At 60.6% G+C, this 67945-nt stretch overlaps 3 protein-coding genes across 4 annotated transcripts; 2 read left to right on the top strand and 1 right to left on the bottom strand.

Moving 5' to 3' along the window:
- The first annotated feature begins 23249 nt into the window (after positions 1-23249).
- Positions 23250-49502, top strand: CACNA1H (calcium voltage-gated channel subunit alpha1 H). The gene is given in 34 exon segments (XM_070413350.1): positions 23250-23356; positions 23475-23608; positions 23994-24091; positions 25475-25634; positions 25997-26315; positions 26528-26620; positions 27844-28633; positions 29788-30230; positions 31718-31869; positions 32813-32998; positions 33591-33708; positions 34030-34185; positions 34387-34477; positions 34631-34839; positions 36089-36310; positions 36312-36500; positions 37013-37113; positions 37259-37382; positions 37458-37526; positions 37672-37856; positions 38024-38150; positions 38336-38461; positions 38720-38809; positions 39027-39219; positions 39764-39781; positions 41014-41165; positions 42085-42194; positions 42534-42667; positions 42823-42893; positions 44035-44113; positions 46249-46370; positions 46444-46870; positions 46994-47154; positions 47740-49502. Coding segments are annotated over 34 exon segments (6714 nt in total). The 5' UTR covers positions 23250-23263; the 3' UTR covers positions 48712-49502.
- A 3209-nt stretch (positions 49503-52711) lies between these two features.
- Positions 52712-54480, bottom strand: LOC139009211 (tryptase beta-2-like). Of its 2 annotated transcripts, none has more exons than XM_070413347.1 (6): positions 54416-54480; positions 54135-54195; positions 53806-53977; positions 53423-53688; positions 53105-53268; positions 52712-53035 (listed from the first exon to the last, which is right to left on the bottom strand). In XM_070413347.1, exons 2-6 carry the CDS (start codon positions 54193-54195, stop codon positions 52871-52873), a joined length of 828 nt encoding a protein of 275 aa, XP_070269448.1. In that variant the 5' UTR covers positions 54416-54480; the 3' UTR covers positions 52712-52870. The 2 variants fall into 2 exon arrangements, with proteins under 2 accessions (XP_070269448.1, XP_070269449.1); XM_070413348.1 differs by lacking the exon at positions 54416-54480 and adding an exon at positions 54327-54405.
- An 8512-nt stretch (positions 54481-62992) lies between these two features.
- LOC139009213 (tryptase beta-2-like) lies at positions 62993-65450 on the top strand. Its single transcript, XM_070413349.1, has 6 exons — positions 62993-63013; positions 63231-63291; positions 63449-63620; positions 63733-63998; positions 64899-65062; positions 65134-65450. Exons 2-6 carry the CDS (start codon positions 63231-63233, stop codon positions 65296-65298), a joined length of 828 nt encoding a protein of 275 aa, XP_070269450.1. The 5' UTR covers positions 62993-63013; the 3' UTR covers positions 65299-65450.
- The last annotated feature ends 2495 nt before the right edge of the window (positions 65451-67945 follow it).

The following is a 67945-nucleotide window of genomic DNA, read 5'->3' as shown; positions in this document are numbered from 1 at the left end:
AGCTCTTGACACGCTGCCTTCTCCCAGCTTGACCTTGACCCCAAGTCTTCTACCCAGACCCCCTCCCCCCACCCCCCGATGAGGTGGGATCCTCTGGACCAGCCTGGCACTGGGCCGGGTGTCTGGAATTCAAAGGGAGCCCGAGTTCTGTTGATGTTTGATGCCTGAAATTCCAGCGCAGAGCTCCCTCTGTCCCAGATGCACCCTGTTCCAGGCAGCACCTCCTCCCCCCCCCCCCCCCCCCCCCCCCCGCTCCCTGGTCCCATTGGGAGTGGGTGGGTAGGAAGCCTGGTTGGGTGAACCCTGGAGGTCAGGGTGGGGGGGTCCCTGTGGCCCTGCCCTCCGAGAACCACACGTAGTGCCTGAGGGTGGACATTCTCGCCCAGAACCATGGAGGCCTCTCCCTGGGTGGGAGGCCAGGGCAGTCAGGAGGGTGTGTACTCCCCCTGGTCACAGCCGTGGGGCTCTGTGCCCCTCTACCCTCGCCCTTCTTGGGGGCTGGTGGGTGGCTGGGCAGGGCAGCACGGAGTCCCAGATTCCAGCCCTGGGCCCACTGGCTCGGGGAGGCCAGCCCCAGGGTAGGTGGGCTGTGCCCAGCAAGACTCCCCTCGGTGCAGCCAGACCCCTTAGAACAGTGGTTCTCAACCTTCTGGCCCTTTAACTACAGTTCCTCATGTTGTGACCCAACCATAAAATTATTTTCGTTGCTGCTTCATAACTGTAATGTTGCTACTGTTATGAATCTTAATGTAAATATCTGATATGCAGGATGGTCTTAGGCGACCCCTGTGAAAGGGTCGTTCGACCGCCAAAGGGGTCGCGACCCACAGGTTGAGAACCGCTGCCTTAGCATCATGTGAGGAGGTTCTGGGGCTACGGTGGCTGGGGTGTTTCCTGCACGTTTGAAATACAGCCTGCTGGCTGGTGGGAGCAAGGGATGTTTTAATTCCTAATTTAGACTGTTTATCTGCAGAGCTCTGGAGGCCGGGCAGAAAGAGACAGTGTTCCCCCCCACATACACCCTCCCACCCTTCCCAGGGTGCCTCCTGCCTCTGACACTTGAGCGGCTGGTGGGCACAGAGGTGGGGTCTTGCCTCTGGACCCCAGTGCAGTCAGCCCCGGGGGACATCTGTGCAGTCAGCTGGGCAACACCCAACCTCCAAGAAGGGCAGCCCCCTCCCCAGCATTCTGGTCCTTTCTCTGGACCGGCAAGTCCACCAGCAGGGTGGGGCAGGGCTGCGGGCCTTGGGAATTCTGAGGAATCTGGGGCAAGGCCGGCAGACTCAGCTGTGGCCTCTGGTCAGAGTTTTGCCGTAAAGGAGAACAAGAGAAACAGGGGAACATGGGAGGGGCAACTAGGCCAGTGAAAAGAGAGTCTGACCTGCTCCCCGGGCCTGGGCAGAGGCGCCCCCCCGCACCCCCCCCCCCCCCACATTCCTGACATCCCTCATGACTGCTGAGGATCGATGTTGTCTCTCTGATTTTAATTAGAAAAGTATCTTTCTCCAGCACAATGATCTGGTTGAGGTCCGGGCTGGCTTCCTGGTTGCCATGCCAACCAGGTTTGTGCCCCTTCTGATTGTCCCTCCTGGCACATCCTCTGCAGAGGGGGTTTGGCAGGTATGTGTCAGGGAGAGGCGGGGACCCCTCCTCTGGTGGGGGCCTGGGGGGGACACTGGCTCTCGTCCCCCGTGTGCTGTGTGCATTTTATCTTCATTCTGTACATCCCCTTGTCTCTGGGACACCTGTGTCGTGTTTGCCTTTCGAGGTAACGCACCATCAGGAGGGCGCTCACTGTTACGCCAGGGTGGGAACCTGCATTTCAGAGGGTGGAGGGACTCGCTGAGGGTCCGCAGCTCTTGGGACTGGACTGTCCAGTACCTCATCGAGCAGCTGCCCAGCACTGGCCATGGGGAGTCGCCGGGGACCTTGGTGCTACCAGTGCAGGTGCTCCAGGGGGCTGTGCTGGCTGGGCCCCCACACCCAGCTCTGCCCTTCACACCTTGCCCAAGCCTCCCTTGGCTCTGGTACCCCCCCCCCCACCCCCCCGCCTCCCCAGTGCTGTTCACCCTCTTCCTTTACACACCCTTGACTCGGGCCGACCACGCCCCATTTGGGTCCCACACAGGCCTCTGTCCATGCTGAACAGTGGGTGCCCCATCCTCCTGGGGTGCAGTTTGGAGGAACCCTGGTTACCTAGCAGCCTCCTTATGGATGCATCCCAGGCATCCCTACTGTTTTGGGCTGGAGCCCCTGAGAGTTTGGAGGCCAGCAGGGGACCTGGGCTGCTTGGGCAGCTGCTGTGCAGTAAGTCATCGTGGGGGTATGAGGGTGAGGCCAGAACGGCGGGTGGTGACGGGCTCTCCTTGGAGAAGCTTCCTGGGCTGTGGCAGCTGGTCTCCGGCCTGCTGGGCGCTTTCCAGGCCCCGCCGCTGCCCCTGCGGGATGGTGAGCACCCCTTTGTCCACCTGATGACCCCAGACCTGAGGTCCAGCCTCCCTGTTGCTCCCATCCCATCCGGAGCCAGAAACCAAATTGCAAACCCTCATACCCCTGAACCTTGGCCTCACAGAAGCTTCCGGAAATGTGTGTGGGGCAGAGAGGGGGACACACGCTTTAAAACGTGCCTTCCCTGCTCTTATGTGAAGGACACGCCCTCAGGCAGGCACAGGCGCGCTCCGCCGGCTTCCTCAGAGCTCTGTGCCCCAGGCTACCCCCCCCTTCCGCCCCCGGCAGCACGCCGCACAGGCCTGCCGCAGGAACCCCAAGACGTGGGAACAGTAGGTAACCCACGTGCCTGTCCTTGGAGCGGGATTCCCTAATTAAAGGATTTATTATTAAAGCGCCCAGCTTCCCCAGAGCTGCTTGCCTACAACCGTGGAGACAGCCCTCAGTCCAGCAAGCAGCCTCCGTGGTGATGTACTCAGGCAGATGCAGAGAGAGGGTCTGGGGGGGAGCATGGGAGGGGGCACTGACCTGCAGTTGGGTGGGGGGCATGGGGCGCTGTTCATGCAGGAATGGCATCTGTGTGGCCGAAGGGCCTGGAAGCACTTTCAAGCCCCGTGAGTGTTAAGGAGTGTGTTGAGGTGTGGTTGTTACTGGGGTCCGTCGGAACCCAGGGGCTGTCTTTGGGTGGGCTGGGCGCCTTTGGGGTCCCTGAGATGCGCAGATTCAGGACCTGGGCGTCCGCGGGACCGTGGAGGCCCAGAAGGGCGTCCGTGGAGCGTGGGGGCTGTGGGCCCTGCTGGTGTGGGAAGGGCTTTGGGGGCCAGCAGGCTTCGGGGTGGGTCTGAGCCTCTGGGGGGTGGGAGACCTCCTTTGGAGTGTGGGAGCAAGGAGCGTTTGCTGTCGACAACTGGCCGCCCTCTTCTCCAGCCCGATACAACAGAGGTTCCCAAGCTCTAGGCCAGTGACGGCGAACCTTTTGGGCTCGGCGTGTCAGCATTTTGAAAAACCCTAACTTAACTCTGGTGCCGTGTCACATATAGAAATTTTTTGATATTTGCAACCATAGTAAAACAAAGACTTATATTTTTGATATTTATTTTATATATTGAAATGCCATTTAACAAAGAAAAATCAACCAAAAAAATGAGTTCGTGTCACCTCTGACACACGTGTCATAGATTCGCCATTACTGCTCTAGGCTCTAGGGACCCCCTCACAGGGGCTCTCACAGAACTGCCTCAGTATTCACCTTCTTGGAATTTAAAATGGAGAAATTTAGAAATTGCTGTTTAGTAATTCGCTTAGAGCAATGGTGAACCTCTTACGTATGAACATTTTTCTCTTATGAAGGAGTACATTTTCCAAGACAGAAATGTAGCAAGAAGAGGGGCATTTCGCAGGTTTGCGAGTCTGGCTGCCTGGCCTGATGGAAGCCCAGAGGCGGTGGCACACTCCTCCTGCCGCATCCGGTCCGGACAGGAGGCCTCGGAGAACCGAGTCCCTAGCGGGTGCAGGTGGGGAAGGCAGTCCCCTCAGGAACCCAGGAGGGGTTGAGCCCTCAGCCCACACTGAGAAGTCTACAGGCTCCTTCCGAAACGGCTTCTCCTGGGGTGACTGTGAGGTCCAGGGCCCCCGTTTTCCAGATGCGGTGATGTCTTCAGCACTTGGGAGAAGTGCAGAACTCCTGGGGTCTGACCACCTGCCCTGACCCAGGCAGTTGTAGCCTCAGTTTGCTCACCACTGCAATGGACAGTTGGCACAACAGTCTAGCGGGCTCACCCTGAGCCCCGATGGCTCACCCATCAGGCCCCTCTCCCTCCTTTGGCCTCGGTGCCCTCCCAGAGCCCACCCTTGGTTGGGACTGGACCCTCCAAAGGCATGGGTCCCTCCTGGAGGACGCACACCAGCACGCAGATTCCCCCTGTGGTGGGGAGCCCGAGCCCCCAACCAGACTGGGCTTGGGGGGAAAGGCTGTTATGTAGCCAGGTTGCAGGTAGGAGGGATGTTGCTCCATGGCCCTTGGAGGGAAGATAGTGCGCTGCCAGGCTGTGGGGTTCAGCGTGCTGCGGCCTCCCCACCCCCAACCCCAGCAGGTGCACCTGGTGCCTTCCTGGGTGCAGTGAGCGTGGACAGCCGCTGTGCTGGGGAGGGGAGGGGCTCCCCATTGTTAGTTTAAAAAAATGACTCAGACATTCACAGAAGCCATTCTTTTCCTGCTGGTTTCCAAGAATTTCACTCAAACATTAATGGATTGAGTTATTAGGGGATCGATTCAGGTGCAGGTGGCTGGGAGGGAGCCAGGACGGGCCAATCCGTGCTGCATGGCTGCGAGACTCCCTGGGGATAGGCAGGCAGCCAGTGGGAGGTACCCACCCTCATCAGCCAGGCTGGGCCACCAGCTATGTGGTGGGAGGTGGGGACCAAGAGCCTACTGTGCGTATAGCCTGTGTGTGTGTATCTGCTTCAGATGAGGCTCGGCATGGTTCCTGACTCAGAGGTGAGGCCCCACTGTGCAGAGTCCTTCATCCACAGCCCCCATCTGATGTGAGGTCCTACTGTGTGCACAGGACTGAACCCAAGCCCTACATAATTTGAGGTCCGGCTGAGTGATTTCATTAAGGCCCTACTGTGTGCAGCAACCCAAGTGCACAGCCCTACATAATGTGCAACCCTGCTGTCTTCGTGATCCATTTGGGAGTGAGGTCCTACTGTGTACCGACCAAGCAAAGCTGGCTGTGCAGAGTTCCCCGGAGGGTCCATCCTTCTGTGTAGGGGTGAATAGGGAGTGCTCTGAGGAGCCCCAGGAGGGCACCTCATCCTCCATTAGGTCTGTGTCTGCCCCTCGGGAGCCATTCTGTGTTGCACCGTGAAGCCCCGGCTATGCTGGGAGGGGGTGTCCACAGGACCCTTACTCTTCATTGTCCAACGCTGTGAGGGGCTGAGGAGCCGGGACTGGGAGTTGCCTCAATAACTGGGAAGACTGCCATTCACGGGACCCCCGTCCCTGCTGCTCTGTCATTCCCCACCTGCTTTCATGGCAGGGCCTGGGCACAGGCTGGGTGCCCAGCAGCCAGGAGGCTGGCCCCTTCCCTTTCAGGCCTGGGATAACTCTCACTGCACTGATGTCCTGGCGAGCACGTGTAACTGCTGGGCCCGTCACCTTTTGTTTGCTGGCTTGTCTTTGCTAAGCCTCACCTGAGTGTATTTTCCCAAAGATTTTTAGAGAGAGGGAGGGAGAGAGAGAGAGGAACATCAATGTGAGAGACACACACATCAATTGGTTGCCCCACACATGTGCCCGGACTGGGGCTAGGGATTGAATCTGCAACCCAGGTACATGCCCTTGACCGGGAATCAAACCTACACCCTTTGGTGCGAAGGCCAACACTCTAGCCAACACGCTAACCCAGGGGTGGGCAAACTTTTTGACTCGAGGGCCACAATGGGTTCTTAAACTGGACCGGAGGGCCGGAACAAAAGCATGGATGGAGTGTTTGTGTGAACTAATATAAATTCAAAGTAAACATCATTACATAAAAGGGTACGGTCTTTTTTTTTTTTTTTTTTTAGTTTTATTCATTTCAAACGGGCCGGGTCCGGCCTGTGGGCCGTAGTTTTCCCACGGCTGCGCTAACCACTGCTCAGGCCAGAGCCCCATCACCTGTTCTTTACTGTCCTCTGCCCGGCTCTGTGAAGGCTGACTCATGTGTGTCCAAGGGACCTGGAGTGGTCCCTGATGCATAGTAGTTGCTCAGTAAGTGACTGAGTGAGCAGAGGAACTCCTGGGCTAGTTCAGGAAACTTCTTGGAGGAAGAGTCCTTGGAACGGGTTTTGAGGGATGAATAGGAGTGTCCCCGGCAGGAAGGTAAATGGTGTTGCAGGCTCATCGGGACTGGACTTGGGAGGTCACATCAGCCCCGTATGCTCCAGTGATTTTATCAAGCAGAGTCAGGTTTCCAGCGATGATCACCCCTGGGCTCTGCTCCCAGATCCTCTGTCTACACCTGGCCTGGGGCTGCAATATTGAGGGACCTCCTGGTGGCCACCCAGGGGTTGGCGTTCCTGTGGCCACGGCCCCATTTCCAGTCACGTGGGTGTGCTTCGTTCAGTGGCCTCCGCACGCAGTGCTTTCGACTTCTCTGCAAATTGGCTGGCATAATGGCTCAGCTGGGTTCTCGGCTTAAAAAATCTCAGCCCATTAAACGTAAATACTATGTCTTTTGAAATGTTTGTGCCAGGGCCGCCCTGACTGTTGGTGTTGAGCATGCTGCTGCACGGAGCTCTAATTAGCGCCGAGGGGGGCCGGTGTCACCCGTCTGAAGGACTCCCCTCTTTTGTCCCGGGGCATGGGGTTCTCAGACTGAACATGACGGCTGATGAAACACCAGGAACCTGGCCTGTGGGAGAGCATGGCACCGGCCCCCGCCCGCCTGCACGGCTACCTGGGTCAGGGGCTGGGGCCCAGGGCCTTTACCTGCAGGATTGATGGCCAGCCTCAGGGAGCACAGGGAGCCAGCCTGCCTCTGCGTGTGGCCCACGCTGCTGGGTCTCTCTCTGGGAAGTGGCAAAGATAGCCTTGGCCCCAGGGCGGGCGGAGGGACTTTGCAACACGGTAGAGAGCGGGCCCCAGCTGCTGCTGGGGAGGCCCAGAGCGTCCTTTGTGGCAGGGCAGGGCTCTGTGGGTGCCGGCGGGGGCTGAGTCTGCCTGTCTGGGGAGGATTCCCAGAGGGTTCAGGGGGCAAGGGTACCAAGTTGAACGTCCGCTGGGGTCCTGGGCTGGCCAGGCTCCGGTTCTCTGTGACCTGGCAGGTGACAAGTCCTTAGCCTCAGCTTATCCGCCAGGAAAACGGAAGTGCTGGAAGGAGACCAGGGAGAAACCACCCTGACTGGAGAGTTGCCATTGTCCAGTTGTTTGCCTTTCTGGGCAGCCAGACACCCCTGGCCACACCCCAACTTCTGGAAGTCTGTGGGGATGGGACATCATGGCCATCCACTCCCCCTGCCCCTCCCCCACCCTTCCCCAGGGAGCTCCCATCAGGGGCTGAGCCAGAGCCGACCAGCAGCCAGGAAGGTCTCTCGGGGAGGCGTGACCCTTGGGGAACGTGTTTGCCGGCTCAGGGCTACAGGAACACAGCGCCACAGGCCAGGAAGTTCAACACACGATTCTTTCTCCCAGGCCTGGAGGCTGGGAGGCTGGTATCAGCTTGGGCAAGGCTGGCTCCTCCTGAGGCCTCTCCCTTTAGTGTAAATGCCATCCCCCCCCCCCCCCCCCCCCCCCCGTGTCCTCATGTGGTTGGTAGTTGTATCTGCCCCAATCTCCTCCTCTTATAAGGACGGCAGTCATGTTGACCTGGGGCCTATCCATGCGGCCCCACTTTACCTTAATCATCTCTTCAAAGGCCCTTTCCCCACATACAGTCCCATTCTGAGGTTGGGAGTTAGGACTCTAAGGTATGAATTTGGAAGGGACACCACTAGCCCATAACAAGAGGAATGGGAGACAGGGTAGGAGGGACCTAGAGAGAGGGAGGGAATGGCTCGTCAAGGGTGGCCAAGCAGGGCAGGTGACCGTGGCCCGGGCAGAAGGGTGCAGGGAACCAGTGTTCCCTGGGCCTGGCTCCAGGGCCCTTCGCATCTTGGCTTAGGATTCCTCAAGTCGGGCGTGTGCTGCCCGCTGTGGCCCAGGCGGGAATGTGGCCCTGAGCTGTGGGAATCTTCGCCCGCTGTGCAGAGGGCCGTCCGCCCTTACCTTTGGGTAGGATCTCTGAGGACACCAGCAGTGGCATTGTGGGCTGGGGTGGTGGGGACCAGGCCCTGGAGGGTGGTGGCTGGAGGTGTGGGGGCAGCAGTGCTGGGTGGGACACTGAACCCAAATCTGGCTCCTTTCACTTTGAAGTTGACATTCTGAGGGTCTGGCCGCCTTTTTTAAATGTCACTGCTATTAATAACACGGCTGGCGGAGGGAGGGCCGAGGGCAGACGCCTGGTGTCCCAGCCTCCAAGGCCAGGGGGTGGTGATGGGTCTGGGGGAGCAGCTCCCGGTGCAGAATGAGCAGGCTGCCCAGGCCTCCCCAGAGGCAGCAGCATGGGTGTGGGGTGTGCTCAGGTGCAGTGGGGTCCTCGGGAGCTAGGAAGAGGTGCCCCAGTGCAATAGGAGACTCCACTGAGCCTTGAACTTACTGCACGTGATCAGGAGCTTTCTTCTCCCTGGGCTTCTGTACATCCATCTACAAAACCCCCACCCACAGCCTAGCCCAGGGGTGGGCAAACTTTTTGACTCGAGGGCCACAGTGGGTTCTTAAACTGGACCGGAGGGCCGGAACAAAAGCATGGATGGAGTGTTTGTGTGAACTAATATAAATTCAAAGTAAACATCATTACATAAAAGAGTACGGTTTTTTTTTTTAATTTAGTTTTATTCATTTCAAACGGGCCGGATCCGGCCCGCGGGCCGTAGTTTGCCCACGGCTGGCCTAGCCTTTCCTGGCTCCTGCTGTCAACCCCCACCCCTCCTCTGCCCCGGGCCACAGAGCATACGGCTGGGTACCCCCAAGTCCCAGCTGAAAGCCCCGTACTTCCTCCCATGGCCTCTCCCACCACAAGCCTCCCCCAACCCCCACGTTCTGTGGGGGGTGATTTTGCGCTGAAGTTACCTGCTGGCTGCGACTTCTTGGTGCCCTGCCTGGTTCCCCACCAGCCCCCATGCGCCACCCCCGTCATGTCACCCCAGGACGCTGTGGTCTCTGGTCAGCAGTGCCGGGCTCCATGGCTCCACTCAGGCCAAGTCCCACGGGGAAGTTTTTTATAAAGGGGGGTGGGGGGGGGCACTGCCCTGGTGGGGATCTAGTCTGGCAGCACCTGTGCTCATTGTCCAGGCATTTGTCCTTCAGCAGCCACTGGGGCTGGTCTGTAGGACAGGGACCACCTTCACTCCCAGTGATAGGACTTGTCTGGAAGGTTTCGGGTGCTGCCCACAGGGGTGGGACTCTGCCCAGCCGGCCCTGCTGGAGCATCCGCAGAGGGTGCCCTCCCTGTCCAGTGAGGCCACTGCTATGTGTGGGGCCTGGTGTGACAATGATGCCTGATTAGTGGTGGCAAGCGGATGACCAAGTGGGCCCAGCTCTGGAGGACCCTTGACCCCCCACCCCCACCCCCAAGGCTGGAGAGAGGTCCAACCCTCCTCTGACACACTGCTCCCCAAACCTGCCTGGGATATAAAACACCATGCCCTGTGCCCCCGGCCGCTGTCCCCGCCACAGGGCGAGGGGGCTGTATTTTTATCCAATACCCTAGGGACTCCTGAGCACCAGAATGTCAGGGAAGGCGCCTGGGGGCCAGTGGGGAGGGTGTCTGGTCCCATCTATGGGTGGGGGCTGAATTCTGGATACTCTGACCTTGGCCTTGAGGCTCTGGGGCCATTCCCCTGTCCTCCCACCACAGAAGGAAGCCCTGGCTGACCCAGCCCGCGGGGTGGGAGCTGAAGGCGGTGCCCTTGTGCCGAGGGAGAGCAGGCCGGCCCAGAGGGGGCTTGTCCTTCCTCTTTATTTTTTTTTTTAAAATATACTTTATTGATTTTTTACAGAGAGGAAGGGAGAGAGATACAGAGAGTTAGAAACATCGATGAGAGAGAAACATTGATCAGCTGCCTCCTGCACACCCCCTACTGGGGATGTGCCCGCAACCAAGGTACATGCCCTTGACTGGAATCGAACCTGGGACCCCTCAGTCCGAGGGCCGATGCTCTATCCACTGAGCCAAACCGGCTAGGGCTGTCCTTCCTTTTTAATAAACACCTGGTTGACAGGCAGGGCTTGTGGGGAAGCCAGGATCTGCAGGGAGCGGCCGGTGTGGGCTGAGGGCCGTGTGTGCCTGCATGCCGGGGTAAGCTGTGCTCCCGTGTGTGCAGAGGTGTATGTACGTCCACATGGGGTGCGTGTCTCCACCGCAGTCGCTGTGCATCCCGGCTGTGCGCTGGGTCTTAACACAAAGGACGAGACCACGAGGGTCACCAGCAGCGGCAGGAGGGAGGGACTCGGCTGCCTTGGTTTCCCTCTTGGGGAGCAGAGCCAGGGAGGCCAGGCCTGGCCAGGCAGGCTCCTGGCCCCAGAACAAGGAGGACATGTCCCAGGTGCTGTATCCAAGGCCTGCAGATGCCCTGCCTCCACTCCCCCGCTCCCAGCCAGGTGGCTCACCCTGTTCTCGTGCAGGTAGGAGCCTCCTTCAGCCAGCTCCTTGCAGGCCCTGGGCCCCCTTTGCTGGGGTCGGGCCAACGGTGGGGCGCTACAAGGCTCGTTCCCATGGAAGGAGCGTCCAGTCCCCTGGGGTCGCTAATTCAGGCCCTGGGCAGCTGTGCAGTGGCTCTGAGGCAGTTATTTCTGGCCTGAAGAATTCCTGCCTGGAGCAGGCCCTGCAGGCCTGTCCCCATGGGCAGGCGGTCATCTTCCCCAGGGGCCCCTCCTGGCTCTGTGCCCTCTGCCCACGCCTTTCCCTTCTAGGGTCTGGTGGGGGTGTGCAGAGCCCCCCGAAGGGGTCCAAGATGGGCAGGGGTGTGGCTGGGAAGGAGGCCTCACCTGGTAAGACCAGTTCCTTCTGAGCTCTCCTCTCCCAGACCCTGCCCTCCAAGCCCTCAGCCCTCTGCTCCCAGCAGGAACCGAGCCAGAGCCATGACATGGAGCTGCATAAGGGGAGCCTGGGATATGGGAGGGATACAGCGCTGGGGGCTGGCCCCCCTTTCAGGCCAGAACACTCCTGGGAGGAGGGCCTCCCAGAGCACTTGTGCGTGCCACCACCAAGTGGCCGGCGAGGGCTCCACGAGGCTCTGGGCTGCAGAGCCAGACTGTGTAGGCATGGTGACTGGAGACAGAGACAGGGCACTTTCCCACTCAGTTGTGCCTTGAAAAAAACCTCCAATCAAGATCTTTATTAAGAGCCAGGCAGAGGCATTAGCACTCTTCCTAATTAGCGTGGTCTTTAAAACCGCGCAGTTACGGGAGCTGTGGGCATATGCTCGGCTCCATGGTGTCTGTGTGAGTATTTCGTTTAGTCCTGGGGGTGGGGATCTTCCTGAGTAAAGCTGACCTCCAGCCCTTCTTGAGGTCAACGCTTTGAAGGTGTGCACCTTAGTGTCTGTGTGAGCACGTGTATGCGCATGTGTGATAGCGCGCCGTGCGATCGTGTTTGTTGTATACGGGTGAGTGTGTGCACACGCACAGACAGTCCTGCTCAGTTGCATGTGTGTGGGGTGTGCAAGGCATTGCCGGGACAGGCGGAGCGCACACACCCAGACGCCAGTCTCTAGTGCCCAGTGCACATGTTTGCCGTGGACACAGGCTTGCTCTGGATTCCGTGTGCTACACGCCGGCCACCACTGGGCCCTACCTGGCTTGAGTCAAGGGGGCTGCCAGCCTCGTCCCCTCCCTCCTGGGGCAGATGGGCTGAGAACAGTGCACTTCCCAGTTAGCTCAGTCATTGCATGGGCTGAGGGGGACATCAAGCTGCTCAGAGAGTAGTGGTAGTTTCAGGTGTCGGGCTCTGCCGGGCCAGAGGCAGGCCTCAGCCCCCGGGCCTAGCCCCAAGCTGTGGGAAGCCAGAGACCCAGGTCCTGCCCACGCAGAGGTTCGCAGTGCCCCTCTGTTCTGAGCGCCTGGACTCCCAAGTGGGGTCCGGGGAGGGGGTTCAGTGTAGGCTGGGCTCAGGCACAGGGAGAAGCTCTCAGAACACACACTGGGGTCCAGGAGAAAGGCTGTTCTGGCAATGGAGTCATCCACTGGTGGGGCGATGAGCTGGGTGTCTCCCGTGGTATGTGGACTCTCGGCCCCTCAGCTTCCCAGGGGAGGTGCTCTCCCAGGGGCAGCCTAGCTCCCCCCTCCCCCCAACTCCTCCCACGTGACCCTGAGCCACCAGGGAGAACAAACAGCTCCATGTTTGGCCGGCTGGCTCCCCACCCTGGCCAGCTGAGCGAGTATGAGAGGGAATGTGAGTCACGCAGGCCCAGGCCATGGTGGGTCGGGCTGAATGGGGAGACGGGCTCCCCACTGCAGGAGTTCAGCCAGAGGGAAAGCTGGGAGGGAGTTGGGGCTCACAGCAGAGGAAACAGTCTGGTAAAGGCCAGTGGGGTGTACACTGCTCAGGGGGCTGAGAGCCTGCAGGTGGGGACCCCACTCGGCCGCCCCCATCCTCATGACCATGGGTAGGCAGCGGCCCTGCTGTACCCCACAGTGTCAGGGCATCCTAGAACAGGGGGCAGGCCTGTGGATCAGAGGGGCATGAGCAGCCTGCTGGGGCCTGGCAGTCATCTGTCCCCACACGTACGGATAAAGAGGCAGCATGGAGCTGCCCTCAGAGACCAGGGATTTCCCTGTGCAGAGTCTGTATGTGTGTGTGTGTGTGTGTGTGTGTGTGTGTGTGGGTGTGTGTGGTGGGGCTCCTAGTGACCCTCAACAGGGCCATTTAATTTCTAACTTCAAAGTAAACTGCTTGCAGCCCGGCCAGCCGACACCTGCCCTTCTCTAGTCTCTGCACCCCCCTCTCTCTGGCCCCCTCTTTCTAAAACACTAAGGAAATCCTCTGGACCCCGCCCTCTCCCTCAATTAAAGCCCTGTGGTGATGGCTTCCCCAAGGGCAGGTTGGCAGGGGGCTGAGCCTCGGGGATTCTCCGCCTATGAGCTCTCAGTGCGGAGTGAGGAGGGTGGGCTAGGGGATCCCCCTCCCAGAACCCCTCTTCTGTGCTCCGAGGCTGCGGGCTGGGCCAGGTCCTCCTCAGTAGTCAGCATCTTGTCGTCATGGCAACAGCTTCAGGGGAGAAGAGAAACTTCCTTCAATAGTGGCCTCCTGCCCCTGCCCTCAGAGGCTTGCTTGGGAGACCTGGCTGAGTGCCATCTGGGCATCGGGATTGAGGATGCGCCCAGGGCCCGCTCCGGGAGCTCTGAGGGCACTGTCCACTCCCACAAGCTGTTGGATGAGGTTTCTGTCACTCAGGAGGTGGGGCTCCCTGGGGCCATGGCAGATCTTGAGTGGCACAGTGGGCTGAGGGTCCCGGTGGCTGGCTTTGTCCTGAGGCCTCGGGAGACAGATGTCTGCTTTCCCCCAGGGCCCTGGATCGGGGCCCCCTGTGTTAGAGGGGGGTTGAGGTGGCCATCTGGAGGCAGGGGCTCTCTCCCATGTTCCTGCAGGCAGTGGCCTGTCTCCATACCCGAAATGAGACAGCCGGGCTGCAGCCGAGGGGTATAGCTACAGAAATGACTGTGCCCCCTTGTGTGGCCCCTTCCAGCTCCAGGGGGTCCCCGTGGGCCTGGCACAGTTACATTGGGGTTTCCTCCGCCACACAGGACCCCCTTGTTTCAATCTCCTGGTCCTGGCTACACAGGCATCATCGCCAGCCGTCTGTGGGCTGAGGCTGTGGGTCATTTCCACCTAACGGGAACCCTGGAGCCTAGAAGGTGGGTGAGGATGTTTTATGCCTCTGCCTAGCGGCCCCAAGATCTGCATCTGAACATCCTGCCCTGGGCTGGGCCCCATCAATGCAGTTGGAGTGTAATTAATTAATTACCTCACTGATTAATTAACCAAGAGCTCTATGGAATAATTGTCCCCAGCCACTGGGGAAGGCCCATCGAACCTGGGGGCTGTGCTAGTGCTTCAGGGGCGGGGACCAGCTCCCCCAGACGGGGGCAGAAGTGATAAGGCCTCAGGGGGCTCTTCCTGGACCCACTGGTGACAAGATGGAGGCGGGCAGTGGGGAATGGGTGATAACCCACCCCACGGGGTGTACACAGGGTCCACACCCTCTGCCCAAAGGGGGTTTTCAGTGTCTCAAGGATGGGAACTCCCCCCCCCCCCCACCCAGGTTGCCACACAGGCTGGGTCCCTGAGACCAGGAGCAGAACCCTGCCTGAGGCTCCGGCCAGGGCTGAGTCCCGAAGTCTTTGGGCATCACTTGCAGGAGCGGTGAGGCCTGCGAGGCCCTGGAGTGCAGGGCTGGAGCCTGGGACCTGCTGGGACTGGGGGACCACACCTGACTCTGGGGTCAGAGAGTGGATGCCAAGCGGCATGACCTCGCACCCTGCCTGCAGCTACGGCTTCACCTTTGAAGGCACAGAGGCCCTGGCTCCCCGTTGGTTAGACTCAGCCCTGCCTGCTGAGAATTAGCTGCAGCCCAGCTGCTTGTCACACTCCCGAGCCCCTCACCCTGGCTGGTGGCCATGGAGGTCTGGGGGCCGTCACTGGACTCTGCTGCGGGACCCCACCCTTCCGGGGCATCTGGCCCCGCCGTAGGAGGCAGATCTCCAACAGCATCACCATCACCCAAGGCTGGTTGGCGAGAGGCCACCAGGAGGGTTCTGGGGTGCTGGGGGCCCCCAGGGCGTGCCGGGGAGCACATCACCTAGAAGGTGGCATGCATCCAGGTTAGGGGGCTGCTGCACCCTGTGCGGAGGCCGCATGGCAGAAGAGCCAGGGCGAGCCCCCACTGTGCTGCCCAGGTGCTGGGTCTCTGCGTCTCCATCCTAACGGTGGTTTGAGTGAGGTGACTGCAGGCCTGGGGTACAGGCAAGACAGAGTTGTTGAAAAGAGAATTCCAAATACAACCAGTCTGACGATTATTCAGGTGAAATTCATATACCACACAGTTAGCCATTTTAAAATGAACAGTCCAGTGGCTTTTAGCACAGTCACAATGTCCTGTGATCACCACCTCTGACTGGTTCCAGAACATTGCCGCCACCCAAAGGGAATCCCATCCCCAACCTCAGGAGGCCACGAATCTGCTCCCTCTGAGGATGCCCCTGTCTGGACATTTCATATCTATGGGATCATATAACGTGTGTCCTGTTGTTTGGCTTATCTCACTGAGCGTAATATTTTCAAGGTTCATCCATGTCTAGCGTGTGTCAGTGCTTCGTTCCATTTCGTGGCCGAGTACCAGTCCATTGAGTGGATCGACCACATTTTGTTTAGCCGCTTGTGCATTAATGGGCATTTGGCTTGTTTTTACCTTTTGGCCGCAGTGAATCGTGCTGCTGTGAGCATGTGTATACGGGCACCTGTCGGAGCACCCGTTTTCAGTTCCTTCGGGTGTGTACCCACACGTGGCATTGCTGGGTCACACGTGAGCCCTAGGTTTTATGATTAGCTTCCAGGCTGTGTTGATGCGGCATCTCGGACAAGCCTTTGCGTGGGAGCTGCACTCAAACGGTGTTGCTGAGTCCTTCCAGGAGCCATCTGAGGTCCGTGGAGAAATGACCATTCACAGAGGGCCCTGCTGCCCCACTCAGATGTCACCATCCTGCCTGCCTTTTTGAGGCTCCCTGGAGGTGCTCAGAAAAGCCCGCATGTGGCGCACGGGAGCAGAAGGTGGGAACAGTCGCAGGGCCACAGTTCCGGGTCTGGGGCGTGCACCGCCAGGCCTCCTTCAGGATCCCTGCAGGTGTGAGGCTGGTCCGGGAGAACCCCCTCGTCAGTGTGTATGTCTCAGCTCCCTGTTCAGATGCCCCGCCGACCGAGGGAAGAGGCTGATAGGAGTCTGTTGCCATGGCAACTTGGAAACTCTGGGTCACCAGCTGAGGCGCTGTGCCTGCTGCTCCACAGCAAGGAGCTAAGTGTGCCTGCTCTGGGTGGGTAGGGAGCCCCCGCGTGCTAGGGGAGCCCATTAGGCAGGGGACCCTCCCCCCACCCCACTTATGCCACCAGCTGGGCTTTCTGACCCCTCACTTCTGTAACTGCACAAGCAACACACAGCCACACTGTGGGGAGGCCCAGACAGCAGAGGTGGGGGGAGCAAAAGTGGCCTCTGGACTCCTCCCGAATCCACTCCCTGCCTGTGCCCCTATCTCACCCCCTCCCCACAACGAGCCATGGTTCTTCCTGTTGGAGGGGGCTCTTCCAGAACTCCGTATGCCTTGTGCTAACATGTATGCTATCATGTTCTACAGAGGCATTGTTCCAAACTGAGGCTTTTGCATTGATGGGGTCACCTGTTCTCCCACCACTGGCCCTTCCACTTCCTCCTCCCAGGACGTGTTTCTGTGCTGATACAGGCAGCGCTGCTGCCTCCTTTTTAGCTGCCTGCGTTCTGTGGCCTCACGCACCTGGCAGTAGACACATTCTAACAGGTTTTTAAAAAAAATATTTTTATTGATTTTTTACAGAGAGGAAGGGAGAGGAATAGAGAGTTAGAAACATCAATGAGAGAGAAACATCGATCAGCTGCCTCCTGCACGCCCCTTACTGGGTATGTGCCCGCAACCAAGGTACATGCCCTTGACTGGAATCGAACCTGGGACCCTTCAGTCCTCAGGCCAACGCTCTATCCACTGAGCCAAACCGGTCAGGGCACATTCTGATATTTTTTAACCTTACGAGATAACAGACGGTGCTGCCTGGCTTGCTGGGCCTGCGCCCCGGCCAGGGGGACTTAGGTGGCTGGTCCTGGAGCCTTGACAATTCCCTGGAGCTGCCTTGGTTCTCAGGGGACGTGCAGATGGGGCCGGCAGGGTTGGGGCTCAGGAAGCTGTGCTGCTTTCTGAGAGGGGGCTAGTTCTCCGAGTCTCTCCACTGAGTGCTGCCCACTGAGCCCCTGAGTCCGCAACCACCTTGGCCTCGTGTGGGGTACTTTTTTGGGCCCTGGAGCTGCCCTTCTCGCTCCAGCCCTGCTGACCCTCTCACCTGTGTGCGCTCAGTTCATGTTCCCTCTCCAGTGGCCTAGGGTCATTTATTTCTGCAGGATGGGCTTTCTCCCACGAGGAAACATGTTTTTCCTCTCAAGCAAATTGGAAGAGCAAGGTTGAGTGTCCCTGAGAATGAAGGGGGTGGGGGAAATGCTGGCAGGCATGGGCATGCAGGCTAGGGGGGTGGCAGGCCCCCCATGCAGAGCAGGGGGGCAAGGAGGGTTTTGCCCACCTGGAGTCCACGCTAAGCAGGGAGCATTTGGCCCAGGTGCTGGGCCTCGGGCCCCCACGGTGTGTCTGGGAGCAGGCGTGCATGAGTATGGGTGCCCCGGACCTACTGGACGTTCATCCTTTGAACGTTCATGGCTGAGTAGCCTCCCATGGGCCCTGGCCCAGGCCCTAGGACCTCCTCACGCACATGCTCATGCACGGCCCCTCTGCAGCTTGTCCTTACACCTCTCTGCCGACCAGCCCACTTGTCCACACATGGGAAGACCTGAGATCCTGAGTCTGATCAGGGTTGGAGGTAGTCTCTATGATTGTAGCCCCACACATGGTCAGTGTCCCTGCGCTCACCAGCCCGAGGCCCTCTGTCTGCCTGGTAGAGATGGCCCAGAGCAGTGGTTCCCAACCTTTTCTTGGCCGCGCCCCACCTAAGCATCTCTAAAATCCTGATTGTCACCCCCCCCCCCCCCCCCGCCCGTGACATAGAATTCTTACTATTCAAAAAGTGAACTATTCACGTGGAGGAAGCCTAAAAGGCCATTAACTTGGCCTAAACAAGCTTCCAAAGAACATGGCATCCATGAAAGAGAAAAATAAAAGAACGAAAGGACAGTTGAGGTACTGAGGGAGAAATCACTAAGAAATTGTTAAAAAAAAATAATATATGAAGTGATATGAAAAAATAGGAAATAAAGTTTCAAAACATAATAGAGAACTGAAATGCATAAATATGTCACAATATATATTTATAGACTGTATATGGCCGCTAGAACCATAAGAAATGCAAAATATTCACTGTTAATAACTTGTTCTCGAATAGCCCCCCTGTGGGGCATGTGCCCATGTTGGGAACCCCTGGCCTAGAGCCACTTCTTTTGCCCGGGGTGGGGGGGGGGGTGCCCAGCCAGGGGGCTCTGGCAGTGGAGTGAGGAAGGGTAGGGGGCTGCTGTGGGTACAGGTAGTCAGGAAGACTTCAGTGGTCCTGGCAGGAGCCAGTGTGGCCTGGTTGGGTGTTCTGAGTGGCAGGCTCTGGGCTGCCCCTCCCTGTGCTCCCCCTTCTTCCTATTGCATGCCCTGGTGCCCATAGGGGCTCAGGGAGCTCACATCAGGCTGTTGTAGATTCTGCCTAATGGAGCTTAGCTGGCTGAGCAGATTGCTCTGGGGGGTAGCGGCAGGCAGTGTAGGGCAGGATTGGGCAGCTGATACCTTCTCCTCCTCCCTGACCCAGAGCGTCTGCGTGATCTCATGACAGCCTGGCAGGGAGCCGGCCTGTGGGCCTTGTACCTACACAGCCTGCTCTTACCATGGGGGGGCCAGGCAGCAGCCCTGCCTGGGGACCACAGCCCGTGCACCACTATGTTCCCTGTTTTGTCTATGGCCCTGGGGTTGGAACCGCATCTTAGTGAGGGATGCCCGCTTACCCATCTGTGTCCCACAGATGAAAGGATCTCCCCTGCCCTGACCTTTGTCCTGCAAACAGCCAGCCTGCCACCCAGTGTCCTCGGTGTGGGGGAGCTGCCATGTCTCCTCCTTCCGTGTGTCTGGGGCCATCGTGGAGGGGCAGGGTGGTATTTGTCAGGGTGAGGGACAAGAAGTGGGGCTTGGAGCCTACTAGAACCTTTATAGAAGAGAATCTGGATGGACTCCTTAGTGTCTCTCTTTCCCAACTCAGAGCCGGGTAGTGTGAGAAACCACTGGTTCTGGGCAGGCCGGGGGATGCTGCCTGTTAACAGTGAGGATTTGATTCAGGGGCCAGGACCACCCTTTGGTCCACACTATCTGGCACCATGCAGGCCTCCCTGGGCACCCCTGCCCTGTTCCAGGACCCTGGAGGCCACTGTCATTGGTGAGAGCCCATGTCAGGGTCCCCTGCTGCTGTTGGTGAGGGGCTGATAGCCCCTAACATGCACTGAGCGGCCACAAGCCCCTTCTGGCTTCCACGCACGCTCCCAGCAGCCCCAGAAAGTGGACAGTTCCACCAGGTAATGACCGTGTGGGCTTTGCACGCAACAAAGCAAGCCCTAGGACCTCCTCATGCACATGCTCAAGAAGGCATTCGTGAGCCAGCGCCATCTTCAGAGAGGCCGTTGGCATGCTTTTCTTAGCCAGCTGGGAGTCCAGGAATGAGAAAGGGCCATTGATGGGGTGTCTTCCATTAAAGCCTGTGTGAGCAGTGCCCCTCCCCAGCCCAGAGCATGCCCAGCCCAGGGCCACTTCAGCACCGCGGACAGCGACCACTGCCCGAACTGCCCCCTGAGCAACATCCTCCTGGCTGAGGGGGCCTTGGGGGGCAGGGGGAGGGCGGGTGTTTGGGGTACTTTGGAGCCATGGTTTAAGAGGTAGCACTTCCCCTGGGGAGCGTCACTCCAGGCCCCTCCCTGCCAAGCTGTACACCAGGGGCCTGTTTGGCTGGGGGAGGTCCCTGCAGTCTCCCTCACCTCTGTTTGAAAAGGGGATTATCGGCGAGGTCCCTGGGTCTAAGGAGCCGGGCCCAGGGTAGACAGGGAACTTGGGTCAGGGCCTCACTGCCATCGTTGAGGCTTCCAGGCTGGGGAAGAGCCTCCCTGGCGGCACAGTCCCTGGGAGAGATTGTCTCACTCGGCTGCGGACCCAGGGCCGCGGCCCCTCTGCAGCCAGGCCCCAGGCAGCTGGAGGACCCCTCCTCAGGCCAGCACGGCCTCGGCCTCCTGACCACGCGGCAGCCTGGCTTTTTTGGACCCGCAGTAGAAATTGACTCTAATTTGAAAAACTTGGTTTAAGACCTAACGGATTTTTTAATTAAAACCCAGAAAATCCATCTGTGTAATTAAGCTCCCGGAAGTCACTGGGCTGCGTGTGATGAGTGTCCAGTTGGCACTGCGTGTCCTCAGCCACCCACCAAGGCGTGACGAGGGGACGGCTGTGACGGGTGGAGGTTGGCCTCAGGTGCACACAGGAGACTGACTGAGCCCTCCCTGGGCTGGTTGTCCCCAAGGCAGGAAGGGCAGGGTGGCTCCAGGGGGTTTCTCTCAAGAGCCAAGCACAGGCGTGTGCACCTTCACACAGACCCAGGCCGGGTCTCAGGGCCCAAGAGCAGGACCCTGGGGTCTTGCCCCTCCCAGGCATGTGTTTGGCGTGATGTGGGGGTAGGGGTAGGGGTATATCTTAAGGATAGTAGCCCCCAAAGGGTGAGTGCCTGTAGGGATGGGTGGAGAACGTTCTGGGTGCCTGGGGTGTGCTGACAGGTTGGTTATTCCAGCCACTGTGGTGGTGTCTCCACTTCTCAGATGAGCCTGTGTTCATGGCCTCCCTGCTGGGTCCTGGGTCACTGTAGCCATGGCTGGTGTCCTAAGCTCTCAGGGTGTGCCTCGGGGGCAGGGAGGTACAATGGGAGCTTCGCTTGTCAGAGGTTTGAGGAGATGTAGACCCAGGGACGCCAAGCTGGCTGTCTTTGCAAGTTGCTGGGGTCCTGGGTTGTAGTTCCTGCTGGGGAGTGGGGCTTCCTACCCCCTGACCTGAGTAGCCTCCCATGGGCCCTGGCCCAGACCAGCTCCGGACACATCCACTCCACCATTGAGGACTGAGGTCCTCAGCTCTACCCAACGCCAGCTCCAGGGTCCAGACCTGGTCCCTGCAAGAACCCTCCGGATCAGTAAATTCTTGTATCGGCCCCTTCCATCCATGTCCGGTGCCCGAGGACCAGCTCCCTTGGGTCCCTCGGGTGAGTCACCCAAGCCCCCAGTCTGTGCTGTGGAACTGGACAGTGTCAGCCTCATGGGTTCATCAAGATTCGAGATAGAGCCATTTTGGCGCACAGTAGGGGTGGCATGGGTATTTGGTGCAGGTTTTAGCTGCAGCGCTCTCCTCTTCCCCAACCCCACCCACAGAGACACACACACACAGCGGGCTGGCCTCCCGGGCTAGTCTGCAGGCCCCACAGGCCCCGACTGTGCAGTCACCCCACTAGACCTCTCAGCCAGTTCCCACGGGGCCCTCCGTGCTGCCCTAGCAGGACACCAATTTCTGCTTTTCCACAGCAAATCACAGCAAAGGCACTTGTTACTGCTGAACCCATTAAGGGTAATTATGGCACTCTCGGTGGGAACGTGTAATTACATTGGTGGCTCCGTGCCACGCTGCACATCACGCTGTGGGCCAGGGGCTGCCAACATCAACTGTTGCCCTACCCCCACCCTGTCCCGGAGGCTGCGGGGAGAAGGGTCGAGACTGGCTTCCAGAGTCCCACAGAGGAGGGGTACACAGGGTGTGACCTTCTCATCGCTGAGCCCATCCGCCTGTAAATACAGTGGCCCAGGGCCTCCACAGACCCGGTCCCCTCCATGATCCTATTACAGCACAGCTCTTGCCAGTTTGTCACCCATGGGATTGGAGCCCCTCAAAGGTGGGGCTGCATGGAGCCCCGGCCCTAGTGCCACCACGTAGCTAGGCACAGAGCGGGTGCTCAGGGCTACCTTATGGAGCACAGCTACGTCCCAGGCAGGGGTCCTGCTGCCTTGGTCACCTCCTTGACGCACGACATGTACCACCAAGGGAACGTGGGGAGGGGAACAGAAAGGCACCGATCTGAAGGTCATGCTGCAGCTGTCGCCCCAGTTCAGCCCCCACAGACCAGGCAGGGTGGGGGCCCAGAGCTGTCTGCGGACAAGTGGTGTGTTTCCCCGAGCACCGTGCCCAGCTTCACTGTAGGCTGGGATCTTGCTCTCGCCTGAGCAGGGCAGACGGGCAAGCCCACCTTAGAGTGGGCGTGGTTCCCTGTGGGAGGGGACCCTGACCTGGGGGTGGTGTCGGGGAGACATGAATTCCCCTGAAGCCCTGGGGTCCTCCCAGCCCTAAAGGGTAGGTGCCTGTTTCCACAGAGTTCAGGTGAACCTCAGCCATCCAGCGAGGGACCCCACACATAGCCCTGGCCCCCCATCCTGGTGGCCCTTCCCTCATACCCAACATGGCTGGCCTGCCACAGGGCTCCCCAATTTCCTGATGAACCAACTGGTGCAGGTGTGGGGTGCAATCCTGCCCTAGGCAGCCACTGAGGGGACCGCCCCACACCCAGGCCTGCATGAAGCCACGGTGCCATCTGGTGGCCACTCCCTGAATGGGCAGGAGCTCTCACTGAGGTCCTGGGTGGGCTCTTATTCTTGTACCCAGGGCCAGCACCCTACAGGGTGGCTGAGGCACACGTGCTGGGTATGCACAGTACCTGAGATGCAGCACCTGCTGCTGGCTTAGCACCCTCAGGCCCTGCCCTGGCTGGGTGCCCTCCTGCCAGCAGGAAGGTGCTCCTGGACATGGCCCTCCAAGGCAGCTTTTGCACTCAGGCCCGACTGGCTGGTGGGGGTCAAGAGGATATAGGTGGTGTTCTCCCTCCTCTGGCCTTCACCCACGTCCCATCACCCTTTATCCAAGCACGCAGTAGGGCTGCAGATCCTCTGGGCCCAGTCACTGCACTGACCCAAAGCTCCCTTCCTCCTCCTCCATCTGCTGGAGTCACATGGGGGGTGGTGCAGGGCCATGGAGAGGGGGCTCTGAGGCCCCCCTCAATCTGAGGGCACCTGCAGCACCTGCTGGAGTCTAGGCTGCCTGTGAGATGCTCACCTGTGTGTGTGACCTGTTTAGTTGGGAGAAACCTGGTGGAGGGGGAGCAGGTGGTCTCCAGCTTCCATCCAGAGTCCTAGCCTGTGCCTCAGTTTCTCCTCTGTGTATGGGGGTTGACAGCAGTATTTGAGACTGGTGCCAGGGCTCTGTCCCTTAACACACAGATGATGGGGCGGGTGCAGGGGTGTGGAGGGCTTGGCACCCTGGCAGTGGTGGGGGGTTGGGGCAGGTCCTGGGGTCTAGCTCCACCCCCCTGCTTCCCCGTTGCTATCTACCAGCCTCCTTCATTGACCCTTAACCCAGTTGCCTGCCCCCACGTGGTTCGAGCACGTCAGCATGCTGGTCATCATGCTCAACTGCGTCACCCTGGGCATGTTCCGGCCTTGCGAGGACGTCAAGTGCCGCTCGGAGCGCTGCAGCATCCTGGAGGTGGGGGCCCGGGCAGGCGGGGGCTGGGCTGACCCTCTTGCCATGAATGACCCTTAGGGACACCCCGTCCCTGGGTGTGGAGAGCGCAGGTCCCGCTCTCAGACCCTCCTCCCACCAGGCCTTCGACGACTTCATCTTCGCCTTCTTCGCGGTGGAGATGGTCATCAAGATGGTCGCCCTGGGGCTGTTTGGGCAGAAGTGCTACCTGGGCGACACGTGGAACAGGCTGGACTTCTTCATCGTCATGGCGGGGTACAGCTCCATCTGCCCACACCCAGCTCTGTTAAGCCAGGGGCCTGGCGAACCTGAAGTGGCCCCTTGCCTGACCCCACCTGGCCGGGAACCCCACCCCTCAGACTCCAGGGTCCTTGGGCCCCCCAGGAAGAGGGGTGCAGCAGGTGACTCCTGAGAGGTCCGGGTGCAGCCTGGTCGGAAGTGCGAAGCCAGTGGGGCCTCTGCCAGGGCTGGGCACTTGTCCTGGGGATCCCTGGAGGGCGAGGAGTGCCCATGGTGATTCAGAGTCATGCTCCTCCTGCCTCAGGGTCCAGCCTGGCTGGGTGCACGGCTTGGGGACCAGCTCTCCAGCGTGTGGTCACCTGCTCCCCACCTGAACCTCCCTCCCTCTGCCCTCCCCCAGCATGATGGAGTACTCCCTGGATGGACACAACGTGAGCCTCTCCGCCATCCGAACAGTACGGGTGCTGCGGCCCCTCCGCGCCATCAACCGCGTGCCCAGTAAGTGACCACCCCTCCCCGACCTGGGGCAGGCCTTTGTGTCTTGCCCGCTCTGCTGAGAGCTCTGCCGGGCCCCCTGGGACACGGGGCCAGATGCCACGGTGCCGGTGTGGGTTCTGGACGTGCTGGCCCCGGCGCTGGGGGAGGAGGGCCTCTGGGCCCTGAGCATTTGCCATGGTTGTTCTGGGAAGGGCAGGGCGGCCCTGGGCCACATCGGGGGGCGGGGGGGTGGCCGGCTGTGGGGGTCCTGACTCCTCGTCTGCACAGCATTGAGGGTGATGCTGGGGAGGCGGCTGCAGGCCTGGTGGCTTCCTTTTCTGGCCCATTTCTGTGGTTCTCATGGTCGAGCTCTGCCAGAGGCCCGTGGTCCTTCAGGGACGTGTGGAGAAGCTGCTGGGAAGCTCCGCAGCCGTGTGCTGGGACGATGGCCTGTCCTCACCCTGTCACCTGCCCAAATGGGGATGGTTGGGGATTTTTCTGTCTTCGGAGTGTTCAGTGCTGTGGCTGAACTCGGGGGGCAGGGCCCACGTGACTGTAAGGTTGTGTGTGCATATGTTGGCGGGGGGGTCTGTGTGTACCATGTAGCTGTGTACACAGCCTCACTGGCTACCCGGTGGCCTCGGCACCCATGCTCTGGTTGTTAGGACTTGTCCTGCAGCCCTTCCTAGGAAGCCACATACCCCCAGGGCGGGGGCTCCCTCCCCCCGGGATGTCCACTCCACCCAAGGGCAGGTGGTCAGCGCTGTGCTGTGGGAACCGCCCCCCCCCACCCCCACCCCCCCGCCTCTTCGCAGTGCAGGGCTCTGCCCATCCTAATTCCCAGAGGGATGGAAAGACCGCTCTCCAACCCTATGCCGGCTGCCAGACCCCTAGGCTCCCCAGCACGTAGGCCAGTGGTCGGCAAACTGCGGCTCGCAAGCCACGTGCGGCTCTTTGGCCCCTTGAGTGTGGCTCTTCCACAAAATACCGGCTCTACCACAAAATACCGACTTCTGCGCATGGGCCACGAAGTTTCAATCGCACTGTACGTGTGCGCCCGCACGTGGTATTTTGTGGTACACCATAGGCAGACCAAGCCCCAGTTGCTGGGGGTCCCCAAGGCTGCTGTTCCCGTGACGCAGCTGGGGCCGCTGGACTCGTGGCCGGTCCTGGGGCCTGGATGGGGCCTGGTCCTGGCCGGCAGCCTTGCTCCCTTCGATGTGGGCCTGACCCGAGGCGTCACTGTCCCTTGGGCCTGCTGGACTCGGGGGCCAGGTGCAGTCCGGCAGAGCCCACTGCCCATGTGAACAGTGGGACGCCTCAGAGGGGCCGGGCCCGGGGGCCTCTCCACAGGTGCCTGTGCCCATGCCTGCTCGCGCCCCCCCCCCCCCCTGCCCGCCGCAGGCATGCGCATCCTGGTCACGCTGCTGCTGGACACGCTGCCCATGCTGGGGAACGTGCTCCTGCTCTGCTTCTTCGTCTTCTTCATCTTCGGCATCGTGGGCGTCCAGCTGTGGGCCGGCCTGCTGCGCAACCGCTGCTTCCTGGACAGCGCCTTCGTCAGGTGCGAGCCCCGTCCACCCCCCAGCACGTCGGGCCCCTGCAGGCTCTTCTGAGCCACCTGCCCACAGAGACGCCTCCCAGCCCCGCCCCCAGCAGGCGCCTTGGCACCGGCCCCAGGGGCACGCCCTTCCGGGAGGACCTCCAGCTGGGACCTGGGGTTCTGGTTCTGGGTCTCTGGATCTCTTATCTTTGTTTTTATGTCTGTTACTGTCTCTCATTTTCTGTTTGTCTTTCTCTGTCTCTGTATCTGTTTGCTCGCCCCCCTTCTCTCATTGTTTCTTTGTATCTCCCACTGTCTACCCCTCCCCGCCTCCCTTTCCCTCGCTCTCTCCCCGTGCCCCTCACCGGGCCGCCTGCCCCCAGGAACAACAACCTCACCTTCCTGCGGCCGTACTACCAGACGGAGGAGGGTGACGAGAACCCCTTCATCTGCTCCTCGCGCCGAGACAACGGCATGCAGAAGTGCTCGCACATCCCCAGCCGCCGTGAGCTGCGCGTGGAGTGCACGCTGGGCTGGGAGGCCTACGGGCAGCTGCAGGCCGAGGGCATGGGCAGCACCAGCCACAACGCCTGCATCAACTGGAACCAGTACTACAACGTCTGCCGCTCCGGCGACTCCAACCCCCACAACGGCGCCATCAACTTCGACAACATCGGCTACGCCTGGATCGCCATCTTCCAGGTGGGCACTGGCTCTAGACTGCGTGGCCTGTGGCCTTCGTTTGCCCACCATGTTGGGTGCTGAGCATGCCCTGGGGAGGGGGTGCCTAGGCAGGGCTTGCTTGCCCTACCAGCCCCTCAGCCGGACCCTAAGGGAACACAGGCCTGCCGCCCTCCCGGTGCCACCCTCCCGGGGCCATCTGTGTGTCCAGCCACCTGCCCCCCCCCCCCCAGGTGATCACGCTGGAGGGCTGGGTGGACATCATGTACTACGTCATGGACGCCCACTCCTTCTACAACTTTATCTACTTCATTCTGCTCATCATCGTGAGTACAGGGCGCGGGACGTGTCCCGGTTGGCTGGGCAGGACTTTCACAGCCGAGGGTGTTGGAGGGTGGAGGTGCCTCTGAGTCTTGGCAGCTAATCTCAGACCCTTAGCTCCTTAGTGGATGTTGTTCTGGCCCCAGGGTCCATTCATGAGCCTCCTTATGCCGCCAACATGCAATCTCCCAGCCTTTGCTGTCCCTCGTGGGTCCCGGCATTGGCGGAGCTATGAGGTGGGGCAGCAGAGACCCAGGGCTCTGTGCAGCCCCAGTGGGAGGAAGTGGAGGTGCGGGAGGACAGAAGCCAGTGTGGGCGGGAGGGGGAGCCCACCTCCAGGAGCCCTCAGGCAGCGCCCCAGGCTCTCCACAGCCAGGTTCGGTCTGAAGGTTGCAGAAGCATCAGGGCTCCGCACGTGGACACGAGCTCCCAGGCAGGGCCTTCCACAGTGCGCGTGGCCCCGCGTGTGGCCCTCGCTTGATCCGGGCTGGGTCTGCGAGGACCCAGGAGTGAACATAATAGGCAGGTGTCTCAGATAATTGCCATGAGCAGGAGAGAGTGTCACACGGTGACCATGTCACAGAGGAAGGCCCGGCGGAAAGGGCACGGTGGCCACGGTTTAGAGCAGCGGTTCTCAACCTTCTGGCCCTTTAAATACAGTTCCTCATGTTGTGACCCAACCATAAAATTATTTTCGTTGCTACTTCATAATTGTAATGTTGCTACTGTTATGAATCGTAATGTAAACATCTGATATGCAGGATGGTCTTAGGCGACCTCTGTGAAAGGGTTGTTCGACCGCCAAAGGGGTCGCGACCCACAGGTTGAGAACCGCTGGTCTAGAGGGTCTCGTCAGGGACAGACCTGAGGAGGAGGCTCTCCCCCGTGGCCTCCCTCTGTCCACAAGTAGATGAGAAGCACCTGCTGTGAACCGCCTGTCCCAGATGCTGGTGCAGCATCGAGTCAGAAGGGACCTCACCCATCATGGGGCGCCCCACTGGCCACACTCAAGGCCATACTCCCGGCCCCTGGAATGGGTGGCACACAGTAGGCCTCAGTATTTCTCTCATCAGGGACTCACTGTTGACTAGAAACCACAGCCACTGCCTGGCCTCCGGGGCAGATGGGTCTCCGTGTCCCCTCTTCCCCAGTTCCCTGGGGCACACAGCCTGGTGAGCGAGGCTCTGGACGGGCTGTCGGAAGGCTCAACACCGCCCGCCCGCCACAGGTGGGCTCCTTCTTCATGATCAACCTGTGCCTGGTGGTGATCGCTACGCAGTTCTCAGAGACGAAGCAGCGGGAGAACCAGCTGATGCGGGAGCAGCGCGCCCGCTACCTGTCCGACGACAGCACGCTGGCCAGCTTCTCAGAGCCAGGCAGCTGCTATGAGGAGCTGCTCAAGTACGTGGGCCACATCTGCCGCAAGGTCAAGCGGCGCAGCCTGCGCCTCTATGCGCGCTGGCAGAGCCGCTGGTGCAAGAAGGTGGACCCCAGCAGCCCCCTGCACGGCCAGGGCCTCGGGCACCAGCCGCGGCGGGCAAGCAGGCGTGCGGCCTCCATTCACCATCTGGTCTACCACCACCACCACCACCACCACCACCACTACCACTTCAGCCACAGCAGCCCACGCCGGCCCAGCCCTGAGCGAGGCACCAGAGATACCAGTCTGGTCCGGGCTAGAGCGCTGCCCTCACCACCCTCGCCCAGCCCCGGGCCACTGGATGCCGAGTCGGTGCACAGCGTGTACCATGCGGACTGCCACGTGGAAGGGCCGCAGGAGCGGGCTCAGGTGGTACAGGCCGCGGCCACCGCCGCCAGCCTCAAGCTGGCCATGGGGCTGGGCGCCATGAATTACCCCACCATCCTGCCCTCGGCGCCTGGTGGCGGCAAAGGCGGCACCAGCCCCAGGTCCAAGGGGAAGCGGGCCAGTCGGCCACCAGGGGCCGGAGGGCACAGCTCCCTCAGCCTGAGCAGCCACGACCCCTATGAGAAGATCCAGCATTTGGTTGGGGAACATGGTAAGGACCTCACCCTTGCCTGTGTGTGCATGTGTGCGTGTGCACGCGTGTGTGCGTGTGTGTGCGTGCGCGCACGTGTGTGTGCGTGCGTGTGTGTGTATGTGTATGTGTGCGTGTGTGTGCCCTGGAAGAGGGGAGGGGCTTTGGCACCTCACACCCTGACACGGCCAGGAGGGGAGAGAGGGCACCCCTTTGTCCACCGTGGTAGCCCCAAGCAGCCAGTGGCTCAGTGGACCATGAGCGTTTGCCACATGGATGAGAATGCTGAAGGTGGCAGAGTATTGCCCCCACCTGGCCCCAGAGGGACCGTCTGCCCATGTTCACAGCCTGGCGACTTCTCCTGAGGTGTGGTCAGCCCCACGTCTGGGTCGGGAGGCTGAGGCAGGCGGGTGGGGAGGAGTGCAGGTTACGGTGCCACGAAGGGTTCTTTCCACCTGGCATCTCTGCTTCACCCACCTCCCCACCTCGGATGGGTGGTCGAAGGAGAGACCCTGGGCCCCGTACAGATTATCAGGCCCTCCCAGTGGTGTGTGCAAGTGTGTAGACCACGGTGCCCCTGGAGCAGGCAGGGGCGTGGGTGGGTCATTGTGTGTGCCCTCAATCGCTGTGCCCGGGCTGTGAGAGCCAGCATGCTGAGGCACACATGCTTCTAGCGCACATGCACTTTGGACAGCCCCGGCCTCGTTAGCCCCTGAGCGGCAATGAGTCCAGGCCACAGCTTTGGGTGCAGAGTGTACCTGGGTCCCAGAAACTGAGCCCTCACCACCCTCAGGTGAGGAAGGGGTGCGCAGTTCTCTTCAGTCACTCTCACGTCTGGTCCATGTTGGAGCGATGATGGCTGAGGTGTTCATCTCACCTTTCACACGGCTGCTAAAGAGTAGCTCGTGTTACATTTCTGGATGATGTGGCCGTAGCACAGCTGAGCTTCTCTGCCCCTCTGTGTCCCTGCCCCTGTGTGTGCACAGAGCACCCCTGTCCAGGGTGTGCATGAGTGTGCCCAGGTGTATGTGAGTGTTCCAGGGAAGCGTGTGTTCCCGAGTATGAGTGTGCCCAGGTGTGCACGTTCACCCTACAGCAGCCTCTGTGTGGGCGTGGGCCCACCCCAGCTGTCACCGCCGAGTGGCCTGACCCTGCCTGTACCCTTCACCCCTCAGGACTGGGCCAGGCCTCCAGCCGCCTGTCAGGCCTGAGCGTGCCCTGCCCCCTGCCCAGCCCCCAGGCGGGCACGCTGACCTGCGAGCTGAAGGACTGTCCGTACTGCGCAAGTGCCCTGGGAGACCCCGAGTTTGAGTTCAGCGACTCGGAGAGTGGAGACTCGGATGGCAACGCGGTCTATGAGTTCACACAGGACGTGCGGCACGGGGACCACCGCGACCCCATGCAGCCAACCCCAGTGGCCGGCACACCAGCCCAGGGCGGTGTGCGGAGGCGGGCACAGCAGCGGGTGGCCTCTGGCAAGCCTGGTGGGCTCGGCCACGTGTGGGCTACCGTCAGTGGCAAACTGCGCAGGATCGTGGACAGCAAGTACTTCAACCGCGGCATCATGATGGCCATCCTCACCAACACCCTGAGCATGGGCATTGAGTACCACGAGCAGGTGGGTGGGCGCGGGGAAACCTGCCCCCTGGGAATCGTGACTGTTGTCATGACCCCTGGGGAGCATATTCCTTGTGTGCCTCCAGATTTTAGCCTCTTGGGGACCCACATTAGGGTTGTGGAGGTTGGGGGACGGGAGGCGTTGGAGCCAGATGATGTTTATCAGTTACTCAGCAAATGCTCCTCCTCCTCCTGGGGCCGGGTCTCTGCTGAGTGGTGCACACAGACACCGTGGCTCCGGCCTAGAGTTGTTCTCATCTGGGGTGGGGAGTGGAGACCACCCAGACCCAGAGGTAGTGGGGGCTGAGGGTGGTTACAGGTCATCTGGTGGCTCTTCTCAGGAAGGTACCCGGCCCAGTTTTTGCAAAGAGGCCCCCCCCCTTACCTGAGCCAGACCCACTGGCAACACCCGATGGGGTGCCTCTTGGCGACCAGAATAGGTGGGGATGTGGACTGGCCCCAGGAGGAGGAATTGTGGGGTGCCCAGCCCCCCAGTTGACCCTGCACTGGGCAGGACAGGGACACACCAGGGAGGGCAGCAGCGGGTTTAGCAGGAGAGGTGTCCTCTCAGGACCAACGTCCACTCACTTCTAATGACCAAATCGACTCCCTCATCTCCTGCCCATTGGTCCTCTTATGCTACGTAAACCATTTCCTTTCATCTTGGAGCAATTTAGGGGAAATCCTAGCGGTGTCAGCCGTGAGCAGGCCCAGGCGGGAGGTGCTTGTTGTGAGGGTGAGATCCAGGCCAGGGGTAGCACCCCTGCACGGAGGAGCCTCTGCCACACGTGCACACAGTGCATACACAGGTACACAATCATACATGTCCACAGATGTACATGTGCAAGGCTTACCCATACAGATGTGAACATGTGTACAGACCTGTAACCATGTGCACGTCTATTACATGTGTAGCATGTTTTCAGGCATTCACACAAGCAGGTCACTGGTACAGACACATATACAGATACATGCACACACGCAAGCATTTACACTAGCACAGGTGTACACACATGCACACATGCTGGTGTACACACACAGGCAGGATAGAATGTCCCCAGTACGGTGGGCCTCTGGGGCCTTCTGCCAACAAGGAAGGGTGTGAAAGAGCTCCAGAGACTGGGCCAGCTTTCGGAAGCACCCTTACTTTTACTGTCTACACCCCCACGCCCACCCTGAACCCTGGACAGGTACTCCAGGCCCTGTGTCCTGGGAGTCTTCAGAGCCCTAAGGCACCGACATTCTGGTGGGAAGGTCAGGAAGGACCAGGGGGCCCAGCCAGAGGGAGTGACAGAGGGAAGGCCGGATGGGCCAGGGTTCAGCTGGAGCGGCTACCGCTGGGGCCCAGCTGCCTCCTTCAGACGGCCGCCGATAGGTTCCTACGACGCCTGCTGTGGCCTCTGGGCCCGTGGCCCCTCGATGCAGCCTTCCCTGCTCCCCGTCTGTGGGGGCAGTGGCCTCCCCTGACGGTCCTGCTGCTGCCCACAGCCGGACGAGCTGACCAACGCCCTGGAGATCAGCAACATCGTGTTCACCAGCATGTTCGCCCTGGAGATGCTGCTGAAGCTGCTGGCCTGCGGCCCGCTGGGCTACATCCAGAACCCCTACAACATCTTCGACGGCGTCATCGTGGTCATCAGGTGGGTCCCCGCTTCCCGCCCGGCCACGGGGTTCCTGGAGGCTCCAGTGTCGGAGCAGAGCCCCAGCCAAAGGGAGCGGCACCGCTCGCAGTGTTTTTCTGGCGGCTACGGAGACGCTCAGTAGAGTCCCTTCCCGCAGGCAGTGCAGGGTACACACACACTTAGGTCAGCTGCCTGTCAGGCGTATGTTTCTAGAACAGGGGTCCTCAAACTACGGCTCGCGGGCCACATGCAAATACAAATATTGTATTTGTTCCCATTTTGTTTTTTTTACTTCAAAATAAGATATGTGCAGTGTGCATAGGAATTTGTTCATAGTTTTTTTTTTTTAACTATAGTCCGGCCCTCCAACTGTCTGAGGGACAGTGAACTGGCCCCCTGTTTAAAAAGTTTGAGGACCCCTGGTCTAGAATCTACTGGAGCTATTCCCTTCAGGAATAGAGTGAGTGTTCAGGGTCCTTCAGCACCTGCCTGGCCTCTGTTAGGGCTCAGCCTGCGAGAAAGCCAGCCTCCTCTGCAGTGGCTGCTGCAGGAAAGGCCACATAGAAAGGAGCAGGAGACTCTGGGGAAAGTTTCTCCCCAGGAGGAAGTGAGGCCCTTGGGAGTCAAGCAGTCCCCACCCCAGTGGGGGGGAGGGGGGGATGTTGAGCCAGGCATGGCTGTGGAAGGTGCAGGTTGGGAAAGCCCTCGGTTGAGAAGCGTCTGTCCGGGACAGAGCCAGGGATGGCAGCTAGTTCGTTGTCTTCAGAGATGTTGCCCCACAGCCCCTCAGCCCCTCTGGGCACCTTGATGCAGCCAGACCTGCTGTTCAACCCGGGGTTGAGTGCAGGCCCGGGTGGCTCCCAGGCATTCCTGCTTCCAGGAAGAGGAAGGTGGGAGGCAGGGTAGTGCAGGGATCTGCAGTCAGAGGATGGCACCTCCTGACCCTGGGCCTGGCCCGCAGCGTCTGGGAGATCATCGGGCAGGCGGACGGCGGGCTGTCGGTGCTGCGGACCTTCCGGCTGCTGCGGGTGCTGAAGCTGGTGCGCTTCATGCCCGCGCTGCGGCGCCAGCTGGTGGTGCTCATGAAGACCATGGACAACGTGGCCACCTTCTGCATGCTGCTCATGCTCTTCATCTTCATCTTCAGGTGGGTCCCTCCCCCCCAGCCAGAGGGGGACCCCTCCCTGCTGCACTGGCCTTGTGCTCCTGGCTTTGGGGCTGTGGGTGGGGGCAGCGGGAGCCTCCAAGGTTCTGCAGAAGCCCAGTAGCTGGATGCCTTCCATGTGCAGGGGTGAGTCACGTGAGACCGGGCTGGGCTCTGCTCTCGTGGGCTCACAGCTGAATGTGGGGACAGGACGGACCGCCGGATGGATAGATTGAGGACTGAGCCGAGAGCAAGGGGACCGGAGAAGGGGCAGGGGCAGCCAGGCTGGAGTTCATCATTTGTTGAGCACCTGCTGTGCCAGCCTGGCCAGGACTCGGGGAGAGGCTGGGGCGGAGAGCAGCCCAGGCAGGCCGGGTGAGAGGCAACCCAGGTCCCAGCCCCTGCCTGGAGCCAGAGCGGTCTCTGGTTGTCCTTCCCTCCCCTGGCCTTGGTCTTCCCACCATGAGCATCCCCAGAAACCAGGAAGCAGGGGGCCCAGTGGAGGGAGGCCTAGAGGAGCAGCTGCTGGGTTTGAAGGTGAGCAGGCAGAGTGGCCTCACCCCCTCCACCCCTCCCTCCTGCCTCCCACCCTCAGCATCCTGGGTATGCACCTCTTCGGCTGCAAGTTCAGCCTGAAGACAGACACTGGAGACACGGTCCCTGACAGGAAGAACTTTGACTCCCTGCTGTGGGCCATCGTCACCGTGTTCCAGGTACAGCCTGGGCGGGGCTGCCCCCTGGTGTCAGCGCGGCCCCAGGAGAGCCGCAGCCCTGCTCACAGCAGCCCAGTGCATGCGTGGCCTGTGTGAGGCCGGAGCAGCTGAGCTGTGAACAGCAGGGGCAGCGATGCCGTCCCCTGGGTGGTGGCCTGTGTTCTCGCCGGTGCAGAGCTCCTCCTGGTTCTGAAGAGTTGCCAGCATGGCCGGGGGGCGCGGGGGGCGGTGGTTCACCCCCAGTGTCCCCTCTCTCCCCACCGTGTCGGCCCCTCCTCGGGCCTGCTCCCCCCTCTCTGCCTCCCTGCCCTTCTCCCCCAGATCCTCACCCAGGAGGACTGGAACGTCGTCCTCTACAACGGCATGGCCTCCACCTCCTCCTGGGCCGCCCTCTACTTCGTGGCCCTGATGACCTTTGGCAACTACGTGCTCTTCAACCTGCTGGTGGCCATCCTGGTGGAGGGCTTCCAGGCGGAGGTGAGGGGGCTTCCAGGAGGTGGGAGCCCGGCGCAGACTGACACGGGAGGCCTCCGTCCTCTCCCCTTGTCTCACGGGCCTTCCTCACACCCACCGCCACACCAGCCCCACCTCCCCGTGGGGCGCTCCAAGGGGGTGCTTGGCACAGATGGCTCCCCCCCAAGGGGAACCTCACACCTGCCTCTGCTCTGTGGGGTCCAGGGCGACGCCAACAGGTCTGACACAGACGAAGACAAGACGTCCACTCACTTGGAAGAGGATTTCGACAAGTTCAGAGACCTCAGGGCCACAGGTATGTGGGGGGTGATGGGGGCAGGGATGGAGCGGGCAGGGCAGGCAGTGCCTGTCCTGACCTGGCAGAGATGGGACTCCCAGGGGCGACTCCCAGTGGGCAGCTTCCCCTTCCTGAGAGCCCCGTAGGCACCGGTGGCCTCTCCCCCTCCAGAGATGAAGATGTACTCCCTGGCCGTGACCCCCAACGGGCACCTGGAGGGCCGGGGCAGCCTGCCCCCTCCAGTCATCATGCGCACAGCAGCCACGCCCATGCCCACCCCCAAGAGCTCCCCGAACTTGGACACGGCCCATGGCCTCCTGGACTCCCGGCATGGCAGCAGCAGCTCCGTGGACCCTCAGCTGGGGGACCAGAAGTCTCTGGTAGGGACTGCCCCCTGCCCGGCCTCAGGGCGCCTTCAGGCTCCGTGCACCCAGTTCCTCATGGCCTTCCCCAAAGATGAGTGAGGGTCCCACATGCCTGTCCCCCCTCCCCCCGCCCCGTTATTGCCTCCTGAGCCTGGCCCCGAGTGCTTAGATTTCTGTAAATGGAGCAGGAGTTGCTGTGCTGATGGGAGGAGCATAGAGACCAGACATGGAAACGCGTGCTTGATCCTTTTCCTCTGGTAAAATGTCAGGCAGGAAGTTTATCTTCCAAATTGCAATAAGAGGAAAGCTGCAGAGCGTAGGTCAGAAGGAGAAACAGGAAAGAGACTGCAGAAGCGTATGAAAACAGCACACAACACACGATGAGGCCAGGGGGAGGGTCCTGTGTGTCAGAATCAAGTGTCCCATGGGGGCTTTTCAGACAAACCAGGAAATGCTGTCCCCAGGGACACCGCCAGAATGGCTTTTTGGAAGGCCCGGGTGGGTGGGCAGAGCAGGACGAGCTGACAACAGAAGGGGCGTGGGGTCTGGAGCGGAGGAAATCTTCCTGCGGGTGACAGGACGAGAACCCGGGTGGGCCGGGTGGGCCGGGTGGGCCGGGTGGGCCAGGCGACTCAGCTACAGGAGCACTGCAGCCCTGAGGGAGGTGGGCGGGAGCGCTGGGCAGCGTCAGTCTCAGCTACGCTAGACCCCGGAGGTGACGTGAGTTCCGGCGGAGAGGATGGAGGATGGGCGCAGCAGGTAAGTCCCTGAGTCGAGGTTGGTTTATCTAAGGCATCCGCCGAACTTCTCTTTACAAGGCCAGAGTCTGCCAATTAGTAACTGATCTGGGCCCCGCCCCAGAGATCAAGGTCAGCTGGGACGCTGTCTGAGGATGATCAAGGGCTGGTCCCAGGGCCGCTGATGACCTGCACCTGCCCGTCCGTCCTCCAGCAGGCACAGCGGCCAGCCCAGCCCAGCCTGCTCAGCCTTAACACTTGCTGGCTGCCTCTCCAGCTCTTTGCTAACTGCTCTGCACTCAGGCATGCCCTGGAATAGCGGTGTTGCTAGCCTCTCCCTGGCAGGATGGTCAGCATGTATATAATACCACTCACAGGTGTTAATAGTGATGGTGGTGATTCAGGAACAAATCGCACCCATGGAGCGACCGGGTGGGGAAAGGCTGCTGTGGCTGGGTGCCCTGGAGCCGGGGCTGTTAGGGGTACTTGAGGACTGGCCCTCCTCCCTTCTTCCCCCTCCCCTGCAGTCCAGCGTCCGCAGCTCGCCCTGTGCCCCCTGGGGCCCCAATAGCGCCTGGAGCAGCCGGCGCTCAAGCTGGAACAGCCTGGGCCGCGCGCCCAGCCTCAAGCGCCGGAGCCAGTGTGGGGAGCGGGAGTCCCTGCTGTCGGGCGAGGGCAAGGGCAGCACAGATGAGGAGGCTGAGGACGGCAGGCCCAGGGTGGGCGCCTCGCCCTGCACACGTGCCACCCCCGCTGCGGCGCACCGAGTCCCTGGACCCCCGCGGCGCGCTGGACATGCAGCCCCTGCGGCCGGCCACCCTGCTGCCCACCAAGCTCCATGACTGCAACGGGCAGATGCTGGCCCTGCCCAGCGAGTTCTTCCTGCGCATAGACAGCCACAAGGAGGACCCAGCTGAGTTTGACGACGACATGGAGGATGTGAGTGGGTGTCGGGGCACCTGCCTCCCTCCTGTCGTGGGCTGGTTCCCCGAGCAGAGCCTGAACATCATTTGTGGTGGCGGGGGGGGGGGGGAGGGGGGGGCTCAGAAGAAAGGGGAGAACGTGGGCAAGCTGAGCTGGACCTGACCCAGCTAACGGGCCTCAGCTGATCCTCGAGAGCTCTGCAGCGGGACTGGCCCCAGGGTCAGGGTCAGCCCCACCTCCAGCTGAGGGCCATTTTGAGCCCTGAGTTAGCAGCTGCTGCTGGGCTTTCCAGGGTGGAGGAGAGGACAGGGCCACCTTCTCAGTGAGGCGTTCACTCCGTTGCCCACAGGCAGGGGGCAGCTGGGAGGGGGGGCGGTCTGAGCATGTCTATTTACCTAGCCCCGTGGGCTCCCAGCATGGGTCACTCACCCTGTGCCTGCCTGTGTGGGAGGGTGAGCTGGGACCCCAGGGTGGAGGGCCGGCTGGGAGAGGCTGGGACCCTCCTGAGGACCTGCACCCTCTCCCAGAGCTGCTGCTCACGCCTGCGCAAAGTGCTGGAGCCCTACAAGCCCGAGTGGTGTCGGAGCCGTGAGCCCTGGTCGCTGTACCTGTTCTCCCCGCAGAACAGGTAAAGGGGGCCCTGGGTGGGAGAGACATCGCCCTTTTGGGTCCCCAAGTTTCCCAGAGGTTAGTGAGCTCCCTGGGCCTCAGGGTCGCAGGGCTCTCCCGGGGCCCCTCACCCAGCGCCCTTGCCCCCCCTCCCTGCCCCCCAGGTTCCGTGCCACCTGCCAGAAAATCATTGCTCACAAGATGTTTGATCACGTCGTCTTGGTTTTCATCTTCCTCAACTGTATCACCATCGCCCTGGAGAGGCCGGACATCGACCCAGGAAGCACCGTGAGGCCCCTTCTCCTGGGGAGGGGCGGGTCTCCTGGGTGCGGCCGGCCCCTCTTCACCGCCCTGTTCCCGCAGGAGCGCGTCTTCCTCAGCGTCTCCAACTATATCTTCACGGCAATCTTCGTGGCTGAGATGACGGTGAAGGTACCTGCCCCTCAGGAGAGCCCTGGGGTCTGTCCTCGGGCCCCACACCCCCTCCTGCCCAGCAGCTCCCACTGCTGCACCCCTGCCCCCACCCCATCTGCGGCCGCACCTCAGACCTGAGCCCTCCTCCTCCGCGCCTGGACAGGTGGTGGCCCTCGGCCTGGTGTCGGGCGAGCACGCCTACCTGCAGAGCAGCTGGAATGTGCTGGACGGGCTGCTGGTCCTGGTGTCTCTGGTCGACATCATCGTGGCCTTGGCCTCTGCTGGTGGCGCCAAGATCCTGGGCATCCTGCGTGTGCTGCGCCTGCTGCGGACACTCCGGCCTCTGAGGTGGGCGGGGTGGGTGGGGGATGGGGCTCGCCAGGTGAGAGAACAGGACAGATGGGGTGGGAGTGGGGCCGGAATGGGGGGGGGCGGGTCTTTGCATGACCTGCGGCTTCTGCACAGTGGCCACTCCCTCGGCATGCCCAGCAGCAGGCCCCCTCTGCCCTGTGCAGGGTCATCAGCCGTGCTCCTGGCCTCAAGCTGGTGGTGGAGACCCTGATATCGTCCCTCAGGCCCATCGGCAACATCGTCCTCATCTGCTGCGCCTTCTTCATCATCTTCGGCATTCTGGGGGTGCAGGTGGGCGGCCCCGCTTGCCGTGGGTGTCCCGCCTGAGAGATGGTGGTCTTGTGGCCGGTAGCCAGTGGGCAGCCCCAGGAAGGCTCAGCCTTGCTCCTCGCTCTGCTGTCCCAAGAGGCCCCTTGTGGGGGCTGGCGGGCCGGGGGCACTGGGTTGGCCCTCTGGGTGACCACCCGCCCTGTCAGCTCTTCAAGGGCAAGTTCTACTACTGCGAGGGCACTGACACCAGGAACATATCCACCAGGGCAGAGTGCCGGGCTGCCCACTACCGCTGGGTGCGGCGCAAGTACAACTTCGACAACCTGGGCCAGGTGGGCAGGGTGAGGGTGGGGCCGGGCGGGGAGGGGAGGGGGGAGGGGGCTGGTTGGGGGCAGGGCCAGACCTGGAGTCCCCTGAGGTCCGCACCCAGGAGATCCTTGATGGCCTCGCCCCGGTCTTCGGGAGGAAGAAATGGCGGGACCACAGGACGCCAGAGCTGTGGGCGGGTCTGCTGTGGGAGGCCTGTGGGGTCTCCGGGGTCGGGTGCAGGGCCGACAGGAAGCAGTGACCGCCCTGCTGTGGCCCCACAGGCGCTGATGTCCCTGTTCGTGCTCTCCTCCAAGGACGGCTGGGTGAACATCATGTACGACGGGCTGGACGCGGTGGGCATAGACCAGCAGGTGCGGGCAGGCGGTGGGCAGCCCTGGCGCTTCCGTGGACCCTTTGGGTAGCCTCTGGGTCGCCTCAGGGAACCACCTCTGAAACCTTCTGGAGAGTTCCGTGTCATGGGGCCCCTTCTCTGGCCCTGCAGGCAGAGCACCGCGGGGCCCTGGCGTGTGGCTGTCCCTGGGCAGGGCCCTCGGGCCGCGGGCGCCCACGCATCCTCATGTGTTACAGCCGGTGCCCAACCACAACCCCTGGATGCTGCTCTACTTCATCTCCTTCCTGCTCATCGTCAGCTTCTTCGTGCTCAACATGTTCGTGGGCGTCGTGGTGGAGAACTTCCACAAGTGCCGGCAGCACCAGGAGGCCGAGGAGGCGCGGCGGCGCGAGGAGAAGCGGCAGCGGCGCCTGGAGAGGAAGCGCAGGAGTAAGGCGCTCCCCTCGGCAGTGGTGGGTCGGTACCTGTGCGCCTGTGGGTGGGTGGTGGCCGGCAGGGGCAGCAGGGACGAGCCGAGTGACGGGCTTTGAGGCTGGGTCTCCCTTGCACTCGAGTGCAGCGGGCACCTGGAGCGCCCTGCCTGGCCCTGCTCCCCTCGGCCTCCCAGCCCCAGTCTCGCCAAATGGCTCTGCACGCTGCCCGCCTTGCCTGGGCCTGCATGGTGGCTGGGCCCTCCATGGGGAGCCGGGCAGAGGAGGGCAGCTGCAGCAGCAGGCAGGGGTTCCCACCCAAGTGGCACAGGAGATGAATGAGACCCCAGTTTTCACCCACCGTCACTACTGAAAAGGGTTCACACCCATGAGTTAGGCCACGAGGGTGGGGAAACTAGCAAAGTTGTCCAAGACAGAGAGAGAGAGGGTCTTAGGGAGGCCCTACCCAGCTTGGGAGCAAGCAAGGAGGGCTTCCTGCAGGAGGGGGCCGCTGAGTGTCCCGCCCACCGCAGCCAGCTCAGACCATCTCCTTGTCTTTCCAGGCACTTTGCCCAACCCAGGTATCTGCCCCCCACCCCGCATGCCTAAGCCTCTTGCTTCTGCCAGCCCCTGCACGGGGCTGCAGGCTGGCCTGGCCTCCGCCCATGTGGAAGGGCAGACACCGCAGGCGGGTGCCAGGCCTGCTGGGGTCTGCTGCAGGGTGGGCATGGGACGGCCAGGGTTGGGCACCAGGCGTCAGTGGGGGGGAGGGGTGTCCACTCCCTGCCTGGTGTCCAGGCCGCTGCCTGCAAGCTTGCGTGTGTCCCTCTGCCCGGCCTGCATGCCTGGCTGCTTCCCTGCCGTGCTCTGGGATCCTGCCGGCTCGTGGCTGCTCCGTGTCTTCAGCGCTGGCCTGGCCCTGCTGGCTGCTGGCCCCTTTGGCTGCTCGAGCTGAGCCGACCTCTTCAGTAACCGCATGCCAGACCTAGGAGCATGAGGGTCCCAGGTCGGGGTCAGTCCATAGGCCCTGCTCTCCCAGGCTCTGGGACAGTTGCCCCCCGGCCCCCATCCATGCATGGTTCTGTGGCTGAGGCAGTTCTCATGTGCAGTGGTGGCAGCTATGTCCTCGCCCAGTGGGAGCTCAGGGGGCACTGATACGCCCTGAGGGGGTTACTGCAGGGAGAGCATTTAGTGCAGACAGACCAGCTGGTGGATGCATGGCTCCCCAGGTGATGGCCATCGGATGGACCAGCAGCCAGGCAGGCCCCGGACCAGAGGCAGTGGCCACTGGCCACTTGGAAGACTAGGAGGGGAGGGACTCTGGGCCTGGTGGCCAGAGGACAGCTCATGCCCAGACGGGGGTGGGGGGAGAGGAGGTGACCCTGCCCCCTAAGAAAGCTCCCATCTGCTGAGTATCTCTGAACCCCAGTGCTAGCCCAGGACCATACCCTGAAGGCCCCAACGTGGGAGCCCCTGGCAGAGCAGGGTCAGGGCAGGGCCCCAAGACAGGGCCTGGTCGAGTCTCAGCTTCCAGGGCCACTCCTGAGGCTGCCCCCCCCCCCCCCCCCCCAGCTAAGGGAGTCGGTGGGGGGCCTGCCCCTGAGGCCCACTCATGCCCAGACCTCCCACCCTGGGTTGTCCATCAGACAACAGGATCCAGATTCACAGGGAGCTACCTCTTACCTAAATGGGCCCCCTTTCTTGAGAGAAACCCCTCCCGCACCCTCCTGCAAACCCCCTACATCTGAGCCCGGGGCCCTCCCCCGCCCCACCCCACCATCTAGCCCTGGTCACAGGCGCCCTCTCCCTGCAGAGGCCCAGCGCCGGCCCTACTACGCTGACTACTCGCCCACCCGCCGCTCCATCCACTCGCTGTGCACCAGCCACTACCTCGACCTTTTCATCACCTTCATCATCGGGGTCAACGTCATCACCATGTCCATGGAGCACTACGACCAGCCCAAGGTGGGGCTCAGGGTGCCAGACCCTGCCCACCCTGCCCAGGACCTGTGTGGGAGATGAGCCCCAGGGTGCCACGGGGGCAGGAGGGTCCGGCCCCCAGTGCGTGGCCTGGTCAGGAGGCGCTACCCCAAGAACTGGGAGGTCTTAGGTCTATAGCCCTGGGTGAGCCCTCACTCAGGTTTGTGAATTGTGGTTTGAACAGAGGGTCCTCCTTTTGACATCAGTTGAAACTCTCAGGGCCACCTGCCCCAGAGAGGTCCCCCCCCCCCAACCCCCCATGAGTGGTTCCATCTTGAAACTCTGGCTGCTGAAATGTCCCTGAGTCCAGCTGCCCAGGCTGTAGATTTCACGGTCCAGGAAACAGCCGGACAGAAAGAGCTGGCAGGAGACGGGCGGGCATACATGGTCAGCTTGTTGCTTCACTCCAGTTACATCTGCATCGCCATCATTTCATTAAAGAAAGGGCACCGCCTCTCCCGCCCCCTCCACGGGAAGGGAGGAGTCTCGGGGTATCACAGCCTTGGAATCGGAACCCACTCAGCTCTTCAGGAGGCTGAGCTCTGGCTGGCAAGGGCTGGCCCCTGCCCCAGACTGTGGGTGGGGCCTGGGCAAGGCAGGGCCGGGAGTCTGGGCTCAGAGGGGCAGGTTCCCCCGACCTGAGATTGACCTTAAAATGCTGCAAGGATCGGTCCAGGTGATGCCTCCCAGACCTGGCACAGGCCGCAATAGTAAGCGCTCAGTAGCTGGGCCTCACACCTGTCCTCGGCCTGGAGGCACCCAGATTGGTACAGGAGAGAGATGGGGCAGGGTGGCCAGGACCCAGGCACTGGGTGCCTAGTGCCACGGTGGGATGGTGGGTGAGGAGGAGGAGGAGGGGCAGCCCAGGCAGGGTGACCGCCACAGCCTGACACTCTGTCCACAGTCGCTGGACGAGGCCCTCAAGTACTGCAACTACGTGTTCACCATCGTCTTCGTCATTGAGGCCGTGCTGAAGCTGGTGGCGTTTGGGTTGCGGAGATTCTTCAAGGACAGGTATGTGGGGTGGGGCCACCGGGTGCCCTGAAGGACCCATGGTGCTCTTGGGGGAGGGAGCAGGGGCCAGCCACAGCCCTCCCCTCCGGTGGTCCCAGCCTTCTGTCTGCAAAGGTGATGGGGCTGAGCAGAGGTGTGGGATGCACCCCGGGGGGGACACCACGGCATGCCTGTGGGTGACCATAGGATACCTCCAGAGTGATACCAGGGTAAGCCCCAGAGTGACAGCAGGACGCTTCCAGGGTGATAGGGAGGGGACTCCTCCTGCTCTAAAGGGCTGCGGGGGGGCGGGGGGGGGGCGGGGGGAGCAGCATGACACTGAGCCCAGTTGGCGCCCAGGTGGAACCAGCTGGACCTGGCCATCGTGCTGCTGTCCATCATGGGCATCACACTGGAGGAGATCGAGATGAGCGCGGCACTGCCCATCAACCCCACCCTCATCCGCATTATGCGTGTGCTCCGCATCGCCCGCGGTAGGCACCCCCCTCACCGTGCCCCAAGGCCTCAGCGGGGGGCTGGTGCTGGTGACAGGAACGTCAGGGGTGGGTGGTCCTGGGGCCCGGCCAGCTGGGGAGGGTCAGACGGGCCCGGCCCCAACCAGGCCCTGACGCTCGGCTCTTGGCCCTAGTGCTGAAGCTGCTCAAGATGGCCACGGGCATGCGGGCCCTGCTGGACACGGTGGTTCAAGCCCTGCCCCAGGTAAGCGCACGGCTGCCAAGAAGACAAGGCCCTGCTCCTTGTCATTCATTCAGTCAGGCAGTCAGGCATCTGCACTTGCCATAACCACACTTCTCACCCCCACATGTGCAGGAAGCGGTAGCTGTGCTGGGAGGGAGATGGCTGTCTGCCTGCTGGGCCCCAGTCCCTCTGGGGAAGATGGACGGCCAGTGCCTGTCTGCCCCGGTCCAGCACCGGGCGCAGTGGGATGAGGGCGGGGGACATGGCCAAGGTGGTCTGAGTTCCGAGAAACCCAAAGATCGGGTGTTGGCTGAAGGCTTCGCTCCTCCTTTGGAGCTAACTCAGGCCCCGTGTCCTCACTTCCTGTGTCCACAGTCCCCACGCTGACCCTTTGTGACCTCTTGAACAGAGAATCCCTTTGCCCCATCTGCAGTGTCCAGTTCTTCCGCCAACCCAGCCTGTTCAGCCATGTGTCGCTCTGTCCATGGTTCTCTTTCAGCCAACCATCCGTCCACCTAACCACCCATGTGTCCCTCTGTTATCCAGCCAGCCACTCACCCCACAGCTGCGTATCCATCTAGCACCTTCTCTCTCAGTCACCTACTCACCCACATGCCTGTCTGTGCACACACCATGCGCCCTCCAGCCCTTTGTGTCTGTGGGAGTGACAGGAGGGGAGGGAAGCCTGGGCCTGGCCATGCCCCAGTGTCAGGGGCACCGGAGGTATGTGAAGACAGGGCACCCTGCCTGGAGGGCAGTGTAAGTGCTGGGAGGGTGTGTTGGTGAGATTCATGGTAGAACCTCGGCCTTGGCCTCCCTGTGGGGACCCTAAGGTTGGAGGCAGACCCTACGCAGAGTCTGCCAGAGCCTTGGGGACCTCCTAGGTCCTGGGGAGCAGAGGTACTGGAGGCAGGGGTGGTCCGGGGTGCAGGGTGGGCATGAAAGGCCAAGGAGGGGCCTTGAGCACCAGGCACAGGGAGCCCCTAGGGACCATGGGAGCCAGGGCCAAGGGGGGTGGGTTAAGAACAAGGCTTCACACCTCACTGGGAACTTGACCTCCTGCCTGGCAAGAACTGGGGGTGAGGGTGGCTGGTGGGCGCCAGCACTGATGGCACAGCAGGCGGGTTGAGGCCTGACCTGGTTCTGCTTCTCTCCTGTGTAGGTAGGGAACCTCGGCCTACTTTTCATGCTCCTGTTTTTTATCTATGCTGCCCTGGGAGTGGAGCTGTTCGGGAGGCTTGGTGAGTTGGGGTCCAGGCAGGCGCAGCCTCACACACACACACACACACACACACACACACACACACACACCTCCGGCAGATAGCTTGGGCCACTGGCCAGACCAAGGCAGGGCCCCCTGCTCCCTCAGCCCTTCACTGCACAGGTGGAGCATGGCAGCGACACATGCAGGAGCATCTACGCACACGCAGACCCATGGCACTCATATGTGCACGTACACACCCAGTGTACTGACAGCCCAGCAAGGGAGGCAGAGCCACACGTGAACCCGAGCAAGCATCCACATGCAAACGCGCGCACGTGCCACCCTAATCTGCACTGGTCCCAGGGGACAAACGCTGCAGCATGTCCTTCACTGTCACCAAGGGTTTTCTTAAACCCCGTCTGGCCAGTCCGGGCAGGGGGCAGTGGGGGACCCTCTCTGGCAGCCCACTCCCTATAGGGCCCCCTCCCCTTCCTGCCGGGGTCTTCTCAACAGTCGGTGACTGAACACGCAGTGGCTTCCAGGAGCCACAGGGGGCCTGTCTGAGGCGGCTGAGGTGGTTGGCAGTTTGGGTTCTGACCAGGAGCTCCTGGGACCGGCAGCTAATGCCCCAGACCCCAGGCCTGACTCCTGGCCCCAGACCCCTGCCTCGCCTCAGGCTCCAGGGTGGCCCCATTACTCCACTGAGGCCTGGGGGTGTCCTGACCCAAGACAGGGCCTGGGAAGCAAGTAGTGCCATCCCCTGGGGCTGGGCCAGAGCGGGCTGGCCCCCAGGCCGCGGCTTGTCCACCCAGAAAGCCCTCGATCCAGAACAAGCAGGGCTTCAGGCAGCTCCCAGGCCAAGGAGGAGTCCCCCCGCCCATTGTGAAGAGACATGTCCCCCAGGTGCCTCCTTTGGGTGCCCACCTGCCAGGGACCCCCAAGATAGGCAATCACTCCGTGCTCAGAGGAGCAGGACCTTCTTCCTGGCAGGTCTCAGGCTCCCAGCCATTGTGTGTGTCTGACCCCAGCCTGTGTGCCTGACCCCAGCGTGTGTGCCTCACCCCAGCGTGTGTGTGCCTGACCCCAGAGCGTGTGCCTCACCCCAGCGTGTGTGTGCCTGACCCCAGTGTGTGTGCCTGACCCCAGAGCGTGTGCCTCACCCCAGCGTGTGTGTGCCTGACCCCAGCGTGTGTGCCTGACCCCAGAGCGTGTGCCTCACCCCAGCTTGTGTGCCTGACCCCAGAGTGTGTGCCTGACCCCAGCGTGTGTGTCTGACCCCAGAGCGTGTGCCTGACCCCAGCGTGTGTGTCTGACCCCAGAGCGTGTGCCTGACCCCAGCGTGTGTGTCTGACCCCAGAGCGTGTGTCTGACCCCAGCGTGTGTGTCTGACCCCAGCGTGTGTGCCTGACCCCAGAGCGTGTGCCTGACCCCAGCGTGTGTGCCTGACCCCAGCGTGTGTGCCTGACCCCAGCGTGTGTGCCTGACCCCAGAGCGTGTGCCTGACCCCAGCGTGTGTGCCTGACCCCAGTGTGTGTGCCTGACCCAGCGTGTGTGTGCCTGACCCCAGCGTGTGTGTGCCTCACCCCAGCGTGTGTGTGCCTGACCCCAGCGTGTGTGCCTGACCCCAGAGTGTGTGCCTGACCCCAGCGTGTGTGCCTGACCCCAGAGCGTGTGCCTGACCCCAGCTTGTGTGCCTGACCCCAGAGTGTGTGCCTGACCCCAGCGTGTGTGTCTGACCCCAGAGCGTGTGCCTCACCCCAGCTTGTGTGCCTGACCCCAGAGCGTGTGCCTGACCCCAGCGTGTGTGCCTGACCCCAGCGTGTGTGCCTGACCCCAGAGCGTGTGCCTGACCCCAGCGTGTGTGCCTGACCCCAGCGTGTGTGCCTGACCCCAGCCTGTGTGCCTGACCCCAGCCTGTGTGCCTGACCCCAGCGTGTGTGCCTGACCCCAGCCTGTGTGCCTGACCCCAGAGCGTGTGTGCCTGACCCCAGCATGTGCCTGACCCCAGAGCGTGTGTGCCTCACCCCAGCGTGTGTGCCTGACCCCAGCATGTGCCTCACCCCAGAGCGTGTGTCTGACCCCAGCGTGTGTGCCTGACCCCAGCATGTGTGCCTGACCCCAGAGCGTGTGCCTGACCCAGCGTGTGGTGACCTGGCGGGTCTCACCCTGCAGAGTGCAGTGAGGACAACCCCTGCGAGGGCCTGAGCCGGCACGCCACCTTCTCCAACTTCGGCATGGCCTTCCTCACGCTGTTCCGCGTGTCCACCGGGGACAACTGGAACGGGATCATGAAGGTACCAGCCCGAGCCAGGCCGGCGGCGAGGTGGGGTCTGCCTGCGCCCTCCTGCAGCTGCCCTTCGCCCACAGGACACGCTGCGCGAGTGCGTCCGGGAAGACAAGCACTGCCTCACCTACCTGCCCGCCATCTCGCCCATCTACTTCGTCACCTTCGTGCTGGTGGCCCAGTTCGTGCTGGTCAACGTGGTGGTGGCCGTGCTCATGAAGCACCTGGAGGAGAGCAACAAGGAGGCCCGTGAGGACGCCGAGCTGGACGCGGAGCTCGAGCTGGAGATGGCGCAGGGGCCGCCCGCGGGTCCCAGGCCCGCAGCCCCACAGAGCCCGGGCACCGGCCCCGATGCCCCCAACCTCCTGGTCGCTCGAAAGGTGTCTGTGTCCAGGATGCTCTCGCTGCCCAATGACAGCTACATGTTCCGGCCCGTAGCGCCCGCCTCGGCCCCTCACCCCCACCCGCTGCAGGAGGTGGAAATGGAGACCTACGTGGGCACCACCTCTGGTAGGAACCCCAGAGGCAGCTGGAGAGAGTGGGCAGGTGGGAGGCATAGGCAGCCGGACTCGGGCGGGTCGGGGGGCTCAGGGCTGGTGACAGCTGCCTGCTTTAGACACCCTCCTGCTCCAGGCTTGACCTCCGTGGAGCACGTGCCACCTGTGGAGTCCTGCGCCTCCCTCCAGGCCTTGCCAACTGCGTCCTCCCCTGCCAGGGGCAACAGCACCCTCCTCACCCTGCCCCCTCGGGGCACGGCCCGCTCCCCCAGCTTTAGCCGCCTACTCTGCAGACAGGTAGGAGCCCCCACCCCCCCACAACTGCACAGCCTAGGGGGTCCCTCTCCTCATTAAAGGATGAGTGACAGGCACTGGGAAGGGGGTGCTTTATCCCTAGAGCTCCTGATGACAGAGTTCCCAGCCACCAGGACCACATCCTCTCCTTGGACCGCAGCCTGAGTGCCCCACCACACCCCACAGTGGTTCCTGTTGGCCTCAGGGACCCACAGACCACCCTTCTAGCCTCGGGGTGCCACGCTGGGCTGGTGGTGCACAAAGTTGCCTCGGCCCAGCTCTGTGCCCAGCAGGGTTTCCAGGGTTCATGACAGGCTCTCCCTACTCGGGCTGCAGCCCTCCGCTCCTCACGGCCCCTCCCCTGGTGACAGGCATGGGTGGTTGGCACCCGCATACACAGTGGTCTCCAGGGTGGCATGGGTGGGGCTGGAGGACAGTGACATCCACACCAGGAGCTCTTGGGCCCATCTCACCCTGGATCCCCACCTCAGGGGTGTCGGAGCCTACTCTGCCCAGGTGGGGAGGAGTCTGCGCCCCCGGCTGCTGGCGGGGCTCTGCCTGGTCTCACCCGACCCCATGCCCTTGCAGGAGGCCCTGCACACCAACTCCCTGGAAGCCCAGGCTGACGGCCCTGCGGACTGCGGCCTGGACTCGGGGGAGCCTGACGGGAAGACCCCCACCAGACAGGCGTCCCTGGGGGACTCCCTGCGGTCCCCGCCCCGCTCCCCGAGGCCCGCCAGCGTCCGAGCCCGAAAGCACACTCTCGGACAGAGCTGCATCTCCAGCCAGCTGCAGGCCGCAGGCGGGGAGGTGGCGGAGGCCCCAGACCCAGCCGACGAGGAGGTCAGCCACATCACCAGCTCAGCCCGAAGCCCCTCGCCCGAAGCCCACAGGGTGGTGGCTGGCAAGCCGGACCTGTGCAGGCTCTATGGTGTGGATGCCCAGGGCCTTCTGGACCAGCCCGGCCGGGCAGAGCAGCACCGGCGGCCCTCGGTGGAGCAGGGTGGAGGGGACAGCCGCTCTGAGCCTGGAGAGGTGAAGGCCCCGGCCCTGGAGGCTGAGCCGGCGCTGGGGTCACGCAGGAAGAAGAAGATGAGCCCCCCGTGCATCTCCATAGACCCCCCCGTGGAGGACGAGGGTGCAGCCTGGCCCCCAGCAGCGGAGGGTGGCAGTACCACCCTGCGGCGGAGAACCCCGTCCTGCGAGCCCATGGAGGGCTTGGGGGTGGACCCTACCAGCAAGGGGGAGCGCTGGGGCCAGGTTCCCTGCCGTGCAGAGCACCTAACCATCCCCAGCTTTGCCTTCGAGCCGTTGGACGTGGGGGGCCCCAGCGGGGACCTGTTCTCGGACAGTGGGCACAGGGTGGCCCCAGAACCCAGAGCTTCCTCAGGGGTCACAGCACCTGCCGAACCCCACAAAACAGAGTCTCCCATGCCCTCCAGCGACCCCCCCGAGAAGGGATGGGGGCTGTACCTCAACGTCCCCGAGAGCCCCCCAAAGAAAGCAGGGTCCCCGCCAGCCAGTCCCACACCTGGTGACAGTGCGGATGAGCCTGTGTAGCTGGGGACACGAGGCCACACAGGCTTGGCACGGGGCTTGGGGTGTATCCAGTGGGGTGGTGGCCCCAGGCAGGGCCATGCATGGACCCCAGCTCGGGCCCTACGCTGGGCAGAGGAGCCGGGAGGATGTCGGCCCAGGGAGAGGGAGGCAGACGCTGTTCTGGGTGAAAGGAGTACAGTTAGCTCCTCAGACTGGGAGCCTGTGCTTCAGGTTTGGTTTCTATGCGTTCGGCCGCTGTGGTCAGACTGCTGGCGGCCTGGTCAGCAGTCCCTTCACGAGAGAGGACCAGGGACAAGGACCAGAAAGCAACCAGAAGGGAAAGGTAGAGGCTGCCTGGCAGAGTCCCGTCCTCACATCCACTTACTTTTCTAGGGAACTCACGCTGGGGGCCACTCGTGCCCTCGCGGTGGCAGCTCAGTCACCAGGGCCCCGCAGCCGTGCCTCACCATCACTCAGTCTGAGCGCCTGTCCACTTGTCCCGGCCTCTGCCAGCGCTGTCTCTCCACCTGCCCCTCCTGGACCCCTCCCCACCGTTCTGTCCAGAAAACACCTGTCGACTGGTCTCTGACACGCCGGATCGCCAGGGAATGGGAGCCAAGCCCCCGAGGCCAGCGCCTCCAACGGCCGCCCTGGGGTCTGAGCAGAGCCGTGCCCACGGAGGCCCCTTTGTTTCATTTTGTTTCTCTTATAAATTCAGGTTAAAGTTGCAATAATCCAATGCAGAAAATCCAGCTTCTGAAGTTGAGGGCATGGGGGGCAGAGCAAAACAGAATAAACATTAACTTATTTAAGGAACAAGTGGGCGACCAGCAGAATCTCAGTCCCGTGTGAGGGTGGGCGGCTGGATGGTGACCGCCACCCCAGCAGAGTGGCAGGGTCCTCTCCCGAGCACCTGCGGCTGGTGGCCCATGGTTCCCCCACTCGGGCAGTTCGTCAGGAAAAGCTGAGATCATAGCAGCCGGGCACACGGCATTCGCATGCTGGAGAAGCTGCATCTGACAATGTAGGGAGAAGTTGTTGCCAGAGCTTCTGATGGGGGTGGGTGCTGTGGGGGGGTCCCCACGGGAGAGCTTTCCAGCTGGGCAGTCGGCTTAGGGCTGCAGAAGGCACCCACTCTCGCTATCTCCCTGCGCTGAAGTCTTTGACCCCTAGCCCTGACCCTTGACCTTACCCTATGTCCTGCTGCCCTCTCGGACCAGGGCTTGTCTGCAGCCCCATGGTCCCTTGTTCTCAAAGCCTGATCTTGGGGATCTCAGGACAGTTGCAGCTCAAGGCCCAGTGTGGCAGAAACATCTGAAACCCCAGGACTGGAGTCTCGCCAACCCACCCTCCCCACTGTCCCTGTCCCACATCCGTCTTGCAGTCCCATGATCACCACAGATCTAACGGACACAGCATGGGGGCACCCCTATCTAACCATCTTGTCTGGCCAGGGCCTGATGACTGAGCTGATGGGGGCCTCTGGGAGGGACTGCAGTCCCCCACTCCCAGCTCCCTGCCCAGCTCCAAGTCACAGGCCTGGGTTGTAGGTGCCTCTGTGTCACTGATCCACTTGTAGGTGTGTGTGTGCGGGTGGCGGGGGTGGGGGGGGGGGGGGACCAAGGTACATGGAGGGTGACCTGAGGATGTGGCTTCTCGGGGCACAGACTTGTCTCCTTCCGGCACCCGGCCTGGAGATGTGGCTCGAAGGTGCCCGTGCCACATTGCCCTGACGCTGGGCAGGGACGGCAGTGGCACCATCTCTGAGTGACGACTGCATTGAACCTGTCACAGGATCGGACCTGGAAGGGTGCCCTTGAGGAACGGGGAACTGCCCTCTGGCCAGCATGCCCAGCCTCTGAGGGCCTGATGTCACCCAGTGTGTGCGTTGGGGGCCGGGTCTAGACGACCCCAGGTTCTCTCTACTTCCCGGACCCCCAGTGACTTCCCTGGTCCCCACAGGAGAGCCTTCAGGGCATTCATCTATTTTAGCTCATTTGCCTCCAGCATTGAGACCCCGCTCATTCCACCAGCACCCCATGCATGGTTTCCTGCAGCACCCACACCCCCAGGACTCCAGGCCTGCTCTCGAGCAAAAAACTCCAATCACCATGGCTGTGGTCCCCTTGATGACTGACAGGACTCATTTCTGTGCCCATTTTCCAGGAGGGGTGGCGTACCCCAGAGTGCCACCCTCGCCTGGACCTGAGGTGCGGGTCACCAGCAGCCAGTGAACGTGGCCCTGCACGGGCCCTTCAGGAGGACCCATGTGGGCACACAAGAAGCACTGTCCCCCCCGCAGCCCCCCTGGCCCAACAGAAGGCCCGCTAGACCCTCCCTGATAAGCCAACACTCACTTTATCTGTCACTGCCGCTGGCTGAGCTCCTCAAGATCCCAGGGCCAGATAAGGGAAGCAGGTGCCCGGCCTCCTCCCTGCTCCCCCAGTGTGGGGGTCTCAGCCCCAGGCCCCACCATGTACCCTTCCTTCCTTGCACCCTCCCCCGGAGGAGCCCTTGTCCCTCAGTGTCCCCAGCACAGCCCGCACCGAGAAAAGTGTGAATGCGCTTGTGCAAGGTGCGCTATCCAGGGAGCTCAGCCCGCCAACCGCAGCAGCAGCCCCAAGAGTGTGGGGAGGAGAGAGGGAGGGAGGGGGTGGTGGCCGGTCCATCTCTGCCTTCACACCGAGGAAGGACAGTATCTTGGCTGCAATAAGATGATTAAGATGAAAGGAAAGGAGGGGGCTAGCGCTCCCCACCACGGTGTCCACAGCGGGGAGGCTCAGGGTGTGGGCAGGGAGCTCGGTCATGGGACGCTGTGCCCAGGAGACAAGCTGAATGCACAGCAGCCGGATGCACAAACCAGCGGTCCTGGGGCCTGAGCGGTGACAGGAAGCTCGCTCCGTGGCCGCACATCCCAGAGGTGGAAGCATTGGCCGTGGGCCTGGGCCCGTCAGTGTTGCAGGCGACCCCTGTCCCCTCTCCTGCCCAGGGGGCGCCAATGTGAAAGGGGTTCCCACACCAAAACCCATAAAATGCTGATTAAAACTCAATGAGATGCACTCCCCCCCCCCCGCCCTCCCCCCCGAATGGGGTGTTGGAGGGTGACAGGCCTGGCCCCATGGCTATGGGGGCGTCTGGCTCCCAGGAAATGGAGGTGCTCGGACCTCAGGCCCGGCTCCCTCGCTGCCACAGGCGCAGACATGCGGGATGTGCGCACAGGGACAGCCGCCCTGGTCCTGAGACCCTGACCAGGCACCTCTGTCCCCTGTAGCAGCCTGGACACAGGGTCGCTGGGAGCCGACACGCTGACGGGGAGAAATGGTGTCCTCCCCACACGCAGCCACGGAGGACGGCACCGCGTGGTGTTCGGTGTGACGGAGGCTCCAGCCTCACTCCACCCGCCTGCACCTGTGACACTTAGGCAGCCGCACGGCGTCCACATGTGCGAGCTCAGTGCGGCCTGAGAGCTGAGGACGGTGCTGGGAGGGAGGGCAGGGCACTGTGTGGTCGGAGGCCCCAGGGTGTGGGGCCAGGGGTCTATTGTGATCCCATTGCTGGGCACCTGGGTGCCCCGAGAATTATCTTTTTAAAAATGTTTTTATTGATTTCAGGGAGGAGAGAGAGAGAGACATCCATGACGAGAGAGAATCACCCATCGCTGCCTCCTGCACGCCTCCTTCTGGGGACTGAACCCACAACCCGGGCATGTGCCCTGACCAGGAATCAAACCGTGACCTCCTGGTTCATCGGTCTTACACGCAACCACTGAGTCGTGCTGGCTGGGCAAGAATTAGCTTTTCAATGTTCTGTGTTGCTTTATGTGACCTGAATACACATGACCGCTCCCCAGGGAGACACAACCCCAGACACCAGGGGCTGGGGAGGGGGTGTCCCCACAGCAATGCCCAGTGCTCAGGGCCAGGGGTCCCCACAGTGACACCCAGTGGCTGTGTGGCTGCCTCTGGAGCCCTCCCTCCCCCTCAGTGACGCCCACAGCTGGACACACGGCCACAACCACAGGTGCTCTTCACACACTTTAGTGAGGGGCAGTGCCCACCACCCACTCCCTGGGCTGGGGGAGCTCAGGGCAGGGGGCAGGGCAGGTGGAAAGGGCAGACAGCTGGGCAGGAAGCAGTGGTCGGGGACAGGAGGGGGCTGGGTGGCAGCTCGAGGGACAGGCTCAGGGTTTCTCGGGGACGTGCTGGTGGATCCAGTCCAGGTAGTAGGTGACGCGGGTGTAGATGCCGGGCTTGTTGGGTTGGCCGCAGCCCTTACCCCAGCTGACCACACCCGCCTGCATCCAGGTGCCGTTGACCTTGCAGACCAGGGGCCCTCCAGAGTCGCCCTGGGGAGGAGAGGGGTCAGTGGCTGGAGAGGCGGATGGGGGGGAATTTGGGGGAGGACTCGGGCCCACCTGGCAGGAGTCCTTCTTCTTGGCCCCAGCACAGATCATGTCTTTACGGACGATCTGCCTGCTGTCCGCCGTGTAGACGCCGGTGTGGTATTCCGCGTCACAAACGCTGTTTTCCACGATGGGGACCTTCACCTGCTTCAGGGGGTACGGCGGTGGGAGGCGGACTGTGCGGTGAGAGGAGAGCATTCGGCACCAGTGGCGAGGCCATCACGGCCCCGAGCCTGTTGTCGGGATCCCTCCACCAACGGAACCCCAGAGTTGGGTGGGTGTGTGACTGGTCCCCACTCTCCAAGCCCCCCAACTGTGCCTGACACTCACCTCCATTGCGCACATTACCCCAGCCTGTCACCCAGCAGGGGGTCCCCGGGGGGAAGGTTTCCGAGGCGGGGGGCAGAGCAATCAGCTGGATGTTGCAGGAGGTGTTCACAGGGTCCCGCAGCTCCATCAGGGCGATGTCAAACCCCTCCTCGACGGCATAGTACTTGGGGTGCACGATGATCCGGTTGATGGGCAGCAGCTTGTCCCGGTAATAGAGGTGCTGCTTCCCCAGCTGCACCCTCAGGTCTGCGGGATCTGTCTTTTCCCTGGAGGGAGGGGCACCTACTCAGGGGACTGAGCAGCCTCCTGTTCACCCAGGAGGGAGTGCGGATAAAGCTCAGGCCCACCCCCACGCCCACCCATCAGGCCCCATGGACACTCACGGTCCCAGGCAGTGCGCGGCGGTCAGCACCCACTGGGGGTGGATGAGGGAGCCCCCGCAGCGGTGCGTCCAGTACCAGTCTCTGTATCTCAGGCTCACCTGCCAGGGCCACTTGCCTTCAGGGGCCTCCTGCCCTCCCACGATGCCCACTCTCTCCAGGGCCTGGCTTGGGGCTGGGGCAGGAAACACCCTCAGGGCAGAACAGGACACAGCCCGGCCCCTGAGCCCACACAAACCTGGGCTTCTGTGAGCCCACCACCCATGGTGGAGCCAGTGGGGTGAGGGGCAGGGACAGGGACAGGGACAGGGCTGAGCAGGGTTAGGACTCACCAGGGGCCGCGTGGCCCAGGCTCAGGATGAGGGGCACTGCCAGCACCAGCAGACTCAGCATCTGGAAGGAGCCAGGAGGGGCTGCCTGACCCAGGGGGGCTGAGCCAGGCGGTGGTGGCGGGGGGGGGGGGGGGTCTGCAGGGTGTGGGTGCAGACGGAGCCAAGGACCCGGGATGAGGGGTCAGTTCAGACCTGGAGTCTGAGGTCCTGCTGCTCCAGATGTGAGACTCAGCTACTCAGTGCACGAACCCCAGATAGTGGGGTCTGGTGGGGGTGCTTACCTTGACCGGTCCCTGCTGCTATTGCCCAGTCCACTCTTTCTTTCCCATTTATCCTTCCAGATCAGGGGGTGGGGGGGGGGGGTCAGAGGTCAGAGGTCGGAGGAGGGGTTGCTGGATCCTCCAATCCAGAGTGGAGGAAGCGGATGATTCAGACAAAGGCTTCCATGTGACATATACCCCAACCACCAGGCACCCATCTAGGAACCCACAGGTCACATGGGTAGGGCATGCAGCCAAAAGAGGAGAAGCCACCACCCCTCCACCCCCAGGTGGTTCCTGCCTCCTGGACTCTGGCGACTGAGATGCCTAGTCCAGCCTGATTCGGGTTGCTGGGGGGGGTGGGTGGGGGGGGTAAACAGATCAGCTGGGAGGGCTGTTGGGGGCGAGCAGGCTGGCAGGGGAGGGCAGTTGCGAGCTTAGGCAGGCAGGCAGGTGAGTGGTTAGGAGCCAGTGGTCCTGGATTGCAAGAGGGATGTCTGACTGCGGTTTAGGCCTGATTCCCGGACATGCCCTGAAGGATCCCAGATGGAGAGGGTGCAGGCCAGGCTGAGGAACACTGCCCCCTCTGCACGAATTTCGTATACTGGGCCTCTAGTTAAAATTATACAACATCTAGGAGAAGCCATAGCAGAAAATCCTCACAACCTGGAGGAAAGCAGAGGGGACTCAAAAAAGAAAAAATTGAGAAATGGGACTTCATCAAAATTTAAAACTTACACACTTAACACTGTTAAGATAATAAAAATACAATCCACCCCCAGGAGAAAAAGATTTGTAATACATGCATCTGGCAAAGAACTTATATCCACATTTTGAAGGAAGGAAGGGAGGGTTGGAGGGAGAGAAGAAAAAGAAAAGGAACTCTTACAGCTCACTAAGAAGACACCCAACCCCATTAAAAAGGGGGCACAGGCTTGTGCTGATAGCTTATCAAAGAAGTTGTTCAAATGACCCAGAAGCACATGACAGGAGGCTCATCCTGCTAACTCATCAGGAAACTGCAGTCTAGATGGTCGCCGTTACACACACACACACACACACACACACACACACCCGCAATGGCTGGCATGTTTCGGGCTCTCCCCACTCTTCTCCCTCTCCCTCCCTTTCCTTCTGAATGGAGCAGCCTGAAGCCTGGCGGAGGGCAGGGCAGGTAGGCGTCTGGTTGGGTTGGTGCTGGGGCCTGGGCTGGCCCAAGTGGGGTCAGAGTCCACTGGGGGGGAATTGACCAAAAAGGCAATGCCTTAAGGGCAGAAACCAGGTCTCACATGCCAGAGAAGGCAGGCCAATATGAAGAGGAAACAACTGGAATAAACTGGTTTGGGACTGGGGAAGGCTCGCATTTCCATATAGATATAGAACTATAAAGGTGTGGGGGCATGTACGTGTGTGCGCATGTATGTGTGCTCGTGTCTGCCAAATGCATGTGCACGTGTGTGAGTGTGTGCATGAGCATGCACGTGGGTGAGTACACGTGTGCACACACACACATTCTCTGGCTCGGCGCCAGAGCAATCAGCAGCATCTTGGATCTGAGTACCATTTGCCCCTGAGAGGAGCTTGGCCACCCGGAGAGGTGACGGGAGGTGGAAAGTAGAGGGGCCAGGGATAACCCTGTGCAAGGACTTACTCAAGGAGAGAAGGAGAGAGACCCCCACAAACACACTTCAACAGGGCTGTGCCCACATCTTTACCGGTAACAGCCCAGACAGGAAGCGAGCAGACGTTCAGCACCAGCTGAAAGGAGAAACACACTGCGGTACGTTCCTGCAGTGGGATACCACCTGGCGATAACAAGGAACACACATGCAGAAGGTGACAGAACATCCACCTGCATTGCCAATGCATGAGACAAGTTCACTGGGGGGCGTGTGGCCGACCTGAGCCACTTGGGAACGAGTGGCGACTGTAAGACTCAAAGCACAGGGACTGCACGCAGCAGGGTGCTCTGGTTGACAAAGTTAATTCCCACAGGGGCAGGGTGACAACCCGGTACTGCTACGCTGGCAGTGAGCAGTGCAGCGAATGGATGGAGGGTGTTGGGGGTTGGTCCTCCCTATTGGGGTGGGGATGCTGGGACAAGCATGGAGGAGGTGTGCGATCCCTGTGGTGATGGGTTAGAACTAGAGACACAAGTCTGAGGTCTTGATTAGCTTGATAAAGATCCACAAGAAGATAGTTATGCATGTGTCTATACACCAGTCAGTGCACACACATTTCCTTGTTCTGTCAGCTGAGGGCCTAGACGCAAGGACCCCCCCAGAGCAATCAGCACAGCAGGGCCCAGACTCGGGTGTCTAGCAGCATCTCCCAAACAAGGAGCCAGGGTCCTTGGAGAAATGGCTGATCCTAGGGCTGAGGCAGCCAATGTTCAAGATGAGCCAGGTGTCTGAGAAGCTGTCACAGCCCAGAGGACCCTAAAGAGACGAGGCAATTGGATGTCACGTGGGGCCTGGATGGAATCCTGGGACAGAAAGAGGCCATTGGGGGGAAAGGAAGGGCATCCGAATAAGCCAGGGATTATAGTTAGTATAGTGTATCCTATTGGGTTGTGGAGACCTGCTCCCAAGGGGTCCTGCAGGGTAGAGGTGGCGTGGGATGAAAGAAATACAAGAGACCGGGGTTAGGAGGACTGGCACAAAGCACCAGCAATTTTATTTTCTACACACACTGTTTTATAGCTAAGCTGTGGCTGGCCATGCTTCCTAGATCACTGCTAGGGCTTGGCCTATCATAGGGAAGTAGCAGATCGTTACAAGCTGGGCAAGACTGGGCAAGCTTTGTCTAGTTCCATCTATGTTTGACAGTTGCTATGACAAAATATCTGCTTGCCTAGATCACACAAGAACTGGAGTGCAAGCCAAGTTCATGTCCTTTACGTGGGGTCAGGCCTTTCCTGGACCCCCACGGCCTCTTACATTGGGTCATTAGTTATAACACATAAATCATACCATTGTAAGATGTTAATATAGAGGAAATGGGTGCAGGGTATAAATCTAAACCTGTTCTAAAATTTAAAGGTATATTTCTAAAAAGGAAATACAGACAGAGCGTTCCAGGCCCAACTGAGCCTGGCAGAGACGGCACAAGCCCTGTGCGGAGCGTGGCCTCAGCCGCCCCCGGGTCCCGTGGTCTCCACCACAATCAGACAGGCCCATCACCAGCTGCCCAGCCCGGGGCAGCCCTTCCTAACCGTCCCCTGTCCTGGCAGGACCTGATCCCTGAGCTGATTAGGGGGCCCCGGGAGGGGCCAGGCCTTTCCTGCCCCCCTAGCTCCCAATCACAGGCCGAGTGGGAGGTCCCTGTAGGTCAGTGATCTCCTCTCAGACCTGGGAGAACTGAGACACGGGGAGGGGTTTGCCTGATGATCCAGGACCAGTCTTCTCAGGGCGCAGACCTGTCTCCTTCCCGCCAACACCTGCCAAGAGCTTTGGCTCAAAAGTGGGTGTTCCACATTGACCCTGGTGCTGAATAAGGGTGACAATGGCACCGCCCGTCCAGGCCTCCAGGGGCCTGATGTGGCCCAGTTTAGGGGATGGGGGTGGAGGTGGGGGTGGGTCTGCAGGAACACAGGTCACCCACCTCCTGGACTACCCGGTGCCATCTCCAGGTCCCCACAGGAAGGGAGATGGGGGCCCTCACCTGTCCCACCCCAACTAGCCTCCAGCACTGGGACCCTCTCTCCCCACTGGCAGCCCATTCTGCTTGGGAGGCAGCAGGATAGCCCTTCCAAGATGTCCTCGTCCTCACCCCTGGGCCTGTGACTGTGGCTCATGGGGCAGAGGCTTTTGTGCACATGACTAAGGTGGCGGCCTCGAGATAGGGGAGTTTCCTACGCCATCCGAATGGACCAGTGTCCTCAGATGAGTCCTTACAATCACCGAATCTTCCCAGCTGTGGGCAGAGACGTGAGGACGTCGGAGAAAGGCTCCCGGCCGCCTTTGGAGATGGAGGACAGGCCAGGAGCTGCAGAACTTGGGGGGCCTCTAGAAGCTGGAAAAGGCCAGGAACGGATGCTCCCCTGGAGCCTCCAGGAGGAATGCCGCCCTGCCCACACCTGGACGTTAGCCCTGTGAGACCCTGGACATACCTCAGACCTAAGAATCATGAGAAAATAAATGTGTCATGACAGCACCGGGTTTGTGGCAATTCCAAACCCAGGTGACTTCCCTGGGAAAGTTATCCAGCATGTAAGAAAGAAATAATACCAAACCGACATGATCTCTCCCAGCTGGAGAGAACACTTCCCAACTTTTTTTTTAAATGAAATCTTTATTGTTCAGATTATTACAGTTGTTCCTCCCCACCGCCCCCAGCTCCCCTCCACCTGGTTCCCACCCCACCCTCTGCCCTTACCCCCCCACACACTGTCCTCATCCATAGGTGCACGATTTTTGTCCAGTCTCTTCCCGCACCCTCTACACCCCTTTCCTCCCCAAGAATAGTCAGTCCACTCCCTTTCTATGCCCCTGAATCTATTATATTCACCAGTTTATTCTGTTCATCAGATTATTTATTCACTTGATTTTTAGATTCACTTGTTGATAGATGGGTATTTGTTGTTCATAATTTGTATCTTTACCTTTTTCTTCTTCTTCCTCTTCTTAAAGGATACCTTTCAGCATTTCATATAATACTGGTTTGGCGGTGATGAACTCCTTTAGCTTTTTCTTATCTGTGAAGCTCTTTATCTGACCTTTAATTCTGAATGATAGCTTTTCTGGGTAAAGTAATCTAGCTTGTAGGTCCTTGCTATTCATCACTTTGAATATTTCTTGCCACTCCCTTCTGGCCTGCATAGTTTCTGTTGAGAAATCAGCTGACAGTCGTATGGGTACTCCCTTGTAGGTAACTGACTTTCTTTCTCTTGCTGCTTTTAGGATTCTCTCTTTGTCTTTTGCTCTTGGCATTTTTTTAAAAAAATATATTTTATTGATTTTTACAGAGAGGAAGGGAGAGGGATAGAGAGTTAGAAACATCGATGAGAGAGAAACATCGGTCAGTTGCCTCCTGCACACCCCCCACTGCGGATATGCCCGCAACCAAGGTACATGCCCTTGACCGGAATCGAACCCGGGACCCTTCAGTCCACAGGCCGATGCTCCATCCACTGAGCCAAACCGGTTAGGGTATGCTCTTGGCATTTTAATTATGATGTGTCTTGGTGTGGTCCTCTTTGGGTTCCTTTGTTTGGGGTTCTCTGTGCGTCCTGGACTTATAAGTCTATTTCTTTCACCAGGTAGGGCAAGTTTTCTGTCATTATCTCTTCAAATAGGTATTTAATATCTTGCTCTCTGTCTTCTTCTGGCACCCCCATAATTTGGATGTTGGTATGCTTGAAGCTGTCCCAGAGCCTCCTTACACTATCTTCATAATTTTGGATTCTTTTTTCTTTTTGTTTTTCCGGTTGGGTGATTTTTGCTTCTTCATATTTCAAATCATTGACTTGATGCTTGTGATCCTCTAGTTTGCTGTTGGAACTCTGTATAATATTCTTTATTTCAGTCAGTGTATGCTTAATTGCTAGTTGATCCTTGTTCATATCCTCGAGGGTCTCACTAGATTTCTTGAGGGTCTCACTAATTTTATCAGCAGTTTCTAGAAAATTCTAGAAAAACCTTATAAGTTTGGTTTTGAACTCTATATCCAGTAGTTTGCTTTCCTCCATTTCTGTCATTTGTGACCTGCTACTTTGTCTCCGCATTTTGGCTGCTTCCCTGTGTTGATAGAGTGGCTTTCTGTGCTAGGTGTCCTATAGGGCCCAGGGGCTCAGCCTCCCCAATTACCTGAGTGGACACTCTTGGTGCACCCCTTTGTGGGCTTTGTGCACAGTCTTGTTGTAGTTAAGTCTTGATTGCTGTTGGTATCACTGGGAGGAATTGACCTCCAGGCCAATTTGCTGTGAGAATCAGCTGTGTCTACGGTGGGAGAACTTCTGTGCTGGAGACACCCTTCTGGGGCAAGACTTGCTTCAGTGGGGCTTTGGTGCTCACTGAGTCTGCCCCCTGAGTGTGTCCCTTATGGATCTGAGGAGTTGTAATCTGGATGGTCCCACTCTGACCACTGGGTACACTGGCTCTTGGATCTCTAAGGAGGTGCTAATTTAGCCTCTGCCTGAGGCTACCCAGCAGGAGCTACGGAGAGATCTGCAGATTCCTCTTCTTTGTTTGAGATTTGGAGGTGCCCAGATGAGGCCCAGCTGTGAAGCAATGCAAGCTGCTGTGGGGCCTTGGGCCTTCTTTTGGATGTTCTGGGTCTCTCTGACCCAGCTGCAGTTTGTTAGGTAATTTTCAGGTTGCAAAGGGCCAGGTCTTTCATATGCAAAAGCCTCTGCACACAGCTTGGGTGGGGCGGGTCTCAGGGAATCAACAGGGTGGAGCAAACAGCTATGGCTGATCCTCAGCCCTGCCCTAAGAGGCCCTAGGTCTCAGTGTCCCACAGTAATCACTGCAAGCACCTCTGAGAGAAAGCCGCCCTCGAGTTCTGCCCGATGCCAGACAGTCCAGTTTCTCCCCGTATGAGTCTGGGTCCCAGAGACTCACCCGGAACTGGAGTTCAGAGCAGCTGGGAGCTTGAGACTCCCACCGGATTGAAAAAGACAACCGCATCCTCAGTTGCCAGCCCTTTCCACGTGTGCCTCCGTACCTCTGCACTTTACTTCCATACCTCCTCTGAGTCTCAGTGTGCTTTTCTCTTTACTTCTAGTTGTAGAATTTCCACTCAGCCAGCCTTCCTGTGGTTCTGGATGATATCCATTTTGTCTTTTAGTTGTATTTTTGAAGTGGTTGTGCGAGGCAGCAATTTCCAGTGTTTACCTATGCCGCCATCTTGGTTTCTCATCCCCAACTCCTTTTTATAGGATCAGGATTACCCTGGTACCAAAACTAGTCAAAGCCATTACATAGCAAGGTAACTACAGACCAGTATCCCTCATCAGCATAGACGCAAGAATCCTCAACACAATATTAGCAAATTGAATCTAGATCTATATATATGGGATCTAGATAATACATCATGACCCAGCCAAGTTTGGATAAGAAAACCAAAGATATTATAAGAAGAGGAAACTACAGACCAGTGTCCCTCCTAGAAAAAGCCACCAATATCCTTAATCCAATTTTGGCAAATTGAATTCCTCAAATTATGGAAAGGCTGAACATCATGGTCAAGTGAAATTCATCCCAGGAATGCAAAATCGGCTGAACATGTGAAAATCAATCCACACAAGTCATCATGTTGACAAACTCTAAAAGAATAGCTATTGTCCTATCCTTAGAGGCAGAAAAAAAGTTTTTTACACAATTCAGCACCCATTTCAATTCAACAGAAATAACTATAGCACACTGTCTCGATTAATTTGCTGAGAATTTCTGTTGAATTGAAACGGGTGTTGAATTGTGTAAAAAAAAAAAATTCTGCCTCTAAGCTTAAGACAATAGCTATTATTTTATAGTTTGCTAATATGAAGTACGCGGATTGATTCTCACATGTTAAACCAACTTTGCATTCCAGGAATGACTTATCCAACTTTGCATTCCAGGAATGACTTATCCTTCTTTGGGAAAATCAGAGCCAGGGCCCAACCCCACATCATATCCAAGGCCTGGGTCAGCTCAGGTTGCAGGCGGCTGGGAAGAACATCACTCACAAACTGCAAATCAATGCATTTCTGGACCCGATCAAAGAACGGAGGTCACAGGGCAAAGATCTAACCCCCAATCTGGAGAGGAGCAGGACCCAGCACTTGGTCACCTGAGACAGATGCTGCAGGCACCAGCCAGGGACAGATGGGTCCCAGAGCCAGGCTGGTGTCTGGTCAGGGTAGGGGGCAGGCTGAGGCTCCCCTCGGCCACAGGAGGGGCCATCTGGATGGCAGAAGGTGACACAAAAGGATCAGAACACTGTGGGGTGGGGGTTGGGGGGAGGTGGGCTGAAGGTTCCAGTAACCAGCAAGCCCAGGGGACTGAGGAGCTGGGTGGATGAACAGGCAGGGATAGTGGTCAGCCCTGGTTGTGGAGGTCGGGGGCCAGGGGTAGTAGGGCCTGGCTGGCGAGTGGCTAAGGGGAAGTTGCACTAGTCACTTGTCATCTCACTGTCAAGTCAAGTGTAATTCATTCCAGGAATGCAAAGTCGGTTGAACATGTGAAAATCAATCTACACAAGTCATCATATTGACAAACTCTAAAAGATTAGCTATCGTCCTATGCTTAGAGGCAGAAAAATTTTTTTTACACAATTCAACACCCATTTCAATTCAACAGAAATAACTATAGTACACTGTCTCAATTAATTTGCTGAGAATTTCCGTTGAATTTCTTCCATCTGCCTGTTCCTCGCTGATGATACTCAGATAACAAGATACCGTGGTGATTAGCAGAATTACTCAGATAACACCCAGACAGGGACGTTGTCCGCCATCCAAGATAACCTGGGTTCGAGAGCAGGGCTCTGGGTCTGAATCATCCACTTCCTCCACTCTGGATTGGAGGATCGAGCAAACGCTCCTCTGCCCCCCCCCCCCCACCCATCCCCCCTGATCTGGAAGGATAAATGGGGAGGGGAGAGTGGACTGGGCAATAGCAGCAGGGACCGGTCAAGGTAAGCACCCCCACCAGACCCCACCACCTGGGGTTCGTGCACTGAGTAGCTGAGCCTCACATCTGGAGCAGCAGGACCTCAGACTCCAGATCTCAAATGACCCCTCATCCCGGGTCCTCGACTCCATCTGCACCCACACCCTGCAGACTCCCCCCCCCCCCCCCCCCCGCCTGGCTCAGCCCCCCTGGGTCAGGCAGCCCCTCCTGGCTCCTTCCAGATGCTGAGTCTGCTGGTGCTGGCACTGCCCCTCCTGCTGAGGCTGGGCCATGCGGCCCCTGGTGAGTCCTGACCCTGCTCAGCCCTGTCCCTGTCCCTGTCCCTGCCCCTCACCCCACAGGCTCCACCATGGGTGGTGGGCTCACAGAAGCCCAGGTTTGTGTGGGCTCAGGGGCCGGGCTGTGTCCTGTTCTGCCCTGAGGGTGTTTCCTGCCCCAGCCCCAAGGCAGGCCCTGGAGAGAGTGGGCATCGTGGGGGGGCAGGAGGCCCCTGAAGACAAGTGGCCCTGGCAGGTGAGCCTGAGAATGAAAGAGCAGTACTGGATGCACTTCTGCGGGGGCTCCCTCATCCACCCCCAGTGGGTGCTGACCGCCGCGCACTGCCTGGGACCGTGAGTGTCCATGGGGCCTGATGGGCGTGGGGGTGGGCCTGGGCTTTATCCGCACTCTCTCCTGGGTGAACAGGAGGCTGCTCAGTCCCTGAGTAGGTGCCCCTCCCTCCAGGGAAAAGAAAGATCCCGCAGACCTGAGGGTGCAGCTGCGGGAGCAGCACCTCTATTACCGGGACAAGCTGCTGCCCATCAACCGGATCATCGTGCACCCCAAGTACTATGTCGTCCAGGAGGGGTTTGACATCGCTCTGATGGAGCTGCAGGACCCTGTGAACACCTCCTGCAACGTCCAGCTGGTCGCTCTGCCCTCTGCCTCGGAGACCTTCCCCCCGGGGACCCCGTGCTGGGTGACAGGCTGGGGTGATGTGGACAATGGAGGTGAGTGTCAGGTAGAGTTGGGGGGCTTAGGCGGTGGTGGTGGTGGTGGGGAACGGTCACACCCATGACTGAGCTCTGGGGTTCCCTTTTGGGGATGGTTCTGATGGGCCAGCTCAGGGAGTGGGAGTTTGGTGAGTCTGGCAGGGGAGAGCTGGCAGAGGCAGGGTGTACCAAGAGCAGGGACTTGGTGCCTGGGCAAGGAAGTCACTTAGCGCCTCTGAGCCTCAGCTTCCCCTGGCACGAAAGGGCATAGTTACAGTTGGTATTTCATGGACGGGATATAGGAAGAGAGAAAGCACACACATAAGGGGCCCTTATTAATCAGGGAAAGCGAACCGTGCCCGCTCCTGCAGGCTGGCCTGCATCTTCTCCCTGCGCCCCCCGCAAGGATCCCGAAGCAGGAGCCAGGGTGCAGTTGGATGAGCTCGGTCTGACCCCTCCAGCACCATCGTCTTGTCTCCCTTGATCCACAACTCAGAGCAAAGCCTTAGGGACACTGAGCATGAGCAGGTGCCCTGCGGGAGGCATGTCCTCTGGGCCTCTCACAGGGAACCGGATTGTGTCATCGCCCAAGCGCCCCTGGAGACACAGCCTCCAGCCCCGAAAACTGAGTCCTGGGGTGAGGGCCGGCCTGGAGGCCGAGCTGGGAAGAACCGGGCCTGGCTCCCGCCCCTTCCCTTCCCAACAGGGGCGTAAGTGAGGTCAAGGTCGCAGGCCCAGCCTTGGGGGAGAAGGCGGTGGGTCAGCTGCATTCAGCCCTGCGTGTGCCTGGGCTCAGCCCTGGCCCCAAGGAGGCAGCGGCACCCCCTTGCTGCCAGCCCGGGCCCAGGGGCCATCCCATGGCAGGTTGGCTAAGCCGCCCAGCCCAGCCTGCCTCATCCTTCTCCTCTCACCGCACAGTGCACCTCCCACCGCCGTACCCCCTGAAGGAGGTGGAGGTCCCCATCGTGGAAAACAGCCTTTGTGACTCGGAATACCACACGGGCCTGTACACGGGGGACAACGTCCGGATTGTCAAGGACAACGTGATCTGTGCTGGGAACCAGAAGAGTGACGCCTGCCAGGTGGGCCCGTGTCCTCCCCAAAGTCCCCCCCCCCATCCACCTCTCCAGCCACTGACCCCTCTCCTCCCCAGGGCGACTCTGGAGGGCCCCTGGTCTGCAAGGTCAACGGCACCTGGATGCAGGCGGGTGTGGTCAGCTGGGGTGACGGCTGTGCCCAGCCCCACAGGCCCGGCATCTACACCCGCATCACCTACTACCTGGACTGGATCCACCAGCACGTCCCCAAGGAGCCCTGAGCCCGTCCCTCAGGCTGCGACCCAGCCCCCTCCTGTCCCTGACCACTGCTTCCTGCCCAGCTGGCTGCCCTTTCCACCTGCCCTGCCCCCTGCCCTGAGCTCCCCCAGCCCAGGGAGTGGGTGGTGGGCACTGCCCCTCATTAAAGTGTGTGAAGAGCACCTGTGGTTGTGGCCGTGTGTCCAGCTGTGGGCGTCACTGAGGGGGAGGGAGGGCTCCAGGGGCAGCCACACAGTCACTGGGTGTCACTGTGGGGACCCCTGGCCCTGAGCACTGGGCATTGCTGTGGGGACACCCCCTCCCCAGCCCCTGGTGCCTGGGGTTGTGTCTCCTTGGGGAGCGGTCATGTGTATTCAGGTCACATAAAGCAATTCAGAACATTGAAAAGGTAATTCTTGCCCAGCCAGTGCGGCTCAGTGGTTGAGTGCAGACCTATGAACCAGGAGGTCACGGTTCACGGTTTGATACCTGGTCAGGGCACATGCCTAGGTTGTGGGTTCAGTCCCCAGAAGGAGGCGTGCAGGAGGCAGCGATGGGTGATTCTCTCTCGTCATGGATGTCTCTCTCTCTCTCTCCTCCCTGAAATCAATAAAAACATTTTTAAAAAGATAATTCTGGGGGCTCCCAGGTGCCCAGCAATGGGATCACAATAGACCCCTGGCCCCACACCCTGGGGCCTCCGACCACGCAGTGCCCTGCCCTCCCTCCCAGCACCGTCCTCAGCTCTCAGGCCGCACTGAGCTCGCACATGTGGACGCCGTGCGGCTGCCTAAGTGTCACAGGTGCAGGCGGGTGGAGTGAGGCTGGAGCCTCCGTCACACCGAACACCGCGCGGTGCCGTCCTCCGCGGCTGCGAGTGGGGAGGACACCATTTCTCCCCGTCAGCGTGTCGGCTCCCAGGGAGCCTGTGTCCAGGCTGCTGCAGGGGACAGAGGTGCCCGGTCAGGGTCTCAGGACCAGGGCGGCTGTCCCTGTGCACACATCCCGCATGTCTGCGCCTGTGCCAGCGAGGGAGCCGGGCCTGAGGTCCGAGTACCTCCTTTCCTGGGAGCCAGATGCCCCCCCATAGCCATGGGGCCAGGCCTGTCACCCTCCCATGCCCCATTCTTGTAGCGGGGGGGGGGGGGGGGGGGGCGGTTTGCATCTCATTGAGTTTTAATCAGCATTTATGGGTTTTGGTGTGGGAACCCCTTTCACATTGGCGCCCCCTCGGCAGGAGAGGGGACAGGGGTCGCCTGCAACACTGATGGGCCCAGGCCCACGGCCAATGCTTCCACCTCTGGGATGTGCAGCCACCTAGCGAGCTTCCTGTCACCTCTCAGGCCCCGGGGCCGCTGGTTTGCGCATCCGGCTGCTGTGCGTTCAGCTTGTCTCCTGGGCACAGCGTCCCATGACCGAGCTCCCTGCCCACGGCGCAGACTTGGCAGGTCCGCGTGGGAGGGCCTCTGCCCACTCACCCTGGGCCTCCCCGCTGTGGACACCGTGGTGGGGAGCGCTAACCCCCTCCTTTCCTTCACCTTAATCATCTTATTGCAGCCAGATACTGTCCTTCCTCGGTGTGAAGGCAGAGATGGACCAGCCACCACCCCCTCCCTCCCTCTCTCCTCCCCACACTCTTGGGGCTGCCGCTCCCTGAATCGTGCACCTTGCACAAGCGCATTTACACTTTTCTCGGTGCGGGCTGTGCTGGGGACACTGAGGGACAAAGGCTCCTCCGGTGGAGGGTGCAAGGAAGGAAGGGCACATGGCTGGGCCTGGGGCTGAGACGCCCACACTGGGGGAACAGGGAGGAGGCCGGGCACCCGCTTCCCTTATCTGGCCCTGGGATCTGGAGGAGCTCAGCCAGCAGCAGTGACAGATAAAGTGAGTGTTGGCTTATCAGGGAGGGTCAAGCGGGCCTTCCGTTGGGCCAGGGGGGTAGCGGGGGGGGACAGTGCTTCCTGTGTGCCCACATGGGTCCTCCTGAGGGTGCCCCGTGCAGGCCCACGTTCACTGGCTGCTGGTGACCTGCACTCCAGGTCCAGGCGAGGGTGGCACTCTGGGGTACGCCACCCCTCCTGGAAAATGGGCACAGAAACGAGTCCTGTCAGTCATTGAGGGGACCACACCCATGGTGTTTGGAGTCGTGGGGAGTGGGGTTCCTGCAGGAAACCATGTATGCGGCGCCGGTGGAATGAGTGGGGTCTCAGTGCTGGAGGCAATTGAACTAAAACAGATGAAGGCCTGAAGGCCCATCATATGGGGTCCAGGGAAGGCCCTGGGGGTCCAGGAGGCAGAGGACTGGGTCCCTCCCGACCTGCCCCACCCCACCCTGGGCAGCATCCGGCCCCCGGGGCCTGGGAGGGCCGGCCCGGCTCCAGCCCCACTCCTCTGAGCTGGACAGAAAGGGCACTTTCCCCTTTCCCGAGGGTCACCTCCTATGTGCGTGGCTGTCAGCGGTTCACGCAGGCCCTGCACCCAGAGGTGGTGCCGCTCGCATCCGTGTTCACCAGAGCAGATGTGGCTCACGCACTTCTGAGCTGAGGCGCTGGGCGGGTGCTGGCGGGAAGGAGACCAGTCTGTTCCCGGAGCAGCTCGGTCCTGGTGGGTCATCAGGCCGCCTGCCCTCGTGCCTCAGTTTCCACGCATCTCAGAGAGGACTCTCCCATC

Source organism: Myotis yumanensis, unplaced genomic scaffold, assembly GCF_028538775.1.
Source record: "Myotis yumanensis isolate MYYU_CA2020_CCGP unplaced genomic scaffold, mMyoYum1.0.hap1 SCAF_4, whole genome shotgun sequence".
In the NCBI taxonomy this organism is placed as follows: domain Eukaryota; kingdom Metazoa; phylum Chordata; class Mammalia; order Chiroptera; family Vespertilionidae; genus Myotis; species Myotis yumanensis.
The sequence above is the reverse complement of the archived record's forward strand: the minus strand, read 5'-3'. Positions and strand labels throughout refer to the sequence as shown.

Excerpts from the sequence above, each read along its gene's own strand:
- LOC139009211 (XM_070413347.1), bottom strand. The coding sequence starts at position 54,195 with ATGCTGAGTCTGCTGGTGCTGGCAGTGCCCCTCATCCTGAGCCTGGGC. Across the intron at positions 53,689-53,805 it reads GCCGCGCACTGCCTGGGACC|GGAAAAGACAGATCCCGCAG; the intron begins GTGAGTGTCCAT and ends CCCTCCCTCCAG. Across the intron at positions 53,036-53,104 it reads AGAAGAAGGACTCCTGCCAG|GGCGACTCTGGAGGGCCCCT; the intron begins GTGGGCCCGAGT and ends TCTCCTCCCCAG.
- LOC139009213 (XM_070413349.1), top strand. The coding sequence starts at position 63,231 with ATGCTGAGTCTGCTGGTGCTGGCACTGCCCCTCCTGCTGAGGCTGGGC. Across the intron at positions 63,621-63,732 it reads GCCGCGCACTGCCTGGGACC|GGAAAAGAAAGATCCCGCAG; the intron begins GTGAGTGTCCAT and ends CCCTCCCTCCAG. Across the intron at positions 63,999-64,898 it reads GGGTGATGTGGACAATGGAG|TGCACCTCCCACCGCCGTAC; the intron begins GTGAGTGTCAGG and ends CTCACCGCACAG.